Source organism: Tasmannia lanceolata, unplaced genomic scaffold (assembly GCF_043159265.1).
Source record: "Tasmannia lanceolata isolate RefF3 unplaced genomic scaffold, GAP_Taslan_0.1 ptg000002l, whole genome shotgun sequence".
Lineage (NCBI taxonomy): Eukaryota > Viridiplantae > Streptophyta > Magnoliopsida > Canellales > Winteraceae > Tasmannia > Tasmannia lanceolata.
Window position 1 is genome coordinate 24,194,850 of NW_027518679.1, and position 72,089 is coordinate 24,266,938.

Here is a 72,089-nt window from a genome sequence, read left to right on the forward strand (position 1 = left end):
GCCAGTGGCAGCAATCCTAATGATGAATTAATACTTTTGCATCAAGTTTAAAACTTCTTACAGTGCCTAAATATGATTAACCTCGGTATGGAACCCTAATCTTTCAAAATGATCAAAATTTAACAAAAGACCACCTCTTTCTTAAAACGTAAGGCCAAGGATGGTAAGGGATTAAATTCCTCAGCCCCTCACCTAACATGTTTTCGCCATCTCTCGTTTAGTCTTGATAATGATAAGGGATCAATAATAACAAAATTAACATAAATTACCCCATTTATAAAGATCAGTTTTGTCAGCGGAATTAGTGCCTAATTGATGTAACCTGGCTACATGTGTGTGGGCGTTTTACCAAGGATGAACAGCTATCACAGCTACAAGTGCAAATTGGAGAAGAAGATCAAAGGAAAACATCAATGTTTCTCCCTTCTCTATATTATTTCAAAAAATCAATAAAAGTCTCCCTCTAAATTGTCTCATACTTCTTTTATAAGAAAGAATCAAATTCTCATCCTAGCAACATTCTAAAACTAGTCCACTGAAGTATAGAAAGATGCATACTTTAGATTCCTAATAAAAATAAACTTTTCAAAGACTTCATAAAATATTTAAATACTAATGTCGTACTTGCTAAAGGAGAAGAAAGGAGTTTAGGAAACATAATCTCTCAAATAGGTAGGCTTTCTAAGAATCTTGATCCATGTTGCCAAAGACAGGGTTGCATTAGACTCCTTGGGTTGGAGAAAATCTGTCATCGGATTTGAATCTTCCGAAAGGCACATGTTCTTTGTAATTTTCGTTGCCATCATTTTTCCATGATTCAAAAAACCCATCCTCGATCTTTAAAGTATCGAAGACTGATCATCAACCTTTGTATATTATCCTGTCAGGATCACCTCTAAAATAGTACTAAAGAATAGATCCTTGCTCAGCATATCTCTCATTGGTGGTAAATCGTGTACTAGGTTCTCTAGGAAAACATCGCTTCACCATCTCTAGAATTTCTTCAACTACATCTTCCTTCGGAGAATTTCTTCAACTTCCATCGTACTCACCGATACTTGAACTTTCACGAACTATTAAATAACCATCGTCTGAAATATTCGTCGTATATTGGTGGTGACTCCCAATCTATGATTTTTTGCTCTAAGTCATAATAAAATGGCTTCAAGTCTCGTGTTACCTTCTCACAACCTCGAGACATGATTTTCAGTGATATGAATTACCACCAGTAGCCTCAACTCTCGCCGGTCGTCGCAACGGATAACCCTGTCGTTGGCTCATGGTATCTACGTCTAATCTGCCATCCCCTACTACAGAAGAAGCCCGAACCGATCTCGGCTGCCCGGTGAGTTTCTCCACTTGCCTCCTTATTGTTGCGATCTGTCCCTGGGATTCTTCCAACATCTCTTGAACCGCTACCCAGGTCATCTGCTTCGTTCTTAGTTTCGTCGACGAATGCCTAGATTGCAGAACTCAAGCTCTTATATCAAGTGATGTAGCTTGGCTATGCGTATGTGGGCGTTTTATCAAGGATGAACGACAATCACACCTACTAGTGCAAATTGGAGAAGAAGATAAAAGGAAAACATCAATGTTTCTCCCTTCTCTATATTATTTCAGATTATCAATAAAAGTCTCTCTCTAAATCGTCTCATACATCTTTTATAAGAAAGATAGAAATTATCATCCTAGCAACATTCTAAAATTAGTCCACTAAAATATAGAAAGATACCTACTTTAGATTCCTAATAAAAATAAGCTTTTCAAAGACTTCCTAATATCTCTAAATACTAATATTCTAGCTTGCTAAAGGAGAATAAAGGAATTTAGGAAACTTAATATCTCAAATAGGTAGGCTTTCTAAAGAAATTATATGGTCTAAGGCCTTACACTAATAAGGCCTCTGTAACGTGGAGGAACCACCCTTGATATCTGATCCAACAACATCTTCTCAAAAAGTGAGCAGCTGTTGGATCAAATATCAAGGGTGGTACCTCTACTGTATAGTTGTAAGGCCTTACACCATATAAAAACTCGGCTTTCTAAGAGTCTTTTGGGGCTTGATTTTTGGCTCTGTTGGGAATTAACCGGGTAGAACTCACCCCTAAAAGCGAGCTTTTAAAGGGGAGGGAACCCATTCCCTTATAAGCCCATCCACATCGTTACACTTTTCCGATGTGGAGTTTTGCTTTCACGTGGAACCCCCCAACAATCTCCCCCTCCACGTGGAAGCATCGTGGACAATCTCGCCTCTCTACGCGGCAGGAACGTGGGAACTACGAGATCTTCCCCTAGGGATTCCATCCTCGGAGGCATACCGGGATTACCGAGATTCTTCCCCGAGGGGTTTTTCCGTCCTCGGAGGCACACAGGGGTTACCACGCCCTAGCTCTGATACCACTTGGTTGGGAATTAATCGGATAGAACTCACCTCTAAAAGCTAGCTTTTAAAGGGGAGGGAACCCATTCCCTTATAAGCCCATCCACATCGTTACACTTTTCCGATGTGGGACTATTTTGCTTTCATGTGGAACCCCCCAACAATCTCCACAGCGCAGTGTGGAGATTGTTGGGATGTTTCCTTGTTTCCCAAGCAACAAAAGAAGTTACCAATATTGGTGGGTATCCAAATAAAGAAAGTTGCTTTTGGGTTTGTGAAACCATTGAGGAAATATTCCACAGATCTCTCACGACTTTACAACTGAGAAAAGAAAAAGTGACGTTTTTTTTTCTTTGACTAAGAAAAAGAGAAAAAACAGGTTTGGTTGCTTTGTGCCTCTTAGAATTGGGGAGAACAAAACAAGGGTTTTTTGTGTCTCTTGAATACAAGAGAAAAGAAGGGATTCTTTTGGCTAGTGGAGAAGGAAGAAGGCAACGGATTTCTCATGTGTACGAGAGGAAAGAGAAAGCTTTGTATTCTCTTGTATTTTCTACAAGAGACGAAGTCAAGAAGGGGTTTTGTAAAGGGTTACAGGGAAGGGTTTGGGAATCGATCAAGTGTTGGATCGATTGAAGAAGCCAATTGTAATTTTGTATCTTTCTTGATTAGTGGAATATTTCTCTTGGATCGCTCGTGGACGTAGGCTTTGCCAAACCCGTTAAATTTGTGTGTTCTTTGTGGGTTGCAATTGCAGTTTGTTTTATCTTGCTTTAGATTGCGAATTTTGATCGGAAATTTATCCGTCAGATTTTCTACAAATTGGTATCTGAGCTGTTGGATCGATCTTGCTAGGCAAGAACCACGGAGCGTTCGGCGTTTGTGTTGGATTGTCGTCGAGGCGGAGTTTTCCTGACGAGTTTGCGGGTTTGATCCAAGATGGCTGCGAAAGGCTCAAACACGAAGTTTGAGGTGGAGCGATTTGATGGCAAGAGTAATTTCAACCTATGGCAACAAATAGTTCAAGACTTGTTGGTTCAACAAGGGTTATATAAGGCATTGTCGGAGAAACACAAGAAGCCGAAAACAATGAAAGAACAAGAGTGGGAGGAACTCCAATTGAAAGTAGTCAATGCTATCCGGCTATGTCTCTCAGATGGGGTAATGTACAATGTCCTTGGAATTAAAACTGCACCTGAATTATGGAAGAAATTAGAGAGTCTATACATGGCTAAATCTTTGTCAAATAAATTATTTCTTAAGAAACAATTGTATGGACTCCGAATGGAAGAAGGGACTCCTCTTATGCCCCACCTTAACACATTTAACAAGATTATAACTCAATTGTTTAGTGTTGAGGTGAAGATTGAAGAAGAAGATAAAGCTTCACTTCTTCTTGCTTCCCTTCCTCCATCGTATGATAACCTGGTTACTACTTTGTTATTTGGGAAAGACACTTTGGTTTTTTATGATGTCACTGCAGTATTATTAGAAAATGATATACGTAAGAAACCAAGTGGGGATGATTCCTAAGGTAAAGGCTTGGTAGCAAGACGGAAAAGTAGTGATCAGGGGAGAGGAAGGTCAAAATATAGAAGTCCTTTCAGAAAATGGTCTCGATCTAAATCGAGAGAAAAATGTGGTAAATTCATATGTTTCCATTATAACAAGGAATGCCATATAAGGAGGAACTGCAAACAATATAAGCAAGAGATGGAGGAAAAGAAGAAGAATAAAACTTCTGATCAGGCCAGTGTTGCAGCTAAGAGTTCAGACGGTGATGGAGATGTCCTATCAGTCTCCACGCAAGTAAATCACTTGAGTGACACCTGAATTTTGGATTCAGGGTGTTCTTATCATATGTGTCTATATAGGGATTGGTTTGACACCTACCAACCCTATAATGGAGGAACCGTTCTGATGGGGAATGATGCAGCATGTAAGACAGTCGGCATAGGCACCATTAAAATCAAGATGTTTGATGGGATGGTGAGAACTCTATCTGATGTGAGGTATGTCCCATATTTGAAGAAAAGTCTTATTTCCTTGGGGGCCTTAGATACAAGTGGGTGCAGTTTCATGGCAACAGGAGGAAACCTTAAAGTGACTAAGGGGGCAATGATTGTCATGAAGGGAAAGAAAGAAGGCAACTTGTACAGGTTGCTAGGGAATACAGTGACAGGTGGAGCAGCTGTTACTACTCCAGTTGACTCAGGTACAGATGACATGGCTCTATGGCACATGCGTTTAGGCCATATGAGCGAGAAGGGGCTGTAGGTTCTTCACGAGAGAAAATTGCTTAAGGGCGTGAGAATGTGTAAACTGGGCTTCTGCAAATATTGTTTGTATGGAAAGCAGTGCAAGGCCAGGTTCAAGACAGGGCGACATACAAGCAAGGGTGTTTTGGATTATGTACATTCAAATGTATTGGGACCCGTACAGGAACCATCTAAAGGTGGAGCAGTTTACTTTATTTCTTTCATTGATGACTACTCCAGAAAAGTATGGGTGTATATTATGAAACACAAATCAGAGTGTAGACACCCCCATTTTGCTACACTTTAAAAAGCAAACGATTCGGTAGTGTCATTGAGTCTTGAGTCAGTCTTTTGCATTTTTGCATTTTTAGGATAAGTTTTGTCTCATTATAGGAGTTTTGAAGTTGATTCGCGATCCTAAAAGTTTTAGGGAATTCCATTAGTCTCCAGAAGATTAGAATTCAAGTTTCCAATCAAGTAAGAAAACCTGCTATTTTTGAAATTTCTCAGGGTTTTTTCTAATTTCATCAATTTTTGCACCACAGGGGTAATTTGGTAATTTTCAATGTGTTTCATTTGACTCCCGGGTTGTGTCTAAAAAATCTTGAGTGATTCCATGAATTTTGAAAAGCCTGCTAAATTTAGACCTCTTAGGGGGTTTCGCTCGATTTGGAAATTTATAGTGTTGAGGCCATTTTGGGCATTTTAAGGGAATGTCAAATGATCATGTTTGATATTACCCACCAAAAAAAGCAAACTTAAAAACTTTCTATTTTTGAGGTTTGACTACGAAAACTTTTCATTTTTAACTTTCCCCTTTAAAAAATGAACCAATTTGAAGGTATTTTGGTCGCATTTTGGTGGGTAATGGTCAAATTGGGGTGTTTTGGTCCAAAAAATTTATTTCTTTAAAGGGGATGGTTCAACCATATGTAAGGGGTCCACTATAAAGGTCACATGGGTTAGGTCTATCCATAAAATATTAAATTTAAAAGAGTTTTATTAAATTTTTATGAAAAAAACCTAAAACCCATGTGAGAGTGCCCATTGGGCTAAAGTCCACAAGGTCGGGGTCCATGTGGACCCGCCCATGTGGGTCGGCCACATAAGTGGGTGCCCCACATGAGTAGGCCACATACAAAAACGTCCAACATGTGATAGGGTGGTTGGTAACATCATATTTATTTTGAAAAAATAATAAAGAAATGAAGAGTTATAATTAGAAAGGGCTTGTAAGGTCAGGTCAGGTTAGTAAAATGACCATAACTTTTTACCTTTTTGTCCCAACAATTTGTATCTATACTTGTTTCGAACGTTTTCAAAAGATCTACAACTTTCTAATTTATGAATTTTCCTGAATCACCCTCTAAATTAGTCAAAAATGAGGTCAAACATCGGGCAGCCCTTTTTGGACGAAAATCATTCATAAAAGCTAGTTTCATATGTGAGAATGCTTCTCTATTGATCTTGAAGGATGTCCATTGTGTAATTTAGCATTGCTTGGCTTGTAAGAAATCAATATTAGAAGTAAATCCAATTTAGAAGACAAGGGAAAAGCAAGCCATATGTGAGAATTGGAAACTAACTAAAGGTATGAGTTCTCACATTGAAAACTTCCAAATCCAATCTAGCCCTAACTTTTTCTATAAAAATAAAGCAAGCACAACTTTTGGCCTCTCTCTGAAGAAAATTCATCTCTTTCTCTCTTCCTCCTTGGAATTCATTCATCTCTTTTGTTGCTTTGGTGTTCATCTCTCTCTCAAGTGTTCTTCACAAAAGGGATTCTTAAATTCCTTCTTCTTCTCAAAGGCATCACACAATCAAGATTATTGGAGTGTTCTTTAGATCTTTTTTAGCATATAAAAGGGTTGGACAAAGCATATATCTTGGATCACCAACCCTAAAGACAAGGATCGCGATCAACGGTAAGCGTTCTTTCGTTTTTCTTTCCGATTTTTGTTTAGAAATCATGTTTAGGTCGTTTTAGGGTTTAGTTTTCGAATATGATCGAAACGATGGAATTCTGGGATGAAATTTTAGTATGATAAAATATAAACCATGATATTTTATTTTCCAGATTTTTGCTGGAAAATTAATTTTTCTTCATTAAAATATTTATTTCTTTCGGTTTTTCTTCAATATGGGTTTCGAATGGGATTTTCAAAGCAAGTCGATCAAATCGTTGTGTTTTCCAAAACCTAATATTTTCTAAATTAATAAAAATTTAAAAACTATAAGAAAGTATAATTTTTTACCATGGTTTGATCGTTTTATTTTTCGTTTTATTTTTTGAAAGATAACCCAACAAAGGGTTATTTCTTAAAGAATAAAATAGAAAACGGGTCAAATCAAGTCCACATTCAAAGAAAATTTGTTTCTAAACCGATTTTTGGATTTCCAGATTACTCAAAATATTTCGGATTTTTTTGAATTTATTTAATCCAATTTTAAATTATTTAAAATTTTGGCTATTTTTAATAAATATCAAACCATTTTAAAAACTGATGAAACTTTTCAAATGTTATGTTTATATATAAGTAGAATTTTTCATAAAATCAAATTTTGAAAAATTTATTTTATTCCTGGTTTTCCAACCCAAGCTTCGTTTTCCGTACCATAATTATTTCTTATGATAAAATCAATTAATTCTAAAAAATTTCTTTACAAACCAGTAATATATATTATTGGTATGCCTTAAAAAAATTATTATGAATTTTTATAAAGATTTAATATGTCTTTTAATTTTTTTTTAATAAAGCGGATTTTGATTTTCTAGGAAACGAGTGATCTCTTCTTTGAAAATTGGGTTTCGTGGAGAAATTTCGATTTTCAAGTTATGAAATTTGGAGAAAAAATATCATGATGTATATTATGTCTACTTTAATTTTCTATTTTTTTTAGAACATCATTAAGCATGCCTTTTGATTGATTCTTCAAATTCATCATGTTTTTGTGTGATTTTTAATTGATAACAAATCTCATAATAAAAATTCATGAAATTTTTACAATTGCTTACTATCATGATTATCTCAATATCATGAAATTTTGAGTTACTTTGGAATTCTTTTGCTATAGGTTGCTGTGTAAATCCATAATCTGACTTGAATCTCTAAAAATAGGAAATTGGTAGTAAATCGTATTCAAAATTTATAAAAGTTTCTCAGTGAGTTGCAATCATCCATATCTTATTACTGTAAAACTTACAAATAATTTGGAGTTCTATTACTAAGGGTTTCTTTGCAATTCTAACAATATGGTCTTAATAAGATTAAATCGGAACTTAATAGCAAATTAATATAAAAATCAATGAAAACTTCCAGAAAACTCTAACTTTTCATCATGAATTCAATCTTTATGCCGTTTGAAACAGAAACTTTAGGGGTCATAGATTTCCTTTGTAAATTCGCTATACTCTATTAGTTTAACTGCCGAGATCGTATTCATAATCGTATACTAATTGCAATCGATCCTGGATAATTTGAACATTTAAATTATGGTATGTTGTTTGCTCCAAGGTCTCCTGTCCACGAAAATCCTGAGAACATGCCAGGCAATAATATATTATAACTTATGTGCTGAATTATGCAAGGGTAGAGAGCACGATTCTCTTCCATTGATGCAATCCAAGGCTGAAACTAATCAAGCCCTAGAGCCTTTGGTATTCCATAGAGCTTAGGAATCGAAAACTTTTTAAGAATTGAAAATCATTAACTACGGCAAATTGAATTGATTTAATCCTTGTCCTTGGGACCGTTGGATTACGGTTTCCCATCGTAAGAACATTTAGGGCCCCTTAGGAACACTTACGTCATGTTGTGTCCTAGGTTTTAGAGAGTCCTTGAGTTAGGAGTCCAGCCTCATCATGGCCGTTTGCTATAGATAGCAACCGTGCCATAGATCTAGTTACACTAGTAACCCAATTTTGCCATAAGACAGGCCTAGTTACCTAGGATGTAGGTTCATCTGCATTAGTCAAAGGGACGTCTTGCACTTAGCTAGGACCATATAGCATCTTAGATGAAGTCCTAGGATAATAAAATCTTCAACTTGAACTAAATAATTTCTCTTAAAACTGTTGAAACAGTCAACCCAGTCTAGATCGGTATCCTAGATGAGTTAGGCATAAGTAGCTTAGTTTAGGTGCACCGAACTACGATCGACTCTGATTCCAGTGAAGCTGGGATACGTAGGCAACTTGGATACTTGAGTGGCATTCCAAGCCCGAGTCGGCTCCACACATAAGCGGTGGGGTTTTGTATATTAATCCTTAAATTAAAAGTAATTAAATCACTTAGGACTTGCTATGAAATTAGAATTTTAGGAGAACTTTCACTTATATTGAATTCAAACAAATTAAGAAAATCAAGATACACATTTAGGAATTACATTAAAATTAGATTTTAGGATGGATGTCACGTAGTTCGCATATTAATATAGAGTTAAGAGACCCATTTAAAAGAAATTTAAAAGACTTAACTTTTGGAATTGAAGACCGATTATCGGGCAAGAATGGTGCATGTGGTGGTAACTCCCCATACCTTCCATTCTCGTAACCAGGTAACGAGTCTAAATTTCTGGTCAATTATGGATCCTAGATCCCTCATCTAGGTGGCGACTCTGTCACTCTCTTTTGCGTGAAATTCGGATTGCCTTAGTGATCCCAAGTTCACGGAAATGATGAATTAAATCACACCTTGCTAGGATCGGCGGCTTACCCCTGCCCTTATGGGTACTGGGTTGCACGTTTGTTTGCACCATATGGCTTGGTTGCTCCCTGCGTGGTTGGGTAATTAAAATCAATAATAATAAAAGAGACACGCCAATCACGTGGGTACGAGAGACCAGGAGAGAGCGTGGCGGCTCGCAGGCCATTCCCCTCTCACAGGATCGGGTCCCACACAAAGGCATTCACAAAATTTAAGCAATGGAAAGCAAAAGTCGAGAAGTAGACAGTAATGCATGTTACTTGAGAACATATAACGGGTTGGAATTCAAGAATAGGGAGTTCAACAAATTCTGCAAGGACGAAGGAATTACGAGACACTTTACTACTCCAAGTAGTCCACAGCAGAATGGTGTAGCTAAGCGCATCAACAAGGCACTTTGGAAAGAGTGAGATGCATGAGATTGAATGCATATCTTCCAAAGCATTTTTGGGCTGAGGCAGTTAATACAACATGTTTTCTAGTGAACAAATCACCGTCTACTCCTATTGACTTTAAGGTTCCAGAGGAGATGTGGATAGGGAGGACAATTGACTATTCCGCATTGAGGATATTTGGTTGTTCAACATATGTTCACATTCAGAGTGAGCAACGGTCAAAGTTGGATCCAAAGTTCAAGCCGTGTATATTTCTCGGTTATGAAGATGGAGTTAAAGGCTATAAGCTTTGGGATCCAGTTGCTAAAAAGGTGGTCATCAGTAGAGATGTGGTGTTTGATGAAAGTCACATGGTGAAAGGAAACAGTGGCGAAGAATCTCAGCAGAAGACAGACCATGCAGATGGAATCTCGATAAAGGTGGAGCTTAGTGATACAGATGCAGATCCTAAGCAAATTGAGGGTGTTGTAACACCTCAGTCTGACAGTAGAGCCACAGAGGCAGCATGAGAGTCTTGCCACAGGCAAACCAAAGAGAAATACCAAAGCACCAGTTAGGTATGGTTTTGAAGATATGTTATCTTTTGCTTTAGTTGTTGGTACGGGTGACCCTTCTACTTTTCAGGATGCTATTAGTAGTGTGCAGCATGATCGGTGGATGACAGCTATGATGGAATCACTCCAGAAGAACAACACTTGGGAGCTTGTTGAAAAGCCCAAGGACAGGAAAGTAATTGGATGCAGGTGGATATTTCGAAAGAAAGAAGTTATATTAGATAAGGAAGAAGAGAGATTTAAAGCTCGGTTGGTAGCTAAAGGCTACGCACAAGAAGAAGGGGTCGATTATAATGAGATCTTCTCTCTGGTAGTGAAACACACATCCATACGTGTTTTATTGGCGATGGTAGCTATGTCGGATTTAGAGCTAGAGCAGCTCGATGTTAATACAGCATTCCTTCATGGTGAGTTGGAGGAGGAAATATATATGGAGCAACCACAGGGGTTCAAAGAGCAGGGTAAAGAAGAATATGTTTGCAAGCTAAAGAGGTCGCTTTATGGATTAAAGCAATTCCCAGGCAATGGTACAAGCACTTTGATTCCTACATGTTGCGGATTGGCTATACATGCTGTGAGTATGATTGTTGTGTTTATTTTAGAGCTACTAATGATGGTTCTTTTATTCTCTTGATGTTATATGTCGATGATATGTTGATTGCTGCCAAGAACAAACATGACATTATTTTTTTGAAGTCTAAGTTGAGCGAGCAGTTTGATATGAAGGATCTAGGGCTGCAAACTGGATCCATGGGATGGAGATCCATAGAGACAGGAAATCAAAGAAGCTATGGGTATTAAAGAAGAAGTATGTGGAGAAAGTGTTAGAGAGGTTCAACATGTCAAATGCTAAGCTAGTTAGCATACTACAGATGAGGAGTTGGACTACATGTCTCGAGTTCCTTATGCCAGTGCAGTGGGGAGCCTCATGTATGCTATGGTATGCAGTAGGCCAGATTTATCACAAGCAGTGTGGTTAGTAAGTATATGAGCAATCCAGGAAAAGAGCATTGGAATGCGGTAAAGTGGATTCTCAGATACTTGAAAGGAAGGACAGATCTTGGCATCATGTTTGATGGGCATTGTACTCCTACACAGTTAGTAGGATATGTGGATGCCGATTATGCAAGTGATTTAGATGAGAGGAGGTCTACTACAAGTTATATGTTTACATTAGCCGATGGACCTATTTCATGGAATGCGACATTTCATACTACGATTACTTTATCTATGACAGAGGCAGAATATATGGCAGCAGGTGAGGCAGCCAAGGAGGCCATTTGGTTGGGTGGTCTCGTTCGCTAGATGGGACTGAAGCAAGGAAGTGTGTTGTCGCATTGTGCTATTTATTTAGTGAAGCATCAAGTGTATCATGCCAGGACTAAGCACATTCATGTGAGACACCACAAGATAAGAGAGTGGGTGGCAGATGAAAGTATTCACTTGAAGAAAGTACATACAAATGACAATGCAGCGGATATGTTGACTAAGCCAATTACAGTGACTAAGTTCAAGCATTGCTTGGACTTGGCCAACATCACCAGACATTGATGATTGGTGGGGCACCCCAACGACTGGGGTGAGCACCTCATGTGCAGGAGGTGCGAGGTGCGGAGCTGTGTTCTTTAGGTGCACAGTAGATGGTACAGTTGATCTTCACGTGGCTGTGAAACAAGTCAAAGGTGGAAATTGTTAGGATGTTGCCTTGTTTCCCAAGCAACAAAAGAAGTTACCAATATTGATGGGTATCCAAATAAAGAAAGTTGCTTTTGGGTTTGTGAAACCATTGAGGAAATATTCCACACATCTCTCACGACTTTACAACTGAGAAAAGAAAAAGTGATTTTTTTTTCTTTGACTAAGAAAAAGAGAAAAAACAGGTTTGTTTGCTTTGTGCCTCTTAGAATTGGGGAGAACAAAAACAAGGGTTTTTTGTGCCTCTTGAATGCAAGGGAAAAGAAGGGATTCTTTTGGCTTGTGGAGAAGGAAGAAGGCAACAGATTTCTCTTGTGTACGAGAGGAAAGAGAAAGATTTGTATTCTCTTGTATTTTCTACAAGAGACGAAGTCAAGAAGGGGTTTTGTAAAGGGTTATAAGGGAAGGGTTTGGGAATCGATCAAGTATTGGATCGATTGAAGAAGCCCATTGTAATCTTTGTATCTTTCTTGATTAGTGGAATATTTCTCATGGATCGCTCGTGGACGTAGGCTTTGCTGAACCACGTAAAATTTGTGTGTTTTTTGTGGGTTGCAATTGTGGTTTGTTTTATCTTGCTTTAGATCGCGAATTTTGATCGGAAATTTATCCGTCGGATTTTCTACAAGCTCCATGTTGCCAAAGATAGGGCTGCATCAATAACACTTTCTGATCCATTAATCGGACTAATGACTTGATTTTAAGAAAGTAGAATGGTGCCAGAGAGTGTCTAAGAGTGTCCTAGGCCCCTAACCTAGGTTTCAATTCTTGTATTTGTCCAAATAATCTATTTTTGGACCTATTCTAAGAAGAAATATAATGACAAAGAACAACTATTCATAACTACAAACCCCGCTGAGCGGTATCCACACCCACACATAAGACTTAGTGTGTATGGATTAAGATTGTTGATCTGGTGGACCATCCTCAAGCAAGTGACATGATCCCGATTTCATGTCTAATGAACATTTCATCCCTATGCCTACAAAAACAATGATTTAATTTCTTTTCAAATAAACCCAATTGAGATGTAATCATGTAATAGATCAAGGGGCAAGATCATCCTACAATAATGGGTTTGACTTTTGTTCACCTTCTGGGTCATCAATGGACCTGTTCACATGTTGCACATTTGTACCCTAAAAATTAATGTTAGGGTACAATTTTAAACCTCTAAACAAGTACACACATGTACAATTGAGACCATTATTGTTCTTGTAGAGTTTATCATGAGTGGACCCACACGTAGCAGTATCGGTAAAAACCAATTGGTTTGGACCTTTTATTGGTGGAACCCTTTTTAGAGTATTTTCATGTCACATTTTCTGAGCATTGCTCACCAACCATTTCAAATTAGGTCGTCCATAGACTCTGTTTCAGTAGTGGAAATTGGAAAAAGGAGAAAGTGTCAGTTCTTTTCTAAGGTTCTTTTCTCTTATGATTTCTTTTCCTTTTTCTTTCTCTTTTTTTTTGAGAGGGAGGAGAGAGATTTGAAAGGGCCGATTGAGATGAGGGTGATAGGCTGATAGCGGCCAAAAATCAGGAAAAGGTCATTGTATTTCGAGTAGACTTATTTGTTTCCTGATTTTTATTGAGCCTAAGTTGTTTTTTTGAAGTGAAACTCAATTTTTCTTCATTATTGGATTTTTTTTAGGAAGCTTTGTTTTGACCCTTTTGGGCTTTATTTTTATATTGGTTAGTTTCATTACTGACGTTCAGTTACTTATGGGGTTTGGATGAAGTTTTTTTTTTTTTTTTCAGCTCTTCTTTACTTTGATGCATTTTGCTGTGATTCTGTGAAGATTTTTCCTTCATCATCAAGTCTATTTTTTCTACATCTACATTCCTACATTTCTATTTCGACACTGAAGCTTGCTTGGTTTTTGGAGGAAGCAGAACTCTGGTCTATCTTCTTTTCATGTTGATTACTTGAAAAATTAATTTTGGGTGTGTTTTGAACCACGAAAATTCTACTTTTTAAGTCAGCATTTGCTATTTTGGTGTAGCTGTATTTTATTTTGGGCACATTTTGAAAGCCAGACTCTACTCTCAATGAAATTATGTCTAGTGATATGGATCTGTGATTTGGGTTCTTCGTTGTCTGTTGTCATTTGTGGTGACTCTCACCACTTGGAGTTGGAGGCGCCAGTTTATCATTAAAAAATATTCATTGTAGGCTGGTAGCCAAACCTACCCTAAGGGGCTAAGGCCCTGTTTAGATTGCATGATATTTTTTGGAAAAGTTTGGAAAGGAAAAATATTTCTAAAATTCCCTACTTATTTAAGAGGAAAGCTTATCTGAGCTCAAGCTCAGAAACACATGTGGACCCACATTTTTGGGGTGATCCAAAGCATTCATTTGAAAGGCCCTTTCATAGATAGGGTGTGTACAAAAGAAAAGGTGGTTAGATCATCCTTACCCTTCCATTTGTAGAGGGAAAAATTGGGCAGATCCGTGGAGAACAATATCTGTCCATTTATCCCTCCACTTTTGGACTCGAAAGCAAATCTCCGATCAGGAAAAAAACTCACCTCTAATACTTTTATAGGCAAGCTTCAATCCTTCTCTTAGCTTTCAACTTTTAAGCCCTCATCTTCCTTGAATTCTTATGACAACCTTTTGTTTTTTGCAACAGTTTGGTTCTTTAGATCGTTGGACGCAAAACCATCGATAGTGGTCGTTGCTAGGTCGAAATCTTAAATCTTTCTCCAAGCTTTCAACTTTTTGTGATTTCTCCTCGTTGACTTGTAGGCCGAGATTGTAGGGATTTTTTTCACCCCTCATCCTCGGGGGCGGAGCCAGGAATTTACACTTGGGGGCCCGAACTAATTGTAAGAAATGATTTTTTTCACCCCCCGAAGGATTATCCATGCGCCCCCCCCCCCCCCCCCCCCCCCCCCCCCACACACACACACACACACACACACCCACCCACCGCACAGAAGAAAAATCTGACTTGAGGAATCATTTACTCAACCCGAACCAGACCCCACCTGAATTCCAATCTGATGACGTTCAACCCGACCCGAGTTCAACCGTCCCAACCTGAGGTTTTAAGCTTACTAAAAATGAAGATAAAAAATGTCGGGAGGCACTAGGTTCCTGATTTTTAAGCTTACTAAAAATAAAGATAAAAAACGGCAAAAATCAGGTAACATTTGATTGAATTTTGAGTAGAATTTTTTGTTTCCTGATTTTTTGCCACTTCTCGTCACTGGAGGCACCAGTTCCTGATTTTTACCCACTTCACCCTCATCCCCACTTGGATACCCTGATTTATCATGAAAAAACAAAAAAAATTCATGGTTGCCAAGCGTGCCCTAGGTAGACATAAATGAACGAAAATATAAAATGTATTTTTTTGTACATCGACACCCTCCTCCATTTGAATCTAGTATGCTCCATTGGATACAGCTCGAAATAATTTTGAACCATAGGGGATGGATCCAATTAGACCTGGCAAAAAGTGACCTGAATCTGCGGGTCCACTCGGCGGCCCGTACGGGCTGGGTCCAGGTCACTAAATTAGTGACCCGTAGAAATTTGACCCGGGCCGCATGGGTCAGGTCATAACTGGGTGGGCTGGGCGGACCCACGGGTGCCCGTAAAATCCCAAATGATCGAGATTTTATATGTTGTAAGCCCTTATAGTCTCGAATTTTCCAGAAAGTACTGTACTGACTACATCATAGGATGTTCTAAACACATTAAATAGGTCACTGACCAAAAATCATATCCATTGGATGATCCTCGCCCTCCGATCTATAGAGGTTTCCATAAATAATTATAAGCAATTCCTCCATAGATCGGAGGGCTAAGATTATCCTATGAAAATGATTTTTTGGGTGCAACCTATTTACGTTATGGCCCATCACATGGACGGTTTGGATCATCCTATTATAGTGTGGGAATGAAAACAACAAAAAAAATGATAAAAAAGGGTTGGCCTGCGGGTCCACCCGGCCCGTACGGGTGGGGCCTGAGTTCACCAAATTGTGACCCGTAAAATTCCGGGTCATTTTTTGACCGGCCCGTACGACCCAGACCTGTACGGGTTGGGTGAAACCCGGCCCGGCCCACCCGTTTGCGAGGTCCAGATCCAATGGATACTGTCCGAGCTGTTTGGATCAATGGGAACCTTTGGGTCCATTGACAACTCTAATCAAGGGGAGACAATCACCCGATCAAGGTGTTCTCAATGACAGTTGAATGGGCTTTTGTTCCCTATCCAGATCAAAGGACTCGATCACGTCCACATGGCATATGGGTCCCCAAACTTTGACTGTTAGGAAAGAGACTAACAGCTACCGTTTTCTTAGCATTTCTTTTTCAAAGAAAAAACCAAACGTGAAAAACAAAGCAGAGATTGCTCCGTAACAGTACGTTTTCAGCCGAGGGTGAAAAATTTTCAAACTCAATCTCCATATCCCTTCAAAGATATTTTAATCTTTCCTCTCTCTGAATGAAGACATTTGATTCCTTTATTTACCAGATTCCGAACAAATAAAATCAAATCAAGAAACCAAATCTCTACGCTATCTTCCCATTTTCTAGGGTTTTGAGAAATCAAGAACCCTACAGGTGCGTGATTTTCTTGTCTCTGATCTCCTTATTTAGGTTTCAGCTCTAGGGTTTATCTTTTGAGTGAACTGATCTTCTTGTTTATTCTATTTTTGTCTTTTTCATGCAAATGTTTGTGAATTTAGGGCTTTTCTTTTCGATTGTTTCATCACTGGTATGTATTCTGAAGAAACTTTTGTTTTTTTTTAATTAATTGAAATGCTTTTGAATTTTGAGGAACGAATTATTTTCTGAATTCTGATTTTAGATCTGGCTATTACATCTATTCACTTGATTTTTTTTTGTCTTTTTCTGTCTATTTTATTTTTTTTATTATTGGTATCTATTTAATTGTTAAGTTTTTGTTATTTTATTTTGTTAGTAGTCATCGACATGCTTGATTTGAAGTTCTGCTGCTTCATGTTACTTCTAATATTCAATTTTGTTCTGTTGAGAAGGTTTCGATTGAAAGCATGAATGTCTGTTCCTTATGGCCGGTGTTTCACCAGGAATACATGGTTTCATTTGGGATTGTTTTGTCTAGCGGTATTAGTAGTGCATTAGGTCATGCCTGGTAGCCAGGAATTTTTTTCATGATAAATTAGTGTCTCCGAGTGGTGAGAAGGGTTTTTTTTTGTTGTGTGTGTGTGTGTGTGTGGGGTGGGGGGAGTGGCGTGACTGAGATGAGGGTGAGAAGTGGCTAAAAATCAGGAAAAAGTCATGGAATTTAGAGGCCCATCGGAGTAGCAGACTCAAACTAAGTTGTATATTTCGTTTCGTTTCGGCCGAAACGGGCTCAAATTTCGGTTTCGGTCAGGAAACCGGAACGAAACCCGGTCGAAATTCGTTTCGTTCCGGATTTCGGCTGAAATTGTCTGAAAAGGCGGAAAAAATTTAAAAAAATTACAAGAATGCCATTATAGTCGTTGGGACTATTTTTGGATCATTCTACCTTCATTTTATGATTGTTTATGACCGTTTTATCGCCATTGGAAGGGTACTTCCTGTCTTTTCGCATCCACAAGCATTCACACCACTATATATACCTCATTAACCATTGTTTTTCCACACTCTTCTCTTTCACCCGTCTCTTACAGACTTCATTTACCCACTTTCCCACCAACTAAGACCTACTGAACTCTAATCTTCTTTTAAGCTCTTCAAGCTTCTCTAATTTTCTAATAATTTCTGATTTTTTTCGCATTTTTTCATATTTTTAATTATTTAAAAAAAAATTCCCTCTGGAAAGCAGAACGAAAAGTTTTGATCAAAACGCAGAACGAAATGGCTAAACATCGAAGCGTTCCGTTCCAGATGGCGAACGAAACTGATTTTATAACTTAGGACTCAAATGAGGCGGAAGTTCGTGCCGTAGATCATGGGATCAAATTGCTTCAAAAGTCAAAATGTAGACTTAAATAAGGTGCTGGTGAAAGGAGATTCTCTCAATGTCATTAGATGGCCAGAGAAGGAGTTTCTAGGGAGACTATTGAACTCTTCAACTTCCCCTTCTCCGATTTCTCGTTTTTCCCATATTTTATTTATCCTATAGCTCTTGTTTCTCTCTTTGTTGTACTTTTTGGGACCGTCTTGTTCCCTATTTCAGTTAATGAATTTATTGTTTACCATTAAAAATAAATCAGGAAGAAGTCAGAATGTCAGATCCTACTTTGAGTAGAGTTTTTAGTTTCCTGATTTTTAGCCCCTTCTCACCACTTGGAGACACTAGTTTCCTGATTTTTAGCCAATTCACCCACCTTACCCCTTTATCACTACTTGGAGACACCAGTTTATCATGAAAAAATATCATGGTAGCCAATCGTGCTCTTAGGGCTAGATTCCTAGTGTTATTAGTTGTGCGTTAGGGTTAGATTCCTACGATTTTCCTAGGGAGCTTTCTTGAAGATGATTGCAGAGTGAATTGGTTCTTTCAATGAGTTAATTGTTCTCAGTACTCAGTAGATATTTCAAAGGGAACATAAATGATTTCCCTTTGTATCTTTAGGGGCCGTTTGGATTCGTGGATTTTAGAATCCGGGATTTCTTCAAAATTGTAGCTGAGAGACAAGAGAAGAAGTGGACCAGCCATCGTTTTTTACTTCTCGTCCTTCTTTCCGTCAACAAGAGAATAGCAGATCCTCCCATATTTCCAGGTTTTAGAAATCTCAGGATGCGGGAGAGATTTTTAAAACCTGAATTTCTCACTTAAAATCCAAGAAATGCTGTGAGGACAGCATACAGCAGCTTGATCATGAACCCCCTTTTACACTGTTTTCAAACTAAAAACCTGGTTTCTAAAATTCGCGTATCCAAACGGCCCTTAATGAAACTGCACTCTTGAACATATTAAGTTTGGATTGTGAATTTGGGTTGATTATGGCTGGAAAAAAGATTAAGTTCTTATCATTCATTCAGTATGTTGATCAGTTAAGCTTCACATTGACTACAAGACTATAGATATAATAAACCAGGATGGTGATCAGCAAAGCTTCTCAGCAGTGATCATCTGCCTAGTAAAATATTAGAAAGCTCAACTAGACTAGTAGAATTATAACATCTTTCAAACTTATGTACTCAAATGCAAATCTGTTGCAACAACAAATAATAAACATGATATTTAGTTTAACTAGAGCGCCATATTTGGAGAATGATAATTGATTCGACAAAGCAAAGTATCCATGCAGCATTGGATAGATACCAATATCAGTGATGTACTGAGTCGGGTATGGTACATTGGGCTTATATATCCAGGTATATAGCTGCTATAATAATCTTAAGCACCTATTCTCTGTCCAAAAGAAACTTTGTAAAAGCTAGTAACCTTTTCATCTTCTTATTTGGAAAGTAAAATACATCAAACGAATTAACAGACATGCTGACCTTCGTAAAATAACAGCAACCTATTTCCTAGCTTAACTTGAATTGCAAAACACTTCAGGTTAGCCCGTATGAAGGATGATAATACTCACCTTTGACCTTATGTGCACACCTTTTCCTTGCTTTCAGATGAGGGTATCTCTTAAGTCGGCCCATCATATCTATCCTGCTATCTGATAGCGGAAATCATTTGTATGCTTTGTTACTGTTGAGGTCGAAGGAAAAATCTTGTGGTTTTGCTGACAATTTGGTTAATAATAGCAGGGATGCGTTAGGCTAGTCATTTGATGTTGCTGAAAATCCGACAAACTTGGCATAAATTTCTTTGGAAAAGAGTAGCAAGCTATTGATCTCTTGAAACGATTGGATCAAAGGGACCATATGACTGTTTTGACCTACAAAAATGTGATGGTTCCTTGTCGGTTACTAGGGAATTAAAGAGTCTAGTGCCTAATATCAACAATGAGGCGAGAAAGGTGTTTGTGTTGAAATGAAGATGGGAGGGAGAGGGTTTCCTAATATGATATCATGAAGATCGTGCTCTTAGAAGGAACTGACAAGCAAAGATCTAGCTCATAGAAGAAAAGTGGAGCTCTTAATTGCGGTGGAGAGAAAACTCGAATCCATTGACCTAGGTGCCATTCACCAAGTATGGGCTGGAAATGATCTTTCATTACCAGAAGACACATTTTACTGGATTCTATTTGGAATTTATGATCCAACTAATTGAAGTTCGTAGGCCTTACCTATGGTGCTTAGATGGTGACTTCAACACTATTTCATTTCGGTTATAACTATAAGAATACAAAAGAAATACCTTATGCGAAAGTTCTCATATTTAGCTTTTGTAACGAGTTCATTGGGCTTCCTTTAGGGAGAGCCTGAGTCAATTGGTCTAACTACCAAAACACTTTGATTTTTTGTTTGGGTATTTGAAGGTGATGGGAAATCATTCCAATCATTTATCTTTAATGGTTGATTCCTAGAATTTAAGAAGGGCCCGAGGTTTTACAGGTGCCAATACCCAAGGATTAGGTAGAGGCTCAACAAAGGAATTGGACACTACATCCTCACATTGTTGTTCACTTTTATATTTCTACTGCTTAATTTTAATGAAAGTTACTATTATCGATCATAAAAATTATACCTTCGATAGAAGTGGCACAAAAAAAGGAGGAGATCCTTTGCCAATTGAAATATCTTGATCTTATTGAATGAGGTAGTGATTCATTTAATGAAGAGAAGGATTATAGGTCTAAGCTTAGAGGCCATTTTGTAGATATTTTTAAGTAGGAAGAATTAGTTGGAGGCAAAATTTAAGAGCCATGTGAGTTGAGTAATGGGAAAAGAACATTTTTTCCTCTCATTGTGTTGTCCTTAATGTTAGTAGAAAAAAATTAAAGTTTGTGCTTTAGGATGGGAGCTACTTGGTGGAAGAGAAGGAAGTCGAAGATGCTATTGTGAATTTTCATAGATATATACTTTTTAAGTTGTCTTTGTTGGAAAATTTGATTTATTTGGGAAGAGTGTACTAAAAGAAAGTGAGGAGGTCAATCTTTAGAATTGAAAGGGTTAAAGCTCAAGGCTTGGATGGTTTCTCTACGACTTTCTATTAAGTGTTTGTGATTTTCTCAAGGGGGAGTTGATGAAGATTTGTCGAACGAGAGTTTAGTAGCCATAAGAGAGGGGAAAGTCATCAACAAAAGCATAATATCGATCTATGTCTTTACAGAGATTGTGTGGCTTCGTGTGCTTCTTTCAGATTTTGGCATTCCTGTGTTTTCATGTGTTCGACTTTATGGAGATAATAAGATTGCTATTATGATTGCCACCAATCCTATTCATGATTGGGCAAAGCATATTGAGGGGGATTGTTACTTCCATACGTAAGTGCGACACTCATTGTTCGATCTCCCTTCCATATGTTCAATATTCATATCAGTTGGTGGATATCCTTATGAAGGCTATGACATGCGCAGATCACCCTTTGGTTAACAAATTGATGCTATCAAATCATAAGTATCAATTTGAGGAGTGTGAAATATAGTAGTTGTGTATCTTATGCACCTTCTGTTTTTATTTTTATTTATTTATATTTTTGTATCATGTATTGATACCAAATTGTTGTGTATATTAGTTAGGATAGGTTTTCTTTTATGTCCTTCAACTTTTGTTTATCACTTTGAAATACAAGTGTGACAACCCCAGATGGGGGGTGAATTGGACAATTAAAAATTTTAGGCTTAATTAGTTGGATTATGAAAATCACTTTGCTAATTAAGCACTAATTAATATCCTAACCCTTGTTCAAATAAGCATGGTAATTAAGGCTAGGGTTTTAGATATTCCAATCATGTCCATCTACTAACCCTTGTTCAATTTAAAACATAATCACCAGTTAGGTTAGAGATTACCAATCACCACATGTGCATGAGAATGAAAGGAAGAGAGAGAGGGACAATGAACACAGGATTTATAGTGGTTCGGTCTATCACAAGACCTACTCCACTCTTCACGTCCACGCGCGAATTCTACTATCTCGATCCTCCTTCAAGGCCGGATCAATGAGCCATTACATGACTAAGCTTTTCCATTCTCAAGGGCCAATGCGAAGCCCATCTGCACTAAGCCTTCGGCGAGGGGAACACATCCTCATATGCCGTCTTCACCTTTCTTAATGGGTCGAAGAGGAGACCCTCGTCTTCACGATTCTTAACGGGCCAAAGAGAAGACCCTCAATGAAGAACAAAGAAAATAAAAAACTCTCATGCCTCTTGATAGCGGATTACAACTTTGAAAGCTCACAATCACTCCAAGAAAATACAAATGTAAAGCCCTATGGAGTGCCTCTTGATAAAATGTAGAAATGGAAGATCAAAGAGGTTTTGCTTTTGATTTGAAAAGATGAAGCTCAAAGAGAAATGGGATTTGATCTTTCTCAAATGTTCAAAAGCTTGTTTATATAGGTTTTAATCATGTATATATAGTGTATTTGAAAATATGACCGTTTGGGGTAAAACTGTAAATATCTGGCTTGAAAAAGTCAAGCAGAAAACTCTCAAACGGCTAGTTTGCCCGACCGTCGCGGTCGACCGAGCCACCGCAATCGCCGCCCCTATTGGGCGCCCTTTAATATTTTCAAATTTCTTACCGTCGCGGTCGACCTGCTCCATGGTGGTCGTCCGGCAAGGCTAACTTATTAGCTCAAAAATTTGGCTCAAAAAACCTATCCGCGGTCGACCGACCCATTGTGGTCGTCCGCCAAGCCCAACTTGGATGTTTTCTGGATTTCCAGAAAATCAATCCGCGGTCGACAGGATTGGCTCGGTCGACTGGTCCGATAAATTTCGAGATGTCTTGGACTTCCAAGTTCTATCTCGCGGTCGCCCGGCAAAGCCCGGTTGACCGGCCCTGTGTGAAATTCTATTTTTAACTTAAAAAAAGGGGCTTTTGGGTCATGATCTTGGGCTTAAGTCTTAGGTTTTCAAATACATTTTAGGGTGTGTATGGTTTTCAAAGATGTAAAAAGTTAAGTATAAAAACCATTTGAAAACCTTTTGAAAGTGTATTTAAACATAAAATCAAGAGGACTCCAAATACGTTCTAAAAATAAGAACCTTGAGTCTTCTTGGAATGTATCAGCTCCTTTGCACTTCCATGGACTTCTTATACTTGGGTGAACATCTTGACCTTGTCTTGGCTCTTGTGACTTGCCCTCCAAACTTCAATGCATGTTGAGGTACATGAGGTTCACCATGACATGTTCAACTCCAAGCTCCTTCTTGACACTTGCTTAGGGAACTTGTGGGATCTTCATGATGAGCTTCTTGACTTGAACATCTTCAAATGAGGATGTCTCCAATGTAGGTGCAAGCTCTTGGTTCTTTTAATCCTTGATCCACAAGCCATGTGTTGAGAAGAGTTGTGTAATGGCGATTATGACATGAAATTCCTATATATAACACAACACCTCAAAGCAACACATCAGTTCATAAATGCTAATCAATTTAGTTTGCTATCATCAAAATAAAAAGGTAAGGTGAATGATTAACCCATGGGAACCCTTGGGCTTACATTCTCCCCCTTTTTGATGATGGCAAACAAATTGATTAGGGAGGCAGGAGATATTAACCAAATAGATGAACAAGCATTAAATACTATAAACAATGAAGCCATGCTCCCCCTCACTATATGCACAAGTATAATAAATGAATGTAAATCATATGGTGCATACAAAATATGGACTACCAAATCAATTTCCAAAACTCTCCCCCTTTTGGCAACAACAAAAAGGTAGGGATATGCAAATGAAGTACAAGTGGGGTGTCAAGATGAAGAATAACTCATAAGAGTTATTCAAAGTGTATATGATGTGTCAATGAAGCTCATATGATGATTATCAAAATATAAAACAAGGTAAAATGCATGATAAGCAGATTTTTTATTTTATTTTGATATAAAGATTTGAATTAAAAGCACAAGTATGGGAGCAATAAACTATGTGAGCACATCACAATGGTCTATATAAAGATGAGTATATAACCATTTTCCTCTCCCCCTATGTATTTGTCAGAGGCCTTGGGTGAAACCTATTAGGGCATGACACTGTAGAATGGTTGGAAGGGTGATGGGTTTTAACTTGGAACCCTTGGGTAATGAGCAGACAAGTGTCTTCCAGAGCAAGGATTTACTCTGAACTTATAAAATAACTTTTTAATGACAAGTTGCGTACCCTAGAGATTTGAAATTAAAGCTCCCCCTGTCTATGTGCATAGGGACTAAATGTAATAGTTCAAGCACATAGGGCAATTGAGTTGCCACTTTACACCTTTAACCATTCATTATTAATCCATTCAAAAGAATTTTTCATTTAAAATGTGAATGGAGGGATATCAGACAAAAGATGTACCAAATGAAATGAATATGGTCTGATATAAAAATGCACATGGATACAAAATAAAAGAGAATACCATATCCATGGCAAATAATGGAACATGTATATTTGTGAATAGGATAAAAATAAAGTTCTATATACATGAACCAAAAATGGAAGAGATTTAACCATTAAAACTCAAGTTATAATATCATGATTTCTATCCCAAAGAACTTATCATGTATATGAGATGTCTAAATTAAATCGTACATGATAAGAACAATCAAACATAGACATGTGGTATGTCAGTGTAAGGCACATCTATGTTTGAAAATGGGCATAGATGAAGAGAATTACTCTAATGCACTTCTATGACCCATGAAGCATCAAATGATATGCTTATGAAGGTTAGGCATAATGAATGATAAGCATATACCTTGCTCGGAAGGTTGTCGAGGAAGCCGTGGACATGATTAATGATCCTCTTGGAATTGGCAGATCTGTTACTTCTCGAGATGATTAGGAAATCTCTCGAAAGAAGTAAAACTGAACTGCACATCATTCTTTTCGGAACTCTTTTTCAAAATAATTTAGATGAGCTCTACAATACTCTATATATAGTTAGAGCTCTCACGCAAAGCCTTTCGACTCTGTCAGATGAGTTACGGAATGACTCTCCAAGAGAGAAACGATTGAGATACAAGATTACTGATGAAAGTTTAGAAGAACTTCAATCAGAGCTTGATCCTTTCATCCATGTCCTTAATGTCGGCAACTTTAACACACTTCCAGGTTTGAGGGACTGTGTACTTGTCTTAAATCTTTCTCTCTCAACAAAAGATCATCCTTGAAGGGATTCAGGAAATGCACATGCCAGCTTTTAGAGATGAATCAACAGTTTCCTTAGTCTCTGCTCATCCTTCATTGTGGAAAGACATGGGATTGGACAGAGGAAAATTGTGTACATCTACTATGTTATTACATCTGGCATGATGGAGAGAGAAGTACCTAAGACAAGCTGCGAAGAGCCAATTATCTGACTTTGTCTTTTTCTTTCACAGACAAGCGAGCTGATGAGCAATGGGACATGACAAACTCAAAGATATCAGGGAAGATACTTTGCCAGCCCAAAGAATTAGCTCTCCCTCAAACAATTGTCATTGGTCTTAGATAAAAACTATAGGATAAGGCATGACAATACACAATGGCTATAGACATGTCTCTAAATGTATAGCCATTGGATCTTATCATGATGAAAGATGTTCTTCTTCAAAACACATGATAAGAGATAACTCATAGGAAACAAGATGATCAACTAAAGTATGATCCTATGAGGAAGTGTTCTAGAGATTTTTCAAACTCTAGAACAAGATACTTATCTTTGGAGATGATATCATATGATTTCATCTATGATAAGTATGAAGCCTAAAAGGATATATTAATAAGACACAGGCTAAGGGTACTTACCAACAGAGATACATAGTTTCATAATTAAAGAACAGGGCAAGACCCAATTATCACACATATGAAGCAATAAGGCTCCATATGAGTGTGCTTATTATATGTGATGCGCATCAAACATCATATGATAAGATGGATGGACAGACATTGAGCATGTATAGCTCTCTCTCCCTTTGAAAGTGACTCATACAATGTATGAATCCAAAGGGCTGTTCAACCAAAGGAACACTAAGGGATTTAAAGGTGAATGATTTTCAAACCACCCTTGGGCCATTAATGCATGATTTGCTATAGGTAGTCATATGATACCAAAGGAGATGACGACAACCTGGCAAACTATGCTCCCCCTAAATATGTGCAAATAATATATAAGTATAACATACAAAGCACATATGGCTTATCATGGTTAAGATGTTGGCTAAATGCCAAAGAAATTAGTGTTTTAATTAAAGGTGAGTGTACACTCTCCATCTTACTAGGTAAGAGGACTAAGAGTACCTATTGAGTGATTTTTAAATTTAAGTTTACCATTTTTATCATGTACCTAGTAGTATACAAGAGGAAATAACTATAGATTATATAGATTATCAGTTAAGCTCAAATCTATAGAACTTAGACATTATAGGAAGGATCAATAGAATTCCATGTCTAAGAGAGACATCCATGGCTCATACAAGTGAGAGCATTTATGGATAGTCTACCATGTTTGGATACAAGGATCATGGTCCAAACATCTATGCCTACATCCACAAACCACCATATAAAGATAGGGCATCAAGCACAAAGTGCACAAGCCCATGAAAAACCAAAATGTGTGGGATACAAGTGTTCCCATCACAATGTGTTACATGATAACCACTACAATGAGAAATTGTCCAACAATGGTACTAGATTCCTATGACATTTTCAGTTTTACTCAATTGAGTTTCATTCATTGAATCTAGACTCATTTTCAATTCTCTAAAAAAAAAAAAAAAAATTCATGCAGAACTGTAGAGAATAATCCAAGGACTTCTAGAGAATGTCAAGTGATGAACATCTTGGAAACATGCATTCCAAAAAGTACTATAACTAGATAGTTTTACCTTAGTCGTGTGAGGATATTCATTTTAAGTATTTTTGGAATACATCAATTTAACCCATCAAGATTTCTTATGCATTTAATGATAATCATTAAGCACATAAGAATGGGTTAGAAGGACAACTAGGTGCATAATAATAAACATACTTACTCACCTAGGGCAAAAGAGATGTCTAAGAAAGGATTTGAGTGGATTTCCTTAGACATGGCTTTTAATACTCAATTTTACTAGAAATGATATTCTACCTAAGTTGAATATACTGAGATCTAGCAAATGTCAAAATTGTCCTAAATAGAGTTCAAGAATGAAGGGACTGAACTTGAAAGATCAATTTGAACTCAAGGGGCAAAAATAATGGTCAATTTTCATGAAAGCACATATATGGTTTTCACATTAAATTTTCTATTGTGGATTTACTTTGTGGATGCTAAGTGCACAAGTGATGTGATTTGCACTTAGATAGACTTTTCAAAATAAATATTCAATAAAGCACAAAAAATAATGTGATCATTTAAGCATAAAGAGCAAAGATACAAACTATTAAGAACATGAATAATGATAAATATCTAAGCTCAAAATTAAAAAAATATATCGTTAAGCTCATGAAAACTAGATACAAATAGTATTCAGTGAATTGAAGTATTTAGCAAGAATGTGAATGATAAAACAATTTAGTATAGCCCCTAAACTAACTCATTCACTAATTAGTTTTAGAGGGATTCTTTTGGAACCCAAATCCCTTTGGTTCCATCTATAAGTTTGTTTGTGGGAGTGTACATTTTCTTATCCAAACAAACTTATTAGATTTCACAATTCTAAGCTTACACTCAGAATTGTGATATCCAGATCTACCACAATGAGTACAATAATAATGATTGGCATATAAGGAACAAATGGAATCACAAGGCTTAGAAGTATATTTATCTTTTTCTTCTTGAAGTCTTTGATTCTTATTAGAGAGTTTTTCATTTATTTGTTCTTCATTTTCACAAACATATTTATATTTTTCAACAGGTTCAATGTTTATGATTTCAAGGCTTTTAATTTCTTTATCAAAGGCATTGCATCTTTGAAATAAGTCACATTTTTATTTATAAAAAATATGCTTAATTTGACTTATTTTTTCATTTATTTTCAAACTTTCATTTATTTTCAATTTGAATTTCCAAATCAGAAATTAAATGTTTGAAAGAAACTTCATTTGCAAAAGATTTTTGTAAAGTCGTTTTTTGTCTAAGAATTTCATCATTTGAAAAGAGACAAACATTTTTCTCAAAAAGAGTTTCTAATGAAGTCCAAATATCTTTTGCATTGATGTAATTTGAAATTTTGTCAAAAATGTTAGGAGTTAAACCACAACACAATAAAATCATAGCCTTTGACTTCAAGGAAAATAATTTCATATCACCTTCAGTGCATTTCCTTGAAAAAGAAATTCCATCATCAATGATATTTAAAATGTCATGATCTATGAATTTGAGATAGGCTTGCATTTGTGCTTTCCAAACTCCATAATTCGTTCTATCAAAGAGTGGAGGAATTAGGGTGGATTGGCCTTTCTCAAAATCCATATCGATTGTCACAGATCTTTTCTCTTGTAGATTTTTAAAATTAAAAATCTCTTTAAGAGCTTTAGCTCTGATACCAAATGAAATACAAGTGTGACAACCCAAGAGGGGAGGGGGGGTGAATTGGACAATTAAAATTTTTAGGCTTAATTAGTTGGATTATAAAATTACTTTGCTAATTAAGCATTAATTAATACCCTAACCCTTGTTCAAATAAGCATTGTAATTAAGGCTAGGGTTTTAGATATTTCATTCATGTCCATTTACTAACCCTTGTTCAATTTAAAATATAATCACAAGTTAGGTTAGAGATTACCAATCACCACATGTGCATGAGAATGAAAGGAAGAGAGAGAGAGAGACAATGAACACAAGATTTATAGTGGTTCAGTCTATCACAAGATCTACTCCACTCTTCACGTCCACGCGAGAGTTCCACTATCTCGATCCTCCTTCAAGGCCGGATCAATGAGCCATTACATAACCGAGCTTTTCCATTCTCAAGGGCCAAAGCAAAGCCCATTTGCACGAAGCCTTCGGCGAGAGAACACATCCTCATATGCCGTCTTCACCTTTCTTAACGGACCGAAGAGGAGACCCTCGTCTCCACGATTCTTAACGGGCCGAAGAGAAGACCCTCAATGAAGAACAAAGAAAATAAAAACTCTCATGCCTCTTGATAGGTGGATTACAACTTTGAAAGCTCACAATCACTCCAAGAAAATACAATTGTAAGGCCCTATGGAGTGCTTCTTGATAAGATGTAGAAATGGAAGATCAAAGAGGTTTTGCTTTTGATTTGAAAAGATGAAGCTCAAAGAGAAATGGGATTTGATCTTTCTCAAATATTCAAAAGCTTGTTTAAATAGGTTTTAATCATGTATATATAGTGTATTTGAAAATATAACCGTTTGGGGTAAAACCGTAAATAACTGGCTTGAAAAAGTCAAGCAGGAAACGCCCCAACGGTTAGTTTGCCCGACCGTCGCGGTCGACCGAGCCACCGCAGTCGCCCGCCCCTATCAGGCACCCTTTTAGATTTTCAAATTTCTTACCGTCGCGGTCAACCGGCTTCATGACGGTCGTTCGATGAGGCTAACCTGTTAGCTCAAAAATTCGGCTCAAAAAACCTATCCGCGGTCAACCGACCAATTGCTGTCGTCCGCCAAGCCCAACCTGGATGTTTTCTGGATTTATAGAAAATCAATCTGTAGTCGACCGGATTGGCTCGGTCGACCGGCCCGATAAATTTCGAGATGTCCTGGACTTCCAGGTTCTATCTCGCGGTCGCCCGGCCCTATGTGAAATTCCATTTTTTACTTTAAAAAAACAGGGGCTTTTGGGCCATGGTCTTGGGCTTAAGTCTTAGGTTTTCAAACACATTTTAGTGTGTGTGTATGGTTTTCAAAGATGTAAAAAGTTAAGTATGAAAACCATTTAAAAACCTTTTGAAAGTGCATTTAAACATAAAATCATGAGGACTCCAAATACATTCTAAAAATAAGAACCTTGAGTCTTCTTGGAATATATCGGCTCCTTTGCACTTCCATGGACTTCTTCTACTTGAGTGAACATCTTGACTTTGTCTTGGCTCTTGTGACTTGCCCTCCAAACTTCAATGCATGTTGAGGTACATGAGGTGTCACCATGGCATGTTCAACTCCAAGCTCCTTCTTGACACTTGCTTAGGGAACTTGTGGGATCTTCATGATGAGCTTCTTGACTTGAACATCTTCAAATGAGGATGTCTCCAATGTAGGTGCAAGCTCTTGGTTCCTTTGATCCTTGATCCACAAGCCTTGTGTTGAGAAGAGTTGTGTAATGGCGATTATGACATGAAATTCCTGTATATAACACAACACCTCAAAGCAACACATCAGTCCATAAATGCTAATCAGTTTAGTTTGCTATCATCAAAACAAGAAGGTATGGTGAATGATTAACCCATGGGAACCTTTGGGCTTACACACTTAAAGCTATTTATATAACTTACATTATGATTAATATAAGAGGGGAGGAGACATGTCGTTCTGTAATAATTGAACTCCCATTCCCAAGACTTCATGTATTTTGCTTGTGAGCCCTATATTCTCTTTTTTCCTATCGTCTACCTTCTTTGATTCAAGGGAATTTGACAAAAAAGTCGGACCATTGGTAGTTAAAGACTCTCATGTCCTATTATTTAAGTGTCTCGCTTCTATACAATTGTGGTACAGATTCGTCATAAGATTGAATTAGGCGGTCCTAGACATTATACTGCCTTTCAAAATAGCATTTGTTTTTGGTAGGAAAATTCTTGACAATATTCTAATTGCCAATCTATGCATCAAGTCTAAGAGTCCTGATGGGAAGCTGGGTATTCTTGCAAAGTGGACTTTGGAGAATCCTATAATCGCATTGATTGAGCTCCGAATGATTATATCTTGCTGAAAAATGGATTTTAGCTCGAAATAGAGAAAATAAATGTATTTGTGCATCTCATCGAGAATCTTTTCAATCCTAAAATATGGTAGCCCAATTGGTTTCTTTGTAGTTCAAGCGGAACGAGACAAGGAGATCCCCTCTAGCATTAAGTCTTCTTCTTTTGTTGGCTGAGAGGAGCTTGATTGTAGGTTTAAGGTCATGAGGTTTATCTTTTTTATCCCCATCTTTTCTTTTGTAGATGTGTGACTTCCAAGAATGCGAGCCTGGATCAAATTGATGCCATTTGGATGTTTAAGATTGTTTGAGGCTGTCTATGGGCTTAACATGAGTTGGAAGAGCTTGATGTGGATGGTAATGTTGATGTGGATAGATTAGTTTCATGTTTCTAACTCGGGCTTTCGCTTAGCCTTGTGTAAATTGCACACTCCCACTTTGAGTACTTTGGGATCCGATTGGAGGTAGAATAATCTATATCCATGCTTCACCTGCAAATATGTTGATGTACTTTTTGCCCGTATTATAAGATCCTAGGACAGAAATGTGGGTATAGTAAGAAAAGCTACTATGGTTGATTGACCTTGATTTATTTATATAATATTTCAAAAAATTTCAAGGATACCCTTGAGATATAAATAATTGCGTAATGCCCCATATTTCACCCCCACCTCTCCCCACCAAAAAAAGCTAGGTGTGTGTGTGTGTGTGTGTGTGTGTGTATATATATATATATATATATATATATATATAGAGAGAGAGAGAGAGAGAGAGAGAGAGAGAGAGAGAGAGAGAGAGAGAGGAAATGGTTTGTGTGCAACTGCACAGATAAGCTATCTGTGCATGGCTGCACAAACCATAGTGGGGGCCACATTTTTGGGGGGATCCAAGGCATTCATTTGGAAGGCCCCTTCCATGGATAGGGTGTGTACCAAAAATCAGCCCTATAGGATCATCCTAACCCAATCAAAGCTTATCTGTGCAGCTGGACACAAACCATTTCCATATATATATATATATATATATATATATATATATATATATATATAAATTCCAAGCTTGCCAAGCAGATCATATTTATGTTTTACCACTCCCTTTGTATGAACATCAACAAGCTGATCCTCTGATTTCACATAAGACTAACATAACTCACCAGTGACCAGAGGCAAATCTCTCTGATAAAAAGTCTATCAACCTCTATGTGTTTAGTTATGTTACACATAACTGGATTATGAGCAATATTAATTGCTGCTTGATTGTCACAATAAAGCCTTCGTTCGGTTTTTATATACAACTTGCCTAAAAGAATTTTCAACCAGAGAAGTTCAGTAACTCTATTGGTCGTTGATTTATACTCTGGCTCAGCACTTGATCGAGCTACTACAAATTGTTTTTTACTGCATGTCTCCTAAAAGAGTACATTAACCTGAAGTGAACTGATGATCATCAACAACACTAGCTCGGTCTGTATCAGTGTAAGGCTCAATCTAAAGGTGACCATGCATAGAGAAAAGAATTCCCTTGCTAGGAGATTCCTTCAAATACCTTAAGAACCTCTCTGCAACCTCCAAATGTGGAGCCCGAGATTCATGCATATGTTGGCTCACCGTGCTTTGGCTCACCATGCTTACAACATAAGTAATGTCTGGCTTAGTCAGAGATAGATAAAGTAGTTTGCCAACCAGCCTTCTGTACATACTTTTATTTCTCAGGAGACGCCATTCACATTCTCTAAGCTTGCAATTGGGACCAATTGCTGTGTGCTAGTTTTGCTCCCAACTTTCCTATGCCTTTGAGAAGGTCCAAGTCCAACACATATATCCATCACGAAATATAAATGTATTTACTAGGCTTGGAAACTTCAATTTCAAGGAAGTATTTAAGATTCTAGGCCAAAGATCCTAAGTCTTTTATCGCAATTTTCTAGGCCAAAGATCCTTCAATCTTTGAATCTTTGAGGATGATTCCTTGTCACCACTATGTTGCCAACATAGGCAGTTAGGGTTTTAAGTAATTCACCGTCTCTCTTAATGAACAAGGTGTGATCAACAGAACTTTGCCTATACCTAATTCTCTTCAAAACCTCATTGAATCTCTCAAACCATGCTCGAGGAGACTGCTTAATTCCATATATTGACTTCTTGAGTTGACGTAATTACCTTGATTTCTTAGAGCATCGAAACCTGAAGTTGACCATGACACCTTATAGAATTTCTCCCAGAGATTCCCATTTAAGAATTTGTTCTTCACATCTACATCTAGATGATGTAGTGGCCAAAAGTAGTTCGCTTCAATGGATGGCGATACTCTAATGGAGTTCATCTTCACTACTGGAGCAAATGTATTATTCTTGTCTACTCCAAATGTAAAGACCCGCCATGTATTTAAGGGAAAATCATTGTCAACTGAAATGCCTATGTTGACCAGTGTCTGACTAGATGAAAAAAAATTTGAGACCAAATTTTAAGATTTATTTTACCTGACTTTTGGGATTTAATAATCTTTGGACACGATTGAATTTAGGAATTTTTAATATTGGCAAAATTCCCCGTCATTTGGAAGTTATGATAGTGACCCGACCCGGAAAGACTGAAAAATGTCGTATTTTGTGGTAGAACTAGAAAGTTGACTTTTTATCCTTTTCGATTTGGGTCTTGAAACTATTTTTAATAAATCCAAATGGGGGGTATTTCCCTATTTACATGTAAATCTTAAGTAAACATTTACTTAAATGACTTTACATGTAAAAGCCCAGACCCAGTTTCCCTGTAATCTATTTTCCCAGTAAATCTGTAACTTACCAGGGTATTTACGTAATTGACTTCTTCACCGCAGCCAGTAATAAAAATGTTGTCTCACATTAGACAAACTCATTCCTTTCATCAAAGAGCTGAAAGGAGGTGTGAGATATATGAGATTGAAGGAGAAAGAGAAGAAATCTTAGGCATCTTTTTTCATCAGGAATCAAAAGCAAAGTCCCTTGAACTGAGGAACAAAGCTAAGAGAAGGAAACTTCGATAAATTTGATATAAGTAATTGTTTTCATGATCACTTTGTTCTCTTCTCCCCCAAAGTGCCATCTTTTGGAACGATTTGAGAGGGGATTATTAGGGTTTGAAGTGCATGCAAGGATTCTTATGATTTCCATGATCTATTGTTCTCTTTTCCATAAATTGTTATCTCTTGGAAGGATTTTAAAGGGGATTTTTAGGATTTTAAATGCATGCAAGTATTTCCATGATTTTTATGTTTTAATTTCAGCCCATTTGTTCTCTTTTCCTCCAATTGTTGTCTCTTGGGAAAATTTGGAGGAGGAATGTTAGGGTTTTAAATGCATGCACGTATTTCCATGATTTATATGTTTCAATTTCAGCTCCTTTATTTCCTTTGCCATCTGTTACTATTTCTTTAGAAAATGGAATGGAATTTCTAAGTTTTGTTTTGTAACAACACAATACTTTTGGTCTCGATTTCCATAGATCACAATTCCATGCGCTTGCGTTTCGAATGATGTTTATACTATTGTATCTGTTCTATTGATTTCGAATTTTGATTTTTATATGAATTTGTACCTCTCATTAGACCTCTGGCTTGGTAATTTGGCCTCATCTGATCAATGAGGATTATGTGAACCTATGAAATATTTGGCCTCATCTGATCAATGAGGATTATGTGAACATGTGAATTATTTGGCCCATCTGATCAATGGGGATTATGTGAACCCATCTAGATATTGATGGGGATTATCTGAACCTTAAGCCAGATGGTATATTCAGCCTCATTTGATAAATGAGGAAGTGTTAATTTTGAAAGATATGTGAAATTTTGAAGGTATATGAATTTCTAAGAAAAAAAAACTTGTAGGTTTCTCTTTTGAATTACATATGTGTTTCATTTTAGAAACATCTCGACTTTGGAGATTTGTTCTGTGAACTATTTTATTGAAAGATAGTTTAACCTTAAACTGATTTATTCCTGCATTAGGGATTTTCATCTATTTAAATGATGTTTTCAAGTGGAATTTTGAACTTGTGTTCATGGTTCAGTTGCTTATGGGGCGATTAAACTCACCCTTATCATTATGAAATTTTCAGAGTGATCGTGGGAGCTAGAGCTTAGTTCCTTTTGATATTTTGGGAAGCGACCTAAGAAATTTTCAACTTGAAGCTGCAGTGTGAATCAGGGTTAACCTGAACTTTTGTTTCTTTTGGATTATGTACAGTTGTATAGAGATCCCTAGAATAGAAAGGTCATACTTTTGGGGTTGATCTTAGTATGTCTTTTAGACGGATGGTTGTATTTCTTTTTAGTTTGCTCTGAATCAAATATATGTTTTTTTTAATGAAAGTTAGATTTCCGCTGATAGTACAACCATATTTGATTGACTATGGCAGTTGCACCCTAAGACTCTTAAAAGTTTTGGGTTTGGGGGTGTGACACCATAGTTGCACCCCACTGGCTCTTTTTCTCTTGGGTAAGTCAACCATCTTCCATCATTGCTTCCTGCCATGTTGGTTGAGATAAAGCATATGCACCATTACGAGGAATAGAAATAGAAGAAACAACAGAAATAGAAGCACGGTATGGAGACAGAATTATATGAGATGAATTTAGGAGTGGGTTGAAAGGTGGTACTATGCTTCCCTCTTTGAGTGGCAATAGGAAGATCAAGGTCACTCTGGTATTCAATAGGCCAAGGGACATCAATAGGATCGAAGGAAATATAAATAGGGTCAGAGGAGGAGATAGGAAGGTCATTAAGAATTCCTTAATATGATTTCCAGAGGTTTTGACTGTTGTGGAGGTTCCATTATGGCCACTTTCTTCTGTCCGCTTAAGTACACCTATAATTCCTTTTGGCCCACCATCATAATCAACTGGCACATGAACATGAACAAGATCAACAGGCACATGAACATGAGCAGGAAGATTATGCAAAGGACTTTGTTCTCCATAAACATTCTCTCTCTGAGAGAAGCACGAGAAGTTTGAATGAATGAAGTGGACTTGAATAAAGTGGCCACTATAGATGCACATAATTTCACAGACATTGGATCCAAGCATGGTTTTAAATTTCCATTGAAACTGACACAAAACAACTGAAATGTTTTCTTTTCCATCCCCACTGAAAGGCATACCGACATCGAAACGAATTTTGAAACCAAGTCCTTATGCATATTAGTGTTGTAGTATACCGGTATTTGGTACATATTGATATTTCTTTGAGTTGCATGTTAAATGCGGTGTATGTATTGTATATAAACATTTATATAAAGGGCAATGATATTTTCACCCCCCTGCAGGACGCATTCTCCCCCCTTGTATCGTGATTTGACGTCAAAAAGCGTAAAAGTTGCCCACTGCTCACGTTATAAGGGGGGCGAATGTGTACTGCAGGGGCGTGAAAATATCATCGCCCTTATATAAATTACTTGTGAAATCTGTTATGTACTGAATTATTAGATATGCGTGACAGTGCATGTCACTAGGTGTTTGATGTTGAAACATTATGAGTTGTTTGTTGTTTTGCTTATGTAGTGGCTTTTGAGTGTGTATTTGTGTTTATTCTAGCACTTCCCCGAAGTTTCATCTTAAATGTTGATGGGGGACCGTCCAAGATGCCATGAAGAGTCAATGTGTTAAGAAAATGGGGTCCATTGTTGATGTTAAAAGAGCTTTATTTGTTTTTAGAGTGTTATTTTAGTTTTTTAAGTCCTAGGATTCTAGCTGTTGAGGTTTTGGGAGGGGATCTTTTTTTTTTCGTTGTTGAATAATTTATAAATATTAATCTGTCATTTTGAAATTTTAGAGCATTTAGAGGGCGAGAGGGTGAGCCTTGGCGCAATGGTAAGGTTGCTCCATTGTGACCTGATGGTCACGGGTTCGAGTCACGGAAACAGCCTCTCTGCAAGGCAGGGGTAAGGCTGCGTACATCCCCCAAACCCTGCATTGGCGGGAGCCTCGTGCACTGGGCCGCCCTTTTTAGAGCATTTAGCGGGCGAGCCTTTGCGCAACGGTAAGGTTTCTCCATTGTGACCTGGTGGTCACGGGTTCGAGTCACGGAAACAGCCTCTCTGCAAAGCAGGGGTAAGGCTACGTACATCTAGCCCTCCTCAGACCCCGCAATGGGGGGAGCCTCATGCACTGGGCTGCCCCCTTTCTTCTTTTTTTGAAATTTTATAGCATTTTTATTTATTGCGTTTAATGAAACCATTTATTTAATTCCAATGTGTGCAAGAACCAACTGTTTTACTGTTGCAGGTTTTGTTTTGTAGAGTAGTCCAACCACAATATGTCAGGCATGGAAGTTGATGACACCAAAGAGGAACATTCAGAGAATACTCTCAGTAAGCAGGTTGATGGAGAGTTCCCTGATGATGATTCAGAACATCCAGACAAAAAGGAGGATCATCCCATGCCCTCATACGAAGAGGAGGTAGTATACGTTCTTTAGGTTATTTGCATTTTGATATTAATGTTAGATTGTTTATGTGCAATGTTTATGGGAATCCTTTCATTCATTAATTTCAAATGATCTACCATCAGTCTATTGTTGGTCATATCTTAATTCCATATCATTGGATTTTAAACTAGTGGTATCTGCAAATTTGTGTCTTCCGTAGGAGGCAATAATCAAGAAAAAGTATGGAGGAATGTTACCCAAGAAACAACCACTGATATCCAAGGTATTTATTCTCTTCTTATTTGGAAGTTGAATCACCGAATGCCACCACACCGTGTATTTCAACTTTGTATGGCCTGAAAGAGATGCTAAATTTGGTAGCTTGGTGAGTGGATTGTAAATAGGTAGCTTGGTGAGTGGATTTTAAATAATAAAATTTCTTTTTTATTACTTCAGGATCATGAACGTGCTTTCTTTGATTCTGCTGATTGGGCATTGGGAAAGGTATTTATGTTGTATCCTAGTTTCCTGTATGTGGGCTTCAAATATGACTTATAGGTGTATTTTGAAATAAATGCCCTATATTTTCACCTAATATTTTTGAATGTCTAACAGCAAGGTCAGAAACCCAAAGGACCACTTGAAGCACTTCGGCCAAAGTTGCAGGTACTAATGTTACTTTTTATTCTGTCGTGGAGAGAGAGGAAAAGGATTGTGCGCTCGAGCGCACCTAAGCTTAGGTGCGCTCGAGGGCCCAAACACATGGGTCCCACTTTTTTTGTGCTGATCAAAACCATTCATTTGCAAGGCCCCATCATAGATAGGGTGTGTACAAAAAATCAGCTCCATTGGATCATCCTAACCCCTCCAAAAGTGGAGGGCAAAAATGGGCAGATTTGTGGCAAACGGTGTTTGTCCATTTTGACCTCCACAAATGGATGGGTTAGGATGATCCTATGGAGCTGATTTTTTGTACATACCCCATCTATGTAAGGGCCTTTCACGTGAATGCTTTGGATCATCCTAACAAAGTGGGCCCACATGTGTTTGGGGCCCTCGAGTGCACCTAAGCTTGGTGCGCTCGAGCGCACAATCCTTTTCCTCATATATATATATATATATATATATATATATATATATATATATAGAGAGAGAGAGAGAGAGAGAGAGAGAGAGAGAGAGAGAAGTGTAGCTACACATACGTGTAGCTAACTTAGCTACACTGATGCCTTAAAATACAGTGGGCCCCACATTGTTTCGGTGATGCAAACCATTCATTTGATGGGCCCTCACATAGATAGGGTGTGCCTAAAAAATCAGCTCCATAGGATCATCCCAACCCTACGATTTGTGGAGGCAAAAATGGACGTGTAAAAGCCTTCACAAATCTGTCCATTTTTGCCTCCACAATTTGAAGGGTTGGGATCATCCAATGGAGCTGATTTTTTGGGCACACCCTATCAATGTGTGTGAGGGCCTATCAAATGAATGGTTTGGATCACCCAAACAATGTGGGCCCACTGTATTTTAAGCCATCGGTGTAGCTTAGTTAGCTACACGTATGTGTAGCTTCACTTAACTCATATATATATATATATATATATATATATATATATATATATATATATATATATATATATTATTTTTAACCGGATCAGGAAACTAAAACCAAAAGGTAGTGTTCAAGTAAGGAAAACTTCAATTAAGGTTTCACCTCCATTGCTGGTCTTTCCTTTTCCGGGCCTCTAACACAGTATGCTGCACCAACAAAATATTGCACAGACAGCATCAGAACACAACACAAAATATTGACATGTTCTTTCAACATGATGACAGATTGGAGTGGTATTAGTAATTTATATGGTGAAACATTGTTTTCTTTTTATCTTTAGAACTTTTTCTTTGAAGAGACGTCTATATCGAAGCCCCTTTTACCTTTTTTTTCTCTCATTCTTCAACTCGTTTGACAACAGCAACACGTCATTCTACTCTTCCTTCTCTCTCATCCTTGTTTTGATAAACACACGATCCTGCTTTCTCTCTATCTCATACTTCATTTGATCTTGTTTGAGAATGGCAACAATCATCTACTTTGCTGTGAACATGTTCAAGTTAGAAACTTTCTAAACTGGTAAATTATGAGACAAATAAAGTGGCCAACAAAGTATTGCCCTTTTAAATATTCAAGAGATAGTTAAGAAAACCATAGTGACTAATTTCAAAGATTATAGAAAACAAACAAATATTCACGCAAACTGCTAGCTTGGAGCAACCCCGTAAAGGTAGCCCTGATGATGCCGTGGTGCATCTCTGCCAATGTATGCCTTCTTTAGACCTTTATTTCTCAGTTCCCTTTTCCTTTGAATCCATGTTGCAACAACAGTTTAGGGGGTACCAAATCGCCCCGTAGCCCAGAGTCAGTGAGTCGTAATAGATTGCTCTAAAGACTACCGGAAGAACTCAAGTTTCTTTGTCTAGATCAGGGCGATAGTGCTAGAATCGACTCTTCGACAAATGTTTTTGACTGTCAAACCTTATACTGAACCGGGCTGGAGAGGTTATGGGTAGTTACAATGTGGGGTCTTGAGAGGTCACTCTGAGGGACAATGAAAACCTTGCTCTTTGGTGGTTGATCCTGCCGTGGAGCCAGCATATTTCGTGAGCTCCAAACAACCGGAATCATAGGCTGATTGAAAATGGAAAGTCTGAGGAAGAAATGAGCATGGTTTGGGCCATCTTCTGTTTGGCTGGAAAAGGAATTTAGAGCAATCTTCCTTTTGGGATGGAAAAGGAATTTAAAGTAATCTTCCTTTCTGTCGAATTACACCATTGGCAAGGTTCCCCAGTGGTCAAGAGACCGAGGAGTTGCTCAAGATCATGTAGGGAATAAGAAATGGCAAGGTTGAATTTTATTGATAACTATGAGGGGCCTCCAAAAATAGGTTGGCCTAAGGAATGCCAAGAAGTAGCAATTCCACTGGGAGGGGGTTTCGAATCTTTTGCTCTACCTCTATGAAGATTCTTATCTGGAACATTTGGTCTAGGCTCACATACCTAAAAATCTTGATGTGAAGGAGGTTCTAAAAAAATAATTGTCTATTTTCTGACCTTAGAGATATAGGTTCTTAACTTATTACCATAATTTTGGATTTTCTACCTCGGAATCGATTGGTATAGTGGTTGCCTGGGATTGAAGGAAATTCTCTCTTGTTGAAGTCATTAGTGCCTTCTCTGTGTTGGTTAGCCTGAGATGGATGGTGGACAACTTGAATTGCAATTTCTCGACTATAAGTGCTAAAACCACTCCAAGCATGACCTCCTTCTCAGATTTTCTTTGTAGAAATGAGTTAGTTGATTTGTCATTCATTGGGGGACAATTTACCTTAGAACGAAATCAATGCAGAAGCATATTAGATAGATTTCACCTCTCTGACAATTTACAACAAAGAGTTCCACCTGTAAAAGTTTAGATCTTATGCGGGGAGGGGAGGAGGATTGGCAGTGTCTTGCTTGTCGCTATCATAACTTTGGATGGCGTTTTAGATGCAGAAGGTGCTCATAGGCTAGATCGATTCCCTCCCCCCTGTCTTCTTGGGGTGGGGAAGGAATACCCTTAGGGAGACCTAAGCATGTCCGAGATAAAAGGCTTGGAGCATGGTTTTGCTCCCCTTGTCAATACCTAAACCATAGTTGCCGGAAACTCCTTGGGCGGGTTCCCACCCGTTTCCCATAAAACGCATTTCTCGCGGTTGGGAAACTCGTTTCCCCTAAAACGAGGGAAACACGTTTCGGAAACGTTTCCAAAATATGATACAAAATTGGAGAAATGTTTGTTAAACACATGGGAAACTTATGGAAAACTTATGTATATAATGTGTAGATGCGTGATAAACGTATGCAACACTCGTAGAAAGTGCATATGAAATGTGTAGGAAACATGTGTGGAACTTACGAAAATCATTTTGGAAAAAACACATTATTTCCTAAGACGATTCTCATACGATTTTCTACTGTTTCTAGTTTCTCGTTTCCCTTGTATTTTTTTTCATGCGTTTTCCGTTTCCGTTTCACGTTTCTTTTCCCGAATTCGTTTCCCACCCTGGTAACTATGACCTAAACTATAAATAGCGGGATGATTGTCGCTGGTGTCACTCGACCAGATCACCCTTAAAATGGGTTCCACGTGCTAGTTCATCTAGGCTACAATCTAAGGATGACAAAAATAATCTTTGGCCTGACTCGGGTAAAATTTATCGTCGCAAAAGCTCCGCGGTTCCAACTTTATCAATTTCAGGTAAGGAAATAGATGTGCGAATAGGTTCCCCCTCAGATCCTGCTTGATTGGGAAAAAGAAAAACCATAATGAGACTTTGCAGGAGCTTTGGAATTGGGCACAAGTGTCCTGGGAACTCCCATCGTTACATTGCCCTTCTTTATTGACAAAGGACGAAGTTCTTTTTATATTTGAATCAGAATCACAGGCATCACAGATCCTCGCTAAGGGATCTGCGGCCTTGGATAACCATTTGCTTTCCCTCTCACCATGGAAAAAAGAATTTATTCAAGGAGAGGAGGCTCTTTGGGTTCGTTTCTATGGCATCCCTTTGCACGCCTAGGCTGTTTCAACGGTGGAGGCGTTAGGGGGCCTCTTTGGTAAGGTTGTAGAAACCAAGATGGAGGAGCCATCAAAATTGTATGAGTTACGTTTCGGCTAAGATTTTAGCCCCTCGCTGGCTCTTCCGTAATTCTTGTGTAAATCTCAAAATCTTTGACCAGTACCTCCCATTGGGGTTGAGCTCTCGAAGGAAAACTCTGATTCTGCCATTCAGGGTTCGGGTTCTTCCTTAGCGGCGGATTGGCTTCTGGCGACCTCAAGGCCCTTGCCTGGCGAGTTGGGCCCTTTTGGGATTTCAAATTCAAATTCAAATCTTCTTGTTGGGAGGCCTGAGAATGAGCCGTTAGCTGTTCTTGATAGGCGTGATGGGACCTGAAGAGAGGAACTCATATCATCTTGGTTTGTTGGTGAGTTCCAAGAAATTTACCCCTGACAACAGATGGAAGCATGCGTTGCTGGCTGCACCTTCCTTTTACCCATGTGCCAGGAAGAATCTCGACAATCGCGCTCCTGGCGGTTCTTACAAAGGCTCAATTTTCCCAGTTAGGGGGATAAGGTCCCAAGAACACTTATGAACAAATTGGTCACTATTTTGGGTTCCAAACTGGGACAAAGGAAGAAATTTAGCAGATTGTTTAAGCTCCTAAAGTTCTATTCCAGGTCTGCTACGTTTGGCCCTATCTATAGCTAAAATCTATATCTGGTCTGCTACGTTTGGCCCTATCTATAGGTAAAATCTATATATGGGGTCCCTGGGGCTGAAAAAGGCTATAGAAATTAACAATTTTTGGACGTATTGATTTTCGTAATTTCGACGGTAGTTGGGGAGTCATATAGTCAGGTTCCTAGCACTCTTCTCTAGGAGCGGAGATTTCAAGGCTCTAAAGCCCTTGGGGTTGCTATTAAAAGGTTCCCCTCCCTCTTCTATTGAAGACAACTTCCATGTCAAAGTAGGAATGGTTTCCCTTGAGGATCCGGGAAGACCAGCTTCCCTAAGAAGCCGGCTCTCGCTTACTCTTTTGCTCCGAAAGTTCGCCAGAAATTTAGGATTCGGATTATGTGTTGGATGGAGGCAAAAATGGTTCCAGATTAAGACGGTGGGTTGCCGTCTGGTGGAGGAGCGGCTGGCGATCAGTGACTCTCTGGAGTTCTGGTCCTGATTTCGGGGATTGTATATCTGCTAGAGTCTCAGATCCAGCATAGCATGGATGAGTCTCTTTCGGTTTTGATTACTTGCCTAGAAGACCAAACTAAATGACTATCTAAATGGTGATGACAAGTATGTTTTGATGAAAGCCTTGTCTAAGAGGCTCCCAAATATGACACTTTTTGTTGGATTAGATTCCATTGTGGCCATGGGGTAGTGCTATGGAATATTGGGGGACTGGTGAAGACACTCTAGGCTGTGATACTTGATGAAGATTTTGGCAGGAAAGTAAAATAGTTACTCGTCATGGTGGCAGCGCATGGAAGTGTGGCCCTCACCGTAGCGGATGAATCAGTAGATTTTCTCCTTTGGTATTAACTGGACTAGGAGTATGCTCCTGGCCACCCTTGATTGATTCTATGTATTGCAAGTAGGGACCCCTGGTCCCCAGTGTAATTTCCATAGTTTCAATAAAATTGTCATTTTTCAAAAAAAGAAAAAAATATTAGATAGATTTCTTCTCTATCCTAATGGGTGTGGCTTTTCAGGTGTTATTCAAATCTCTCTTCCCAAACTCGTTTCAGATTAGCGGCCTATTATCCTGGACCCTATTTCGGGGTCATTGGGTCCTTCCCTCTTCCACGTTGACCTAGCGTGATTGGGAAAACCCAATTTGAAAGCGCTTTTGAAAGAGTGGTGGATCGAAGTTGAAGGCTCTTGTCTAGCTGATGCAAAATTACTTCAGAAACCCCGTTTTCAGAAATCAAATCTTAAGGTCTGGGCCAAGGAAGAGCTTAGGTATGATAGGGCCGAAGAAAGACTATTCTTGAGTCTTTCAGTGCTTGAAGGAATTTGTGAATCTGGTCTGTTATCCTTGGAAGAGCTCTTGGAGAAAACCACGCGTTAGGATGAATATTCTTCAGTATGAGCTGAAATGGAAACAAAGGTTCAAATCGAAATGGCTGGCCAAGGGCAATAAAAATACAGCTTATTTTCACAATATTGATAGTGGCAGTAGACATGCTATTAGAATCAACACTTTGGTCATAAGAGGTGATAGAATTGATGACCCAAAGGTCATTTTTATTGAGATTGTTTCCTAGTTTCAATCGTTATATTCTTTTAAAAATTGCATTCTCTCATATACAGATGGGTGACATTTGAGTTTTTGAATGGGAACTCTATTAACGAGAGTTAGGAAAAAAAAAATTTGAGGATGAGATTGGGTTATCCTTCTTTTTCATAAAAAGAGACAAACCTCTCGAGCCAAACGATTTTTTTTTTATAGGTAACATTTATTGATGAAGAGAACTCAAATACAGATATGGGGACAAGATGTCCTACCATTTACAAGAGCATCACACCATACTCAGATCTGCATAGCTGGGCTCAGAAAAACTGCAATCCTTGCAGAAACAAAGCGTTGAAACAGCAAGCCATTGCCCTGCATCTAATCTCCCAAATGACTTTTGTATGGCTTTCTTCCATAAATCTTGGGATTCGATTGAAGGATTTATTCTTGCAAAGTTCAATGAGTTTTATGATGGGATGAGTCTTGGGAGAAGCACAAGAGCCATGTTTATTCCCTTAATCCCTAAGATAGGTCGGATTGCCTTATTGACTTCCATCCTATCAGTTAGGCGCCTGCAAATTCTGGCAAAAGTACCTGCGAATAGACTTCGCATGATGTTGGGAGGCATTTTCACCAAAGCTCAAAGTGCATTCATCGATGAAAGATATTATAAATGGCTCTTTGTTGGCCAGTGACTGTGAGTGTCTATTTCTATCATTGATGTGCGAGGAAGAGTGTCCTTTCTAAATAGACATGGAAAAAGCTTATGACAAAGTGGATGATTTGTCACCCATACATTCTCGGCTTGGCCCCAGTCCATGTGGAGAATGCACCTCCCCCCCCTGCGCGGGCTTTTCTTGTTGCTCTAGTTTGGTCTAAGACTTTCTCTATCTCTTTGTTTCCTTCGGGATGCACACATTTTTGAAGGTAAATACGAGCAGCCAAAAGTACAACTGGGGGCCACTTGCTCAATGATCCAAACTATTTATTTCCTAGGGCTTGCTATGGATGGGCCCAGGAGCAAAATTCACCCGCATTGGACTATTCTACCTAATCTATGTGTCTCATTTTTTCTGTTTTAATTTATTGCAGCCTACGCCACACCAACAAGTGCGTTCCAGGCGATCAGCTTATGCACCTTCAGATGGTGAAGGTATGTGACATTTCATCCTTTGGAGCTCCTCTCGCCTATAATCGACTCTTTGAACAACTTAAACATCCTTTGCTTCAACTAAGAACTGTTTCATTGCACTTTTGTTTTTGGCAGATGGAGGGAATCCTACTTCCGATGATCTCATCAACAATGAGTAGTTACCGGTCAGTTTTTCAGTTCACTCGCACTGGTGATCATTGATGAGTCCTTTGTCATTGCTTCCTAATAAATGATACAATGGCTTTTCTGTTTTATATAAGAATTGCTGCAAGTTTTTTAAACTCGGAATGTGTTCTTGTTCACGTTTGGAGGTACAGACAATGTTAGCCTTAATACAGAACTGCAAATCTCCGATTTTAAAGATTTCTTTTGGGAAATATGCATCCAACACTCCCTTATCCTCCATATTTTAAACTTTTTTTATTAGTTGCTTGAGGATATTAAAATTCCAAATTATAAGTATTTAAGGGGTCATTACAAGAAATAGGGTGTGTTGATATCTTAAAATTGAAATACACATCTGGTGGATCCTTAAACCGTGGTCTAAATGTTTTGCCTAATTGGACAAAATTAAGGGAAGTGTTAGTCACCCCTTTTCCAGCATTCCCACCTCTTTTGTTCTGTTTTTACAGAAAAGTGTAACAAAGGGGGATGGAAATTAGGGGTGGCAACGGGGCGGGTCGGGGCCGGATGTTGGGGTCCCCTTCCCCTTCCCCTCTGCGGGGAATTTTCCCCCTCCCCTTCCCCTTCCCCTCTGCGGGGATGGTGGGGAATCCCCCTCCCCTCCCCGCGGGGAATATCTAATCCCCTTCCCCTTCCCCTTCCCCTCCCCGCATCCTTCGGGGACAAAATCCCCGCCCCGCCCCCTCTTTGGAACCCAATCAAACCAGCAAACAGAGCTTCTTTCTTCTACGTCCATTACAGACAATATTGTGATGAATGCTATGATTCTATTCATGTGATCAACAAACAGATGGACAAAATCAGAAATGCATGGATGAAACAACAAACATAAATAACAACAGGACCTCATTTTTCAGCAATTTTCTGCATAAATTATGGAATGATAAATAGGAAATGAGCACCGGGATTACCTTCATTAACAGACAGCCAATGTGCAAAAAGTAACTATTTCAGTAGTCACAATGAACTTTAAAAGTCCATAAGTGGGCGCTCACACACGCAAAATAATGTTCATTAGTTCATTCTGTATAGCATGTTAACCCCCAGATGAGCATGAGAAATGAGAATGGAGAAGAGAACAAAATCAACAAATGACTTATTTCTTTAACTGCAATTCAGTCTAGTGCTGACATGAAACAAATTTCTAGTAGCTAAATTTTTCTTGTTGAAAATTAAAACCTGCAATCCAACCCTAAAATTTTGTTGGCACTACGATTTTTTGATAATTGCATACACTCAGCGTCTCAGGCTCTCAGCTTGTCTTTATTATTTCAACATCTGTGAAAAGGTTATTATAGTTCCCAAAATGCTCTCAGAAGCTAATTAAAAGGAAAAGACAAGCTAAGTTTATGTTTGGGGGAATCTTGTAACCGATCCACAGAGTTTCTAGTAGTTTTCCTTAAAAAAAACACTTAAAAATTAACAAAAAAATGGCATTGATTAGCGGGGCGGGTCGGGGCGGGGCGGGGACAACTCCATCCCCTTCCCCTTCCCCTCCCCGCACCGGGGAATTTTTATAATCCCCTTCCCCTTCCCCTTCCCCTTTCAAATCGGGGAATCCCCTCCCCAAACGGGGCGGGGCGGGGCGGATCCCCGCTTTTTCGGGTGAAATTGCCAGCCCTAATGGAAATGCAATCATTTTTAGGACAAGACATGAAAAAAAGGGTGGAAATATCATTTCCTCAATCTTAAACGACCAGTTCTTTAGCAAAAAGTCCAAAAGAAGGCCCTCAATAAATTTATAAAGGGATTTGCTAGGGACCATTGCAGAAGGCATTTTGCAGACTGGCTTTTGCATGAGTGAGCACTTTTTGTCTTATTCATTTAACTCATCCTATGTGGTTGCTCTCTAATGCAACAGCCTGTCCGCGAAATGACTTCTGCGTTGGTCCCTAGCAAAAACCTTTTTAAAAATATAGTTGGAACAGAAGAAAGGATTATGGGAGGAAGACTGAGAGGGGACTAGCCCGCTTCTTCCTCCAGTCAAAGTCTCTATGGGTTCTCTCCTTCCAGGGAAAGTTGAGAGAGATCAACAAAAAAATTCTACTTTCCAACCCTTTTTAACACTCATCTGGTTGTAATCTCTCCACAATCATCTTTCCTTTAGGCGCTGTTCACTTTGCGTTCCTTGGAGAGCAAATCCCTGGAAAATAGCGTCTTTTTTCCTTGACAAGACCTTGACAAGACAGGATTCTGGTGTTCACTTCCTTCTAGTGAAAATAGAATTACACATGTGGAATTTCTGCAATAAGTCAAGCCCATTTTCCCTCCGTTAGGGATTTCATTTCCGACCAAAAACTTACGGATTTCATTTACCTGGGAAACTAGTGCACAAACATTCCAAGGAATGTATCTGTTCATGATATCCGTAGTGATCCCGACTGGAAAGAAGTCCTGAACTCTGGTCCATATGGAGAGCTCAATCAGATTGTACATTCTGGTCTCTTCACAAAGGAGCTCCAAAGTTATCCCATATTGAAGCCCACAACTGATGGCAATTTTTCTTTCAGAAGTGTCTGGGAAGAAATCAGAAACCCCAATCCGCACGTACCTTGATACTCTTCTCTTTGGTTTCCTGGCCATCTTCCTCGTCATTGCTCAGTAGTGTGGCAAGCTATTCAATCCAGACTGAGTATAAAAGATAGACTTTTCTTCTTGGGTTCTCAACGAGACTCAACCTGTTCCCTGTGCAAATCTGAACCGGAAACTCACCAGCATCTTTTCTTTGCTAGTTCCTACTCCAGCTGGGTTTGGAGATCCATTCTCTGGAGGTTTGGGTATAGAAGAAAACCAAATAGTGGCTCCAGAAAGAAGAAGAGTGGCTGAGAAACACCTTCAAAGGCAAGGGCCAAATTGCCAGAGCCATCAGAATTGCTTTTAGTGCTACTGTGTATCCCCTGTGGAAAGAGAGAAACAACCGAGTATTCGAGGAAAAATGCACCCATAAGCAGCAAACTCTCAAAGATATTTTGGATATCATCAAATTCAGAACTCTGTACTTGAAGCTCCAAGATATCCTATCGAAAAAGAACATAAGGATCTCAAATATCCTTGGTCTCCCCTGTTTTAGCAAAGAAAAATCGTTAAGACATTGCATATGAGATCCTCCACCGGAGGACATGGCTAAACTAAACTCTGATGCGTCTTTAGCCAATGACCAGGGTAGTATTGGTGGCCTCATCCGAAGCAGTGCTAGTAATATTCTAGTAATGTTTTCTTGGAATAAGGCCCCAGAAACTATTTCGGAGCTCGAACTTGAAGCCATCCTAGAAGGAATGAAGCTAGCAAGGTCTATGGTTATCAAAAAGTTATGGATTGAAACAGACTGAATGAATGCTCTTCAAATCATCACAGGTCAATGCAACTGTCCTTGGAGGAAGAAAGTCACTCTCGAGTTACTAAATGATCTTCTCACTTCATTTGACATGTGGAAAGTGTCGCACCAATGGAGAGAAGCAAACCAACTGGCGGACTATCTCTCTAAACATGCCTGCCCTTTGAAAGGAATCAAAATTCTTCCCAACATAGCAGAGGTCTCTGAAATTCTGATGAACCTTATTAAAAATGATGCCCTGGGAGTCGGCTACTGTAGAATGTAATTTTTCCCTCTGTGGACAGTTTTGTCCCTTTGCTTCTGTTTGTTTGGCCTTGTGCTTGTGGCCCCCTTGTATCCTATCTCTTTTTTAGTTAATACATCTGGTCGGGGTCCTGCCTAACCCCAGCTTGCCAAAAAAAGAGAGAAGGGCAAGCAGTTTCTCTGGAAACCTTTTCCTGCGCAAGTGAACAGTACATAAAGAGTCCAGGGAAACCTTTTCCTGCACAGATTTCTTTTCACTTGTTTTCCCGGGAAAGGAAAATAAAATGTTTCCCGAGAATCTGACGTGGCATTAGGAAAAGAAATCCAGGAAATCTGTGCAGGAAAAGGTTTCCCTGGACTATTTATGGACTGTTCACTTGTGCAGGAAAAGGTTTCCAGGGAAACTGCTTGCCCTTCTTTTTGCACTAGTTTTCCTGGGAAACGAAATCCGAGTGTTTTTTGTCGGAAATGAAATCCCTAAAGGGGGGGAAAATGGGTTTTTCCATGTCATTTTTTGACTAATTGTAGAAAATCCACATGTGTAATTCTATTTTCCCGGAAAAGCGTGAACACCAGAATTCTGTCTTGTCAAGGAAAAAAGAGGCTGTTTTCCAGGAATTTACTTTCCCGGGAACACAAGTGAACAGAGCTAGGGAAATGATTTCAGCACAAACATGTTTTGAAAACATGCGCTCATGTATCGTGTCTTTTAGTATTGAAAGAGCTGTAAAAGGATTATTACCGTTCCCAAAAAGCACTTAAGAGAATTAAATACTGAAAGAGAAGATACATGAGCGCATGTATCAAAATATAGTTGTGCTGAAATCATTTCCCTTCCTTTATTCTCTCTATATTTTAGTCTTATTTCTTTTTCCTAATAATATATTGTTTTATATTTTATTACTTGTACTGAACAGTGGGTGGTCAAGAGTGCTCTATTTTGTTCTTGGGAGTGTTAAGTATCTGTTACCCTTTGTGCAATTGAGCAACCAAGAAAGATTAGTAGAGAAAGCTGAGTTCTCAAACAAACTTTTACCCTAAATTGTAGCAGATAAATTTTTACCCTTAGGCCATGTCTCGTTGCCAGGGATTTTTTTCCATGATAAATTAGTGTCTCCAAGTGGTGAGAGAGGCGTAGGGCGGGTAGGAGGAGAGCACGATTGAGACGAGGGTGAGAAGTGGCAAAAAATCAGGAAAAAGTCGATCCTATTTTGAGTAAAATTTTCATTTCATGATTTTTAGCAACTTCTCACTGCTTAGAGACACTATTTTCCCGATTTTTAGCCACTTCACCTGCCCTACCCCTCTCACCACTTGGATACACTAGTTTATCATGCAAAAAAAAAATCATGGTAGCCAAATGTGCCCTTAATTGTAGCTCCTCTCAAAATTGGAACTTATTGGTGGCTATAAAATCAAGGTTTTAGCTTCTAAAATTCATGATTTTATGATCCTAGATTATGAAATCCATGTATCCCAATCCAAATGGCTCCTGGGAAGCCAAAGCTGGTCATGCAATCTGCTAATATGGGCCTCAGTAACTCCACTCAAAGGCTGTGGTTTGAAGCACTGGATTTCGTTATAAAAACAAAGTAAAGGAGTTAAACCTTTGTTTTTTTTTTTGGGAATAATGGCAAATCGTTAAAAATGGGGATTTGCTAGGCAATTTCACGGGAAGCCATTTCTCGGCTCACTTTTGCAGGAGAGAACAGCCACACAGGCTCACTATCGAGCAGGTCTTGTCGTATTCATTTAATTTATGAAAGGTGACCGCAAAATGGCTTTTCGTAAAATTGCCTAGCAAGTCCTTTAAAAAAAATGTCCGAAACTTCGAGCAAATATAGAGAAGGTCCCAGAGAAGAAAACGAACAAAAAAATGTATATGATCTCCTAAAAATGGCCAAAAAATTCCCTTCACTTATAGGGGACCTCCACATGTGCCTAAAAACAATCTATAGAAAATCAAAGATCTCTTCCAAATAATATGCAAATCTCCGCAGGAAGTTCTTCTGATTAAGGGAATTTCCCTCAATAATAATATGATGAAGTTGATCTTGATGAATATGAGGAGAGCCATGAAGCAATGCAAGCACTTCCACTTCATTGGAATCCCTTACTCTAGTCGGAGGACCTAAAAACACCCATAGAGTCTCTAATTAGATCTAATAATGAGGCTTCTAATGTTAGATAATCCCTAATTATTGACATTAATTGCACCAAAATTAAGCTGCAAAAAACCAGTAGATTCCCAAAACAGTATTCTTTGACTTACCCGGATCTCCACTCAAGATCTACAAAAGGAAGAAACACTTGAGCTTTTTAATGAAGGGAGACAAAATGCCCATTGAACCACAAAAGCAAAGATTTTTCTTTAAATTTAGAAAGCACTCCTAGAACACTCTCTAAAGGTTCTCATGTTCATTTCTTTCTATTATATTAGTTAGATAAAGGTCCCAAAGAGCCTCCATAAGATCATATCCCCCAAGGAGCGGAAGCTCAAGCCTCCATAAACTCATCTAAATTCCCTAAGGCCACGTTTGGATACTCATGTTTTTGTATTTGGATTTGGATTTGAGTTTTGGATACAAAATTAATCAATCATCCTCGTGCTCATGTTGTACGAGAGGGTGAAGGTAATTGCCACAAATATGGATTTCCAAATAATTTCTTGCAAAACAGATTTGAAAATCAGATTTTTTTTTTCATGTTGCAGCTGATTTGGAAATTTAAGGATTTGATCCAGATCCAAATCTCAATTGCCAAATGTGAGAAATCCAAATCTAAATCTTGTGGGTATCCAAATGTGGCCTATAAGAACCAAACTCAAGGCAAACGAACTAAACACACCCGTCTAGAAAGGATCAAGTGAATCAAAAGGTCACCCATCGATGCTCCATCATCCAAGCATATGTAGCTCACTACTATTCTGTGCCTGTTGTGGAGATGATCAATTGTAATAATTTTAGGTTACTGATATTTGCACTACCATGCCGACCCCAACTAGTTTGGGACAAAGGGTTAGTTGAGTTGAGTTGAGTTGATATTTGCCCTACCATGTTTCGACAATGAGACGAACTCACTTGCACTAGCCTCGTTTGACTCACTTGCACTACGAACTCGCTTGGATTTGGATTTGAAAATCATGGTTTGACAATGAGACGAACTCATTTTTATTTGCCCTACCCTCTATCCCTCCTAATCCACGTTTCAGCCACCTTCAACTTGCCTTACTATGTTAGTTAGCATCTCTCTCCTGTGGAAAAATGTCTGCCTGGTCTTTTTGCAAGTGCAAAAAATGAGTACTATTACTTAGTAAAGATCAGGAAATTTTTATTAGGGATGCAACTTGGGTCGGCCTCAACCCGAACCAAATGGGTTCAACCTGATTTTGGCTCGGATTGGGTTGGCATTTTCTTGGGTTGGGTTGGGTTAAGGTTGGGAAAAGCCAACCCGATTTAACTTCGGGTTGGGTTAGGGTTGAGGCCTTGGCAACCCGACCCAACCCAACCTGAACCCGACCTCTGTACTCTAGTTTTCTCATGTTTTTATAGGATTATGCTTTTTTTCGTTGTAATTTTGTATTTGGCCCGAGATGAACCCGATTCAACCCGAACCCAACCCGACCTGATTTGGAGGCGGGTTGGGTTAGGGTTGACCATGCTCAACCCGAGGCTCGGGTTGGGTTGGGTTGGGTTAGGGTTGAGAGAATGCTATCTCGGTTGGGTTAGGGTTGGCCTCAACCTGACCCAACCCGACCCGAGTTGCACCTCTAATTTTTACGATTATGTAAAGTAGGTACTTAGTCGTAATTTCCATTGTTGGGCATTTACAATTTCAAAAGGGACTGACAACCGCACTTCAATAATTTGATGATGGCACCACTCACTTTGTTTTAGACTTTTCTGATTGGCTGTTGATGACATCTTGAGTACTATAATCCCGTGGAAAGTAGGGGTGTAAACGAGCCGAGCCGAGCTTGGTCAGGCTCGGCTCGGCTCGTTAAGCTCAAAAGCCAGGCTCGGCTCGGGCTCGGGCTCGAACCAGGCTCGGCTCGGTCAGGCTCGCGAGCCTTATCGAGCTCGAATTATTTTAATTTTACACCCCTCATTTTCCCTGGACAGCCCTATCTAGTGTTTTTTTACTACTCTTTTTACACTAGGGGGGTGGTCCAAGTAACAAATGGGGTTCCAAAAAAGAAGTGACATATTTTGCCTCCCCCTTTCACTCCCTAGACAACCCTTTTAGTATATATATTAATATATAATATATATATTTAAACATATTAAATTCTTAACGAGCCTTAACGAGCCGTAGGGGTGTAAACGGATCGAATTCGGACCGGATATGGCTATATCCGAATTCGATTACAGTATACACTATCCGAATTCGGATTCGGATTCGATGGATATTTAATATCTATTACCGAATTCGTATCTGTCGGATATTGTTCGAATTCGGATATTATCCGTATCCGTTTATCCGGTAAATTCGAACATTTTATTGCAGCACTTTATCTTTTTTCTCCTACTTACTCGAATGAATTTTTCAAACCTTAAAACTAGACATCTACATTCTCTTCACAAAATTGACTCTTAAACCCTAAAATATATGAGATCCTCTTCTTCCTTTTAAAACAAAGGCAGAGAGAGAGAGAGGGAGGCGATGGGGATGGGGATGGATGATAGTGTTGGTAGTGGTCTTTGGGTTTTTCCTTTTTTTTTGTATATGATGGAATGAGTTTGGGCTATTTTGATGGAATGGGTTTGGGCTATTTTTGTTTTTATATTTTTTTTCTAAAAAGAATATTCATTTTCTTATAGAAACAAAAGATAGTGTCATTACTAAAAATAAATATTAATGATATTATTAATAATAAATAAAAAGGATTTACTTCTCGGATTCGGATGTTAAACGGATCGGATATACCATTTACCATATTCGCATCCGCTAAGAGCCGGATATCTCATAAACGGATTCGGATAATATCCGCTTGAAACAGATTCGGATAATATTCGCTTTAAACGGATTCGGATGCGGACGGTAATCGAATTTCCGAATATCCATTTACACCCCTAACGAGCCGAGCCGAGCCTGGCCTAACTCGGGCTCGGCTCGTTAAGGATTCAAGCCGAGCTCGAGCGAGCTTCCGAGCCCGAGCCAAAATTGACACCCTTAGTGGAAAGTTAACTAAAAAGTTCAATACAAAATGGGTGTTGTCATTTTCAAAATATGGCAGTCAAAGGAAAGATTTTAAGCATCCTTTTCTTAGGGGTTAAGCTTTGTAACAGCAGTGATTGTGAGCGTAAACAAGAATGCATCTTCACAAAACAGTCATCATATAGAATACAAATAATCTAAGAAGGGAATATTGTATGAAAGTAATACAAGATTTGACACACTATTCTTTCTTTTCTTTGATAATGGTACCTTTAAGACTGAGACCCTTCAAAAATCATAATGATGCACTTCTGAATTTTTGTTAACAAGGTGATTTGGGTGTGGACAAGTCCTATTTTTTTTTTTCCACTAAGCCATACCAAAAACAAGATACAGATAACAGAATGTTCTAAATATAGGATTTTGGAAGTATGAATTGAAATATTTCATACCAGCTCCTAATCCTAGAACATCCTAAGAGCGAAACCATGCATATGGTTTTTTTAATTTTTACTTAAAATTCAGGATTCTGGCATGGCTATTGCACCCATTTTGAGGTGTTTAACTCACAGAGGCTGAGACTGCGCCATGACAAAAGGGTTTCAATGCTACTCAACTATCACCCTAGAATTGATAATGAAACAACCATGAGCCCGTGGTAATCTCAAAACTTTTAATTCCTAATGCCAAGTTCATGGTGTTCCACGAGAGCATGCTCGAGTTTAAGGCATTTTGACAACAGAGCTATACTATGGTAAGAAATTTTTAAAGTTCTGCAGGCGTCCTACAGAATTAAACTCTTTTTTCTAGGTAGCCTCTTTAGAGCTTGGCAAGATATACACCTCAATCATTGAATGCCGAAAAAAGACAGTACTTGAAAATAAATCAACCATCCAAAACTACTACATACAGCTTGTAAAATGCCATCTAAAGCCACCAAAAGAAAAAAAAAATAAAGGAATGCAAAGAATGCATAAAATTGGCAGCATCTACATACTATGTCCCATTTAAAACTCCCTCATGCAGAACAACCATAGAAAAAGCCTAAGAAACAGGCTTCTCCCCGCACCAATAATTGCTTGATTTGATAGAGAGATGATGATTCACGGGCCCACAAGAACGCATTGAGCCCACAAGGAAATCCTCTCCTTTCCTTCCTCTGTAATTCCTCCACCCACTATTCAACTGATGCTTGTCACCTTGAAACCTTGAAGTTTTATATCCTGAAGAATTTCGAGCCCCACCTTCTCTCCTCCAACAGTTCCCATTATTTGTTTCCAAAATCCCATTATTTTTTTGGGATTCCAAATAAGCCAGCTTGTTAATATCACTATCGCAATGTCCCGAACCGCATGAATTAACTCCATTGTTTTCCCATGAATTATTCTCCTTAGCTTTACTTTCCCAACCACGCCAATCCTCTATATCCCTATTCTCAGCATTTGTGTCACAATTTCCTTGCCCTTCAGCCCCATCATTTTCCCATGAATTCTTCTCCAGATCTCTGTTTTCCCAGCCAATCCGATCCTGTTTAATGTGATTACCAACATTTTGATCAAAATTTCCCCAAGCGGGCTCAGCTGGAGAATCATTAACTGGGTCTTCAGCATCATCCCATGCAATGTATGGGATTGGGCAGTTAGAGGGCTCAGCCGGAGAATCATTAACTGGGTCTTCATCATCACCCCATCCAGTGCATGGGATTGGGAAGTTGAAAGAATCCCAACCAAGTTTCTCATCCTGTTCTTCATCACTAGGAGCTGGAGGTTTTTTATCCAAATCCAATAGCAGATTGGGGTCAATGTCGGAATTCCAGTCAATTTCATCAATATAAATATCTGGATTGGGCAGAGGGATATCACAGGGGAAGCCATTAATCTCTGCCCAAAACCGGGCTTTTGCATTCTGAAATGCCTCTTCGCCAGATGAATCATTCCAATGAGCAATGTTTTCATAGTAGGACATCAGGTTCTTAGTCTCACAGAGTTGTTTCCATGAAATTGAGGATGTAGCAAAGCAGAATTTCTTCTCCCATGAAGGTACTGTGGGTTGCCAGGATCCTGAAAGCACAAAATGAAATAAGAATTCTTTGTAATAAGAAAAAAGAAAGACACCCCTACAAAACAAAACTGCACTACAAAACCCCATTCTGTTTATTGGGAGGTAATAAACAAACAGCCAATATTTACAACACCACAAGTCCAGAAATATATTATACGTCATTTAATCTAACAAAAAATCCTCAACAAATAAGAACCCAATTCCATAAACAAGGGATATTCCTAACATAACAACAGAGTTCTGCAATTCAAAATTAAATTACAGAAGCTTTAAAAGACAACCCTAACGTTAATTCCCAAACCCTATAGGCAGAAGGTTGAAACAATAGTAAAGACCAATATCTAAGAACTAAAAGATGGACAAGAACTCAATCCTAAAAATTGGTATAAATTAAAAAAAAAATATGAAAATAATGGAAATTAGAAGCATTACATTGCAATCATGAAAACAAATCCTCAATGCACAAAAAATGACTTCCCTCATCAATCCCACAAATATAAAACAGATTCTAGCATAGTAGAACTTAGTAAGTGCAAAACAATCTAAATAAATGTCTTAAAAACAGGGCCAGTAATCAAACTGAAAAAGGTATTGATTCGGTCCAAACCGGTCTGATCAGGTTGAATCGTGATTCCATTAATAAATTAATTATAAACGTTTAGCCTCTTCGCTAACTGATTTCACTGGGCAATATTTTGTACTAAGGCACATGTTTCATAGTTTCACAGAGTTCTTTCCATGAAATTGAGCACACATGAAATTTGACTTGCGTTATCAATCCCACAAATATAAAGAACCTTAAAGTTATCAATCCCATAAATGTAAAGAACCTTAAAGCATAGTAGAACTTAGTAGTTCAAAATAATTTAAATCGATGTGTTACAAGATTGCCGATTATCAAAGTGAAAAAGGTCTTGATAGGGTCTAAATTCTGATTCCATTAATAAATTTATTTTAAAATTAAAAAACAAAAAGTTAGAAAAACTTTAAGAAAAAATAAAAAAAGCAACAAGTAAATAAAATAAGAAACAAACACTAAATAAGAAAAAATATATATAGGCAATGGTAACTTGAGGGAGTAGGTAATATGGTAATTAACTTAGTTAAAGAACCGGCTGTAATTTTCCTCCATTTCATTCATAATTAACTTCACAACACTTCTTCTCTAGTGATTAGACAGTTAGAGGGGAAATTTTCCTTCATTTAATTAGCTTTTCTCTAAGTTCTCTGTTGAGATAAATTAGAAGAAAGAAGCAACAAGAATGGCATTAACTTCTCTATCTTTTAATGATGGAGATTTAATTACTAAATAAGAGAGAAAATCACCCAACCGAGGTGGTCAGTACAAGAAATATCAAAAGATTGCGATCAAGCCGAATAAAAAGAAAACTACTGCAACAAGGAGGAAGAAAATCAAAGATCTCCAAGCTAGCACTATTTACTCCTGATCTTTTTACATTCCGAAAAGAAATGGAAGAACCCACCACTCGATCCTGTATCTTGTCAAACATCTCGGCAAATCTCTGCGGATGTGGATGACTTCCCTCCAACCACCTAATCACATTGAGAGAGTCTACCTCAACTTTCAATCTATTCAAGTCATTACTTTCTATGAACCTTATCCCTTTCAAACAGCCCCCTCACCTCGGCTTCATTACAGTCCTTGATCTCGATTGGCCCCAGACTACCCATACAAGAACCATCTTCAGGTGATCCGGGTGAGGAGGATCCCAAGCGGGTGATAATGTCTCAGACCACTCAAACACTGCTCACTTCTCTGGCAGATCCCTCCCCAACTGTACCAAAGGTCATAAGCGGAAATAAAACTAAAGCTTGGGAGAGCCTTAACCCTGAATAGAGTCAGAGCGAACACCTTCATTAGCTTTTCTATTTTAAACTTTTCCAAATCAAATTAAGGTTTTTTCCTGAGGTAATTTTTTGTCTTTTCACAAATAAAGATATTTTGGTTATTTTATCAGTAAAAAAAATCTACAATGGGCAATTTGGTCACAAATAGATGGTAAGACTGGATTTGGAAAATTCACGCAAACATGAAGACTCTATTTGTAAATTGACAACCTAGAAGACTGATTTTGCAAATAAGGCAAAGGAGGAGACTTATTTTACAAAACCCCCAAATTTTGGAAGCAAGAAGAATTTAGCTTTTAAAGCGAGGTTCTGCGCATGTGAGCTTCCAACCCTTACGGAGAGGTTCTAATAACTATGGTTCAAACAATTGGAGCAGTTTAATTAAGAATGTCGGACAGTTTATTCGGTTTTCTGAAACTTATGCTGGAAAAAAACGGTCAGTCTAATTTGAACCTGGCTGGAGTGGCCACTCTTAGTTTGTTTTTGAAACATTTATTCAAATAAAGATAGAGACAATCCTACACTGTAATTATCAAAAAGAAAATTCAAAACAATCATAGGAACCCTATGACTCTTGTTTCAAAAGACCCAGAAACTAGAGGTGATTTCTACGGCAATTAAGGACTCGGCTATCAAAGCAAATTTGAGTCAAAATCTAACCTTGTCTGCCAGATTCTATAACCGAAATACCTCTAAGGGCCCGTTTAGATGGCTAGAAGATTTTGATTTGGATTTCTCACATTTGCAGCCCTTTTTGCATTGTAATTTGGATCGGATGAAATTCTTGGATTTCTAATTCAGCGGCTGAAAGTGAAAAAAATCAGATTTCTAGATTTGCTGTGGAAATAAGAAATTGGAAATCAACAGATGTGGCAGTTTCCTTCACCCTCTTTGCCCCTCAACCTCTCCCCCTCCGCTAGGAAGTACCCCCTTCCCTCCCTGTCTCCCTCTACATGAGTTGCCCGATCTATTCAATTTGTATTCAGAACTCAATTCCAAATCCAAATAGAAAATGGGAGGTATCCAAACGGGCCCTAAAGAAATTCTACATTTCAAAAAGAAAGAAGGGTAACAGTAAAATAACAGATTGAAAGGCAAACCATATAACGAAATCCTCGACCAATAAAAACCCACTTCCCATACCATAAGACCCAAAAAAAAAAATCATATAATAATAGAAGCATGCAATTTCAATATTTTCAAATAAAATTTTTATAACAAAACTACAACAATTTGTCAGTTCAAGAAATAGTTATTCTACATAAACTAATCATAAAAAAAAAAAAAAAAAAAAGGGACCCTTAAACTATAAAAGAATTCCACATTTAAAAAAGAGAATTAAAAAACATTGAATAATTCATCATCAATACAAAAAACCCACATGCAATAAGCAATTCCTCAAAAGATAAAATCTCTGTTTATAGTTATTTTTGAATGACCCAAACAAAAAAACCTCAATCCGAGCACAAACCCACTTCTATTTTCCTACTAACATCAACACCAAAATCTATCTATCATGTAATAACACAACTTTTCAATTCAAAACCCAATGATTAAAAAAAGAAAAAAACAAAACAGTTACAGAATCCATGCAAACCCTAGCTAAATATAAAAAATAAAAAACACACATTACTCTATAAGAAAACCCCAGCAATGAAAATAAAATGAAATTTCTCAAATACTATTGTACTCTTCAAGCGAACAAAACAAACAAATTAAAATAAAACACAAACGAGAGAATTTTCATTACCTTGAGGAGGTCTTCTATTTTGGAATCTAGATGGATTCCTTGGAACCTTTTGATAAGATTTTTCCCCTCTATAGCCTCTACAATCATCCATATTTCAGAACCCAATAAAAAAGATCAGTTGTTTTATTGTTTTCAGAAACAGGTTTCCAAAAGAAAGACAAGAAAGTTTCCTCTGAGAAAAACCAAGAAAAGGAAAGAGAGTAATCTCTGAGATGGGTCTCAAAATCTAACTCTCAGAAACGAAATTAGGACAGATTTGAAGCAGAAATTTCAGAGTAAGTGCTGTTTTATAGGAAAATCCAAAGAACTTTGTCTTGCGTTTGCACACGCATTTATTTGAGGCCTGTTATTCTCTTTAATTGCGATTGTGCCATTATTGTTTAGATTACTTGGTCCCCAATCTTAGTCATGAACTGACCAAACTACCCCCTTTAATAGCAAACCTTAACCTGATTATGATACACTTAAACGGCTTAGATTCATTACAGATATCACAAATTCAATCATGGCCGTAAATCTAGACTTAAAAACACGACCCATAATAACTATATAATACAAGTATTCTTATAAACAAATATGGGCTAGTTATCCACCAATTGTTTTTACAATTTGGACGGCTATGATCAAATTGGCGCCATTTTTGTGTAATGTATCCCATACGATCAGTGAACAAATATTTACTACACACCGTAATTAGCAAAAATGGGTTTTAAATTGAATTTAAAAAAAAAATACTTGTTTTATTGGTATGCCGTTTAATACTTCCTTTAAAACTTTTACAACGAATAAAACTCCGTTTTTTAAAGCAAATGTTTTAAACATTTTTTGGCAAAATTTCCAATTTTACTCCCTACATATTTTGTAAATGACAAAATTTCGAACTCATTTTTAGGGGTGTCAATGGATCTAGACGGTCCGATGGATCGTCCGAATCCGAGCGTTAATGAACGGGATCTAAACATATGAATAGGATCCATGGGCATATTTCGGATCTTCAAATCATGGATCCGAAAAAATTCGGATTGTGTATGGGCACGCCACAGATGCCCATTGGATAGTCACGATCCGAAATGTTTTGCAAAAATACCCTCCAAATTTGGTTAATGCTAATAGTTCTATGAAGGGTATTTTGGTCAAAACCTCTCTTATTACTTAATGAATCGGATGGGATGCAATTTCACTCATTTCATTTTATACTTTTACGAATGAAAAGAGAGGGGTATTAGCGTAATTTATTCGTTGGTAATAGTTATACATTATATTCGTGTATGTAATTTTGATTAGTTTTATTGTTTACAAGCATTATTATACACATAGATAAATTTTTAATTTAGTTGAAGAAAATGCATAGAGACACATAGACCTGGCAAAACCGACCCATGCCCGCGGGTCGACCCGGCCCACCCGCAAATTTGCGGGCACGGGTTTGGGTTTTAGTGACCCGCCAAAATTTGACCCGCGGGCAACCCAACCCGCAAAAACATGGGTTGGGCCGGGTAAACCCGCGGGTACCCCGCGGGCACCCGCATTTTTAAAGTAATTTTTAAGAATTTATTGGAGAATGTTATCAGCACTTGGGAAATCATCAGATGGAAATGATTTTTGGAGTATAACCTATTTTGGCTATGGCCCATCTAATGGACGGTTTGGATCATCCGATGGTGTGGGCCATACCATACTTTTAATAAAGTGAGAGTGCCGTCAGTAGTGTTGATAACATTTCGTTTTTTTTTTTTTTTAATAGGTGGTAATACTCTGTGCAAAGATGCGCACAGAGGCGAAGGTTTCTTACAAAAAAGAAAAGTAAAATAACTGAGTTATAAAGTTTTAAATGAAAAATTACAGATAAATGGTTTTAAAGTTATAAAATTACGAGAAAAATATGAAAAATATATAGAGTTATTACAATTACGGGAAAAACTAGGGTGCGGTCAAATCACGTCAAATCAGGAGAATTACAATCCCATATTATATTTGCGGGTGACCCACGGGTTGACCCGGCCCACCCGCGGGCCGCGCGGGTCACCAAATTTCTGACCCTCAAAAATGCGGGTCACCAAAATTTTGACCCGTGTGACCCGCACCCGCACCACCCGCGGGTTGACCCCGACCCACCCGTTTGCCAGGTCTAGAGACACACTAATAGTGGACTGTTATTCTAACTCTTTAAAAAAAAAAAAAAATTGTCTACGTAACTTAGTGGGACATAATAGGACACTCCAATGGACGGTCCGAATTAAAATGGATCGTGATCATGACATGGAAAGTAAGATCCGAAGAACAATCTGACTCCGACCCACCGATAAGGAATTTGAATGGATCATGACTGTGACGCAGGTGGATCCGACCTGAAGTGGATCCATTGACACCCCTACTCATTTTCTTGTGTTTCATTTATGCCGTCCTTTTTTTTTTTTTTTTGGGGGTCGAATCATGTTTTGCTAAGTGCTAACTATGTTATACACCAATTGTTGATTGCCATAATAAGCTTGAGGGTATAATAGTAATTATAAAATGGGAATTGTGTCGGTTCCAAGTATTTGGTTGGACTCGTAGGAAAAAAGATGGATAAAGGAAGGGTAGTTTCCTTTTGTGGGATTCTTGCCAAGTTTCCATTGTATATGTTTTGGTAAACATGTGTTGGCACTGTTTTCAGAAAGTACACTGCACTTAAACTAACAGACAAGAGAGGAGAGAGGGCTACCCAAGGCACCAACTAGGGGGCCGACTCGAGTCCAATATTGGGAATTGGGGTTGAGCTTTTATTGTAAATCGAGGTCAGCGTTGAATCCAATTCATGTTTTTTTAGCAAAAGCTCCAACACATTCTAACCCAAATTGCACCCTTACAAGTTACAACAAACACCACAGCCCCACAAGAAAGTAGACCTTTATCGAGGCTGCCAGAAAAAAACGCCCTACTATAAGCCGTTTTACATGTTGCAATAGGACAGCGTCTTTAAATTATTTTAGTAGGGATAGTATATTTGCCCAACACTGTAATAACTCCACGTGCCTACGAGAAATAAAAAAGGAACATATATTCAGTTTTGTATTTAATCGCACAGCTGCGTAGGTAGCTCGCTGTGCTTAAGTGGCTTATAAAGCCTCTCATTGGACACTTTTTGTGGACCCGCAGAGGTGGACCCGCTATACGAATCAATGGGAGGCTTTTTAAGCCACTTAAGCATAGGGAAGCTCCCCACGCAGCTTCGCAGGAACACTTTCCTCTTAATCAAATAGCTAATTTACCCTTTCTTTTCGTTATTTAATTTAGGGCAATGATAAATTCGCACCTCATGTAGGATAATTCCCACCCCTGTAATGTGAATTGACGTTAATAGGCGTTAAAGTCTGCCACATACCCTGTAAAATTCTGTGATTTTCTATTAAACTAAGATGATTACAATTAACAATAACTAGTGCTTAAATAAGTACTTGGAGTTAAAGATGAGAGATACACGTCTGCATACAATGAAAATTCCCAAATTGATTACAGTAAAAATCCCCAACACGTTTAGAGGGCATAATGCCAAATCTTCTTGTGTAATGCACACCAACTTGATTGATGCTTCTTGCCAAATGTACGCCAAGGCCAGTTGCCGAAAAGAAAGCCACAACGGACTAGATGAGACTCAAGGCCTCCAAGGGTGAGTCTACGTAAAATGGGTCACTATGGACCAATGCCAAAATTGGCGAAGACATGGGTCGACTTTTGGTATCGATCCACAAAGAATTTGTACGACTCTCTCAGGCACGCACTCCAAGGGGCTAAGGATTGTACCCTAAAGGATCACTCCAAGGGTCCAAGGTTGTACCCTAAAGGACCGAAGTTACGGGTGCAAGTTTGGCCCTGTCAGTCCTAACCCGCCCTGAGCCCGAATAGGGTCTGGGCTGGATTTTCCAACCCTGAGGGCGGGTCAGGGTTCATTTTTTAGGCCCTAACTTAGGATCGGGTTTAGGGTTAATACCTCGGGTCAGCCCGACCCGGCCCGACCCTAAGTTTTCTATTATAGAATTGAACCATCTGTGCATGCTTCTTTTGATAATGTTTTCTATTATCTTGGATTGATGTTTCTTTAGATTATTATTATTAATTGTCTATGTTGTCCGTCATGTTGTTGAATTCATATTGTCTTATTTTGTTCCCATTCTCTGTTTATTGATCATTTTGTTCTATATGTTACGTGGTTGCTTTATTTTTGGCACTCTTAAGAGGTATTTGTACTAGGGTCAATCAGGGCCAATCAGGGTGGGCCAGGGCTGTGCTGAGCCTTGTAGGGCGGGCAATGGGTTGAGGTTTTTCAGCTCTGACTCAAGGTCAGCGGGTCAGGGCCGAGATAATGGCATCCAGGGCTGGGCTAGGGTTTTGAAAAACCCGACCCAACCCAACCCTATTTGCAGCCCTAACCGAAGTACCTCAGTAGTTATTCCAGGCACACACCACAAATAGAGGTACCTCAACTGAAATTAACAAATGAAAGAAACAAAACCTAAGGAAAAATAGGTAGGAGAGCGACAACAAGCGGAGTGCAAATATCAAATATATGGATTTTTCACAAAGGACAATAAAACGGGGTGTTTGTAAGCAAGTGAGATGCATTGACATATAATAGTTGATTTGGAAAACATTCAAATGCATGAAGTGCAATTCTCAAAATTAGTGTCTAGAACACAAGAGGGTTGCAAGAATCACAGCAAGATGTGCTCATTTCCACCCTTAGAAAAGAGGGAAAATCGAGACAAAGGTAGCAACATTACAGCAAGTTGTGCTAATTTCCACCCTTAGAAAAGAGGGAAAGTCGAGACAAAGGTAGCACCATTATCTCACATTTGATGCTTCACACGAGGATCGTTGAGTGGCCCTTGAAAGAAAAGATGAAAAAAAAGAACGGATCGTATGAATAAAATTAGGGTGTTGTTGAAGGCCTAGGAGACAAGAAGTAGGCATGGATGTTTAGACTTTAGAGTAAGACAGGAAGAAAACTCTCTTTTTATATATATCCCATCAAAGCATTCAATGCACAGATTGCTTTATTCAGAGCAAGGGTGGGACAAAATTGAAAAATATTGAGATTTTCGACTAGGTAAACACTTGTCTCGACCCACAAGTGAATCTCTCTCTCTCTCTCTGTCTCTCTCTCTAAACATCACATCAATATCAACTCACCCTAGGGAAACCATTTTTAGTGAGATTTTTGTTCGAGGAAGTTCAAACCAGCAACATCCAGCGAGAATGTGCGAGGAGGGTCTAGCTAGCCACGGCGAGAGAATGCACTAGTAGAGAGGCCAACCGGAGATCTTGACGACTCTTACGCTTCGATTGGAGAGGCCACAACTGGTGTGACTCAGGGAAGCCCCGAGATGGACAATCTATGGTCGGTTGTGGCTAGGAATCGAACGACAAGCAAGAGAGATGAACGGTGCGGTGGCAGCCGCTAGAACAAGGAAGCCTGAAAATCTATGGGTTGGGTAAAGAAAGCAACAAATCAACAATGATAACGATGGATTAGGATTAGGGCCCGGGCGGATGGCTAGATCGACGGGCGCCCTGATACCATGTAAAATTCTGTGATTTTCTATTAAACTGAGATGATTACAATTAACAATGACTAGTGCTTAAATAAGCACTTGGAGATAAACATGAGAGATAAAGATAAGAAGATCATCCTATTCTAAACCAACTTCCCTAATCTACCACATCCTAATCTAAACCAACTTCCACCAAGATCATAAACGGTCAGATCTTATATCTGATATTATTTGACAAATCTCAACATACCCTCCTTTAAAGGGATGTGGATTATCCTGCTAAGGGTGCAAATTTATCATTGCCCTCAATTTAATGGGCTACTGTTTACACCCATTCTTGGGGCATGATCGGTCATGAAATACCGAATTGTCAAGTGGCGACTCGTTTGGACTGATTTGGTAGAGTTATGTGCCAAGATGGTGTTTGATAGAAATGTTGAGGAAAGTACAAGTAACAGAACCTAGAAGGTTGGGCAGTTGTCAAAAGTTTAATCCTAACTATACTTATTCCTAAGCCCAATCGGTCAAGTGGGACCAAGTTAACAAGTCACTTTCCGGATAGACATACCCATCAAGAAACAAAAAAGATGTAGCACTACAGTTGCCAATCGTAGGAAGGCGGACGATAACTAGCGAGAAGAATGGAGGACGTGAGAATAGGGAAGCAAACCATGGGCAATTACCATAAAGACCCTCCAAGAGAACCTGGGGTAATTAAGAACGGATACCTGAATAAAGCTATAAAGGAGGCTTCTGTCTCTAAGGAAGAGGTCCCAGAATTAAGTCCAAACATGTTTTAGCATTTGTCCTTTACTTTTAAGTATTGTACATTTTACTTTTCGTGGCTATAGCTTATCTCCGGATCAAGGAAGCAATGAATTCAACTTATCATGTAAGTCTTTCTCTTTAATTCAACTATCCTCGCACTGGCGTTTCCTTTGTGTCATTTTGTCGATTAGCTTGGATCGAATTGTCTATCGACCCTGAAAGTCATTTGCATTCTGCTTACATCGACAACATCGTTTGGGTTCTGCGCTCATCAACTCTTCTCGACCAACCATGAGTCGTTCACGTTCTGCACGTTTTGACTTGTCGTCCACATTCTGCGTGTGTCGACATCTCACATTTGGTGTCGTGTATGTACTGAAATCCAATCCAAGGGGATGAAAATGTTTCGGTCGCTAACCTCTCGAATTGAGCTTCTGGTTTCTTGCCTCCCTCCCCTGCGCACACAGAAACACACATTGATCGACCGTGTAGAGGCTTTTAGGCCAAACACCATTCTTTTGGTACGCCCCGATGGGACCCAATTTATTTTGTGTTGTTAAATGGATCATAATACAAGAACTAAAACTATGAGTGTCGGTGTTCATGGAAACACTAGTGACTCTAACGTTTCTAAGAGCGCCGAAACACATGATCAAAGAACTTCTAATCAGGAAATTCATTTGCTAGAAAAAATACTAATACCATTTCATCGAGAGGACGAACCCCTCCAAAAGGGTAAAACTTTGACATGCCGTTGTCACATCAGGAGGTGGCAGCCACCCTTAGGCAGCACATGGATGAGAATTCCTTTGAGGTGTCATAGATGGTGGCTCGTCAAATCTTTGAAGTGATAAGGCCCTCCGGCGAGAATTTTTCCAAGCAGGTAGACAGATTGTTTGGTTCACTTTCCGACAGAATAGCGCCAGAAACATCAGTACAACCACTTCTTTGGAAAGGTAATACGATGGTCCAAAAGCTACCATACATTGGATCTGCATTTTTGGGTGCTACTAAGTACTACGCAACTAGAGAGCGGAATCAGGTTCGGCCAGTTCCAACTTTTCACTTAACTGCAGGCCATTTTCGTTTGAGATTATGACAACCAATTGTAAGCCCCAAACCTATTATTGGGCTCAAAATTTCATTTAAATTTGAGTCCAATAATAGGTTTAGGGCTGACAATTGGTTTTCATAATCTGAAAGGAACAGGGCTAGATTCATATAACAAATTCAAGGGAGTACGTCCCTGCATCTATCATTCCTCCAATTCCAATCATGGCCGTAAATCTATATTTAAGTTCTTTTACTGGGATGACCTGGTACAACCCCAATCTTATTTCTGAATTGACCAAAATACCCTTCAACAATGACCCTCAACCCTAATTACTTTAGACAAAAAACAAAACAAACATCAAGTGATTGTATTTTTTGGTCACAACCTATTTATGTTTTGGCCCATCAAATGGACGGTTTATATCACCCCATGGTGTTGGCCGTACAATACTTTTTTGTAAAAATACTAGACTATACAGGCTTACACTATATAAAGACTCAGGGCAGAGATCATGCATGGCCCACAATAGACTTGGCATAACCATTGGTTGATTTACTGGGCTGCCACCGATTTAGGGGGGCAATTTTTGGAATTCGGGGTAAGCTTTTATTGAAAAATTGGGTTGGGTTCTGATTGATCCCAATTCATTTTTTTAGCAAAAGCTCAACCTGGTTCAACCCAAAATTGCACCCTTACAACACTGCATTAAAGTTGATCTTTAAGCCATTTTACATGTGGCTATATGATAATGCATTTAAATTGTTTCGGAAGGGGGATTTGCTAGCGTCCGGAGCAGAAGGCATTTCGCGGATGCCTTCTGCTATTCCCTTTGGAAGAATATGGCCTGGAAGTCTAAAAAATATATCGAAGTCTAAGGTATAATTGATCAATACACAACAACATAATAACTCCATGTGCCTAGAAGAAGTTGAAAAGAACATATATTCAACTCTATATCTAATCCGTAATTTTCAAAAAGTACTATACAGCTAACTCCATAAGATGATCCAAAGGACCAAACCATCCATTTATTGGGCCACTATGCAAGTTGTGCCCCAAAAATCATTTCCACAATATGAACCTAATCCTCTGATCTATAAAGGACCGGCACATTAAATGTACTTTAACAGATTGGAGGGTTAGGATCAAGGTTTAAAATTTGGAAAAATTATTAAAAAAATGCAAAGTTTTGTCTAAATTGTGAATAAAGGGTAGTAATTTGAAATTTATAAAAAATGTGCTGTCAGGGGAGAGAAGATGGCTTTTAGGCCAAATATACACCTCCTACCTCTTTTTTCCCTCCACCTTTTTGCACCTATCCCGATGCACTTATTATCTTCTCACCTACCACCTTCTTCTTCTTCAAGGCTTTTCTAAAGTGGAAAACTCCATGGAAGAGTTTTGAAGCTTGCCATTTACAACAGGGTTTCGTATTCATGAGGGTTTATTCATGATAAACTTATCGAAGCAGTGTTACAAAATGCGAAGAAAATTGATTTTGAGCTTAAAACTGAATTTTATTATTTTCCCCATTTTCAAGATAAATCCATTTTCTTTGCATTTTTGGATTCTAAAACATCAAAATCAAGCTTCAATTTATGGTTGCCTATATGACACTAAGATCACAACGTATATCCCTATTATCCTTGGAATTATTACTCAATTTGTAGATAAAAATCCTTGGAATTACCCCTAATCTACTTGCTTCCGTCGGAAGTCCGAACAAAACTTCGGACTTCCGAATGGAAGCCGGTATACGTAACCAAATTACTGGTTCCATTCGGAAGTCCGAATGTTTGTTCGGACTTCCGAGTCGGACTTCCGAATAAACGTTCGGACTTCCGACAGAAGGCAGTAGATGTGGTTTCCTAGTTGTTCCCGGGTATAAGATGTGGCTCCCTAGTGGTTACGGGGTATAAGATGTGGTTCCCTAGTGGTTCTGAGGTATAAAATGTGGTTCCCTAGTGGTTCCGGAGTATAAAATGTGGTTCCCTATTGGTTCTAGGGTATAAAATGTGGTTCCCTAGTGATTCAGAGGGTATAAAATATGGTTCCCTAGTGGTTCCGGGATAGAAAATGTGGTTCCCTAGTGGTTCCGGGGTATAAAATGTGGTTCCCTAGTGGTTCCGGGGTATAAAATATCGTTCCCGAGTGGTTTCGGGGTATAAAAAGTGGTTCTGGGGTATAAAATGTGGTTCCCTAGTGGTTCCGGGGTATAAAATATCGTTCCCGAGTGGTTTCGGGGTATAAAATATGGTTCCCCAGTAGCTTCGGGGTATAAAATGTGGTTCCCTAGTGGTTCCGAGGTATAAAATGTGGTTCCCTAGTGGTTCCAGGGTAGAAAATGTGGTTCCCTAGTGGTTCCAGGGTAAAAAATGTGGTTCCCTAGTGGTTCCAGTGTATAAAATGTGGTTTCCTAGTGGTTCCGGGGTATAAAATGTGGTTCCAAGGTATAAAATGTGGTTCCCAAGTGGTTCCGGGGTAGAAAATGTGGTTCCTTGGTGGTTCCAGGGTATAAAATGTGGTTCCCTACTGGTTCCGGCGTATAAAATGTGGTTTCATAGTGGTTCCGAGGTATAAAATTTGGTTCCCTAGTGGTTCTGGGGTATAAGATGTGGTTCCATAGTGGTTTCGGGGTATAAAATGTGGTTCCCTAGTGGTTCCGGGGTATAAGATGTGGTTCCCTAGTGGTTCCGACGTAGAAAATGTGGTTCCCTAGTGGTTCTGGGGTATAAAATGTGGTTCCCTAGTGGTTCTGGGGTATAAAATGTGGTTCCATAGTGGTTCAAGGGTAGAAAATGTGGTTCCCTAGTGATTCCGGGGTATAAAATGTGGTTCCCTAGTGGTTTCAGGGTATAAAATGTGGTTCCCTAGTAGTTCCGAGGTATTCCATGTGGTTCCCTAGTGGTTCCAGGGTAGAAAATGTGCTTCCCTAGTGGTTCCGGGGTAGAAAATGTGGTTCCCTAGAGATTCCTGGGTGGAAAATATGCTTCCCTAGTGGTTCTGGGGTATTAAATGTGGTTCCCTAGTGATTTCGGGGTATAAAATGTGGTTCCCTAGTGGTTCCGAGGTATAAAATGTGGTTCATTAGTGGTTCCGGGATATAAAATGTGCCCTAGTGGTTTCGGGGTAGAAAATGCGGTTCCCTAGTGGTTTCAAGGTATAAGATGTGGTTCCCCAGTGGTTACGAGGTATAAGATGTGGTTCTCTAGTGGTTCCGGGGTATAAGATGTGGTTCCCTAGTGGTTCGGGGGTAGAAAATGTGATTCCCTAATGGTTCCGGGGTATAAAATGTGGTTCCCTAATGGTTCCGGGTAGAAAATGTGGTTCCCTAGTGGTTCCGGGGTATAAAATGTGGTTCTCTAATAGTTCCGAGGTATAAAATGTGGTTCCACAGTGGTTCCGGGGTATAAAATGTGGTTCCCTAGTGGTTCCGGGGTATAAGATGTGGTTCCCTAGTGGTTCCAAGGTATAAAATGTGGTTCCCTAATGGTTCTGGGGTATAAGATGTGGTTCCCTAGTGGTTCTGAGGTATAAAATGTGGTTCTCTAGTGGTTCCAGAATATAAAATGTGGTTCCCTAGTGGTTCTAGGGTATAAAATGTGGTTCCCTGGTGGTTCCGAAGTAAAAAATGTGGTTTCCTAGTGGTTCCGGGGTATAGAATATGGTTTCCTAGTGGTTCCAAGGTACAAAATGTCGTTTCCTAGTCGTTCCGGGGTATAAAATGTGGTTCCCTAGTGGTTCCCTAGTAGTTCCGGGGTAGAAAATGTGGTTCCCTAGTGGTTCTGAGGTATAAGATGTGGTTCCCTAGTGGTTCCGGGGTAGAAAATGTGGTTCCCTAGTGGTTCCGAGGTATAAAATGTGGTTCCATAGTGGTTCCGGGGTATAAAATGTGGTTCTCTAGTGGTTCCGGGGTATAAAATGTGGTTCTCTAGTGGTTCCGGGGTATTAGATGTGGTTCCGTAGCGGTTCCGAGGTATAAAATGTGGTTCCCTAGTGGTTCCGGGTATAAGATGTGGTTCCCTAGTGGTTCCGGGGTATAAAATGTGGTTCCCTAGTGGTTCTGGGGTAAAAGATATGGTTCCCTAGCAGTTCTGGGGTATACGATGTGGTTCCCTAGTGGTTCCAAGGTATAAGATGTGGTTCCCTAGTGGTTCCGTAGTATAAGATGTCGTTCCGAGGTATAAGGCGTGGTTCCGGGGTATAAAATGTGGTTCCCTAGTGGTTCCGGGGTAGAAAAATACCAGGGAATGTTATTCTACGGATTTGCTTAAACCTGTTTGATTTGGAATTTAGCAAAAATCGGGAGTTTGACCATTGGGGTTTTCGGGCCCTTGTCTGCTGACGTAGAACCCTCTAAACTCCCTCAATACATTTCTCCAAAATGAAGAAAAAATGGGAGAAATGGGAGAAATTCTTGGGCAAATCGTATCTTTTGAGTTTTGTTTAGACCTGGCAATTACGGGTCATTGAGCCTGGACCCGCGCCCAGCCTGTACGGGCCGGGTCGACCCGCGTGTCACCCGGATTGTTGTCGTATTTTTTAAGATTATTTTTTATAGGAATTTGCTAGCCACCTTCACCGAGGCCACTTGTCAGCTTGTGGCCCATCCTTTGATGCAAAGATTGGCAGTAGTAACATGGGTGCAAAGGTGGCTAGCAAAAACATAATTGCAAAAAATAGTAATCATTACGGATTTGTGGCAGAAGTTCTAAGTTTTAAATGAAAAATTACGAAAAATGGAAGCAAAGTAGTAAAATTATGAAAAAATACCGAAAGGATGTACTAACATATGACAATTACAGAACTACAAAGTCTGACTGCCTTCCGTCGGAAGTCTGAACGTTTGTTCGGAAGTCTGAACAAACCTTCAGACTTTCGAATGGAACCAGTAATTTGCTTACGTATACTGGCTTCCATTTGG

General features: G+C 38.8%; 2 protein-coding genes across 5 annotated transcripts; one reads left to right on the forward strand and one right to left on the reverse strand.

Moving 5' to 3' along the window:
* The first annotated feature begins 16,331 nt into the window (after positions 1-16,331).
* Positions 16,332-45,592, forward strand: LOC143883056 (uncharacterized). Of its 4 annotated transcripts, none has more exons than XM_077386426.1 (8): positions 16,332-16,567; positions 16,693-16,721; positions 37,101-37,261; positions 37,449-37,511; positions 37,685-37,732; positions 37,844-37,894; positions 45,155-45,215; positions 45,330-45,592. In XM_077386426.1, the coding sequence occupies exons 3-8, from the start codon at positions 37,118-37,120 to the stop codon at positions 45,371-45,373; spliced, it is 411 nt and encodes a 136-aa protein (XP_077242541.1). In that variant the 5' UTR covers positions 16,332-16,567; positions 16,693-16,721; positions 37,101-37,117; the 3' UTR covers positions 45,374-45,592. The 4 variants fall into 4 exon arrangements, with proteins under 4 accessions (XP_077242541.1, XP_077242545.1, XP_077242537.1 ...); XM_077386422.1 differs by having other exon boundaries at positions 16,333-16,567; positions 37,087-37,261; XM_077386430.1 differs by lacking the exon at positions 16,693-16,721.
* Positions 45,593-54,979: 9,387 nt separating this feature from the next.
* LOC143883068 (uncharacterized) lies at positions 54,980-60,078 on the reverse strand. Its single transcript, XM_077386434.1, has 2 exons — positions 59,813-60,078; positions 54,980-56,192 (listed from the first exon to the last, which is right to left on the reverse strand). The coding sequence occupies exons 1-2, from the start codon at positions 59,901-59,903 to the stop codon at positions 55,177-55,179; spliced, it is 1,107 nt and encodes a 368-aa protein (XP_077242549.1). The 5' UTR covers positions 59,904-60,078; the 3' UTR covers positions 54,980-55,176.
* Positions 60,079-72,089: the final 12,011 nt, after the last annotated feature.

Bases quoted from the DNA above. Each gene is read 5' to 3' on its own strand.
- LOC143883068 (XM_077386434.1), bottom strand. From the start codon at position 59,903: ATGGATGATTGTAGAGGCTATAGAGGGGAAAAATCTTATCAAAAGGTT. The intron at 56,193-59,812 runs GTAATGAAAATT...TTGTGCTTTCAG, and splicing joins AAATAGAAGACCTCCTCAAG to GATCCTGGCAACCCACAGTA.
- LOC143883056 (XM_077386426.1), top strand. From the start codon at position 37,118: ATGTCAGGCATGGAAGTTGATGACACCAAAGAGGAACATTCAGAGAAT. The intron at 37,262-37,448 runs GTAGTATACGTT...TGTCTTCCGTAG, and splicing joins TGCCCTCATACGAAGAGGAG to GAGGCAATAATCAAGAAAAA. The intron at 37,733-37,843 runs GTATTTATGTTG...AATGTCTAACAG, and splicing joins CTGATTGGGCATTGGGAAAG to CAAGGTCAGAAACCCAAAGG.